General features: G+C 45.2%; 1 protein-coding gene across 2 annotated transcripts; it reads left to right on the top strand.

Annotated features, from left to right (window-relative positions):
* The first annotated feature begins 22,725 nt into the window (after positions 1–22,725).
* On the top strand, positions 22,726–42,171 carry LOC123097395 (protein ABERRANT POLLEN TRANSMISSION 1). Of its 2 annotated transcripts, XM_044519105.1 has the most exons (22): positions 22,726–23,095; positions 23,195–23,306; positions 23,414–23,710; positions 23,783–24,048; positions 24,793–25,000; positions 25,704–25,877; positions 25,956–26,033; positions 26,734–26,979; positions 27,907–30,006; positions 30,250–32,047; positions 32,226–32,329; positions 33,037–33,393; positions 33,512–33,630; positions 34,080–34,338; positions 34,551–34,775; positions 38,319–38,458; positions 39,574–39,646; positions 39,895–39,996; positions 40,091–40,369; positions 40,512–40,679; positions 40,835–41,219; positions 41,676–42,171. In XM_044519105.1, exons 1-22 carry the CDS (start codon positions 22,947–22,949, stop codon positions 41,825–41,827), a joined length of 7,791 nt encoding a protein of 2,596 aa, XP_044375040.1. In that variant the 5' UTR covers positions 22,726–22,946; the 3' UTR covers positions 41,828–42,171. The 2 variants fall into 2 exon arrangements, with proteins under 2 accessions (XP_044375040.1, XP_044375041.1); XM_044519106.1 differs by lacking the exon at positions 22,726–23,095 and having other exon boundaries at positions 25,709–25,877.
* The last annotated feature ends 29,918 nt before the right edge of the window (positions 42,172–72,089 follow it).

Below are 72,089 nucleotides of genomic sequence, written 5' to 3'. Positions count from 1 at the left end.
GCTCAACGAGGTGCTCCTCCTCCTGCAGGAACTCGGTGTAGCGCGCAAGGTCGCTGACGCACATGCAGGCATCCACCTACGCCTCCCGCCTTCGGGCGGTGGTGGCGGAGCGGGTGATGACCCCGGTGGTCGGCGGTGGGCTGGCGGCCACAGCGGCCGACGACGGGGTGGCGGCCACGACCACCACTTCCCGCCTTCGGGCCATGGTGGCGGAGCGGGTGATGGCCACAGTGGCCGGCAGTGGGGTGGCGGCCACGACGGCCACCTCCCACCTTCGGGTCGGGCGACGGAGCGGGCGATGGCCCTGGCTTTCGATGGTGGTGTGGCGGCAACGGTGGCCGGCAACAGCTGCCGACGGGCAGCAGCGGCGGAGCGTGTGGTGGGTGTTCCGCGCACACCCAACAGGGACGCCACGCGCACTACACTACGCTGGGGACTGCGCCGCCGCCGTGGTGTAGCCTCCCAGCTGGAGCTGTCCTCTGATGACGGCGGAGTGGCTGAGCGACGACGACTGACAGGTACCATTGGCGATTGTGGGAGAAGCAGACGAGATAAGCTACAGGGAGGGAGGGGAAAATGCGGCGCAGGACTCGCCGGCCGTGAGGGTTTTTATAGCAGGCCGGTAAGCATTGGGATTTTGGGGGATTTCACCGAGTTGGGCAGGAAGCTTGCGCGGGAACCTGCGAGGTTGCGCGGGAACAGGCTCACCGACGATTCATTGGCGCCACCGTTTGGCCAAAAGTACGCCCCCGCGCGCTGCGCAAGCTTGCGTTGTGAGCCGTCTGTGGCAGCGGGGTGACAAGACGTGCGAGAGGAGGACGAAAGGCCACGTACACATACGGTTAATAAAAAATGTTTGGGATTTAATTACCTACTATACCACCGTCCTGGTTTATAAGTATGATTTAACTAATAAAATACGAATGCATGTCGCCAAAGATTATATAGTTGGATTTGTATTTGAACATAGTTTCCAATTATATAATTTTTAAAACATGCATTAACATTTTGTTGCTTAAATTTGAGGGCAAAGTATGGCACATAATATAAAGGAGACTATAGACTAGACGGAGGTGGTAGCACACGGCCGCTCTCTACGCAGCGATGCAACCGTCGGCCAGCTTGTAGGCGACCATTTCCTGCGTGTTCAACTGCTCTATGCGTGGTTGCTTGCGGTTCAGGCGGCCGCGGCGCGCTCTGCTCGCATCCCGCCACGCGCGCTCTGCTCTCGCGTCCCTCTAGGTGCTCTGCCCTCGTCCCTCCACGCGCGATGCAAGTGTTCGGGGCTGGCGCATGATCACGCACATTCGTGTGCAAGCGGTTGCGCCGGGCGCGGCGCGACGATGCAGTTACCCACTGCAAAAACTGCCATGCGGACGCGCCGAGAATCCACGCCGCACGGCCCCCTTTTATTCCTGTGGCCATTTACCTTCATCTCTCGTCTCACGCACACGACACAATAAGCACACCCACGAGGACACATACAAAGAGGACATCCAGCGGTTCCAATGGCGCTCCCCGTGGCTCCAATGGCGCTCCCAGTGGCCGACGACGACAATGGCGGGCAGTTCACCATGCATCACGTAGTGGACACCCACGTGAGGGGGAAGGCCCTCTCGGTGGTGTACACAAACGATCCGGTCTCGGTGGAGAGCTCCATCCAAACTATGGAGCAGTTCCTTGCCGAGGACAAGTACCGAGTGGTCGGCTTCGACCCCAAGTACACCATCGGTCGTGCCGGGCACGATCAGAAGGTTGCCGTCGCCCAGTTGTGCGTGCGACATGACGTCCTCGTCTACCACTACCACCTTGCCACAAGGCCTTGCGAGCGTTTCTCCAGGTTTATCAACAGCTCTGACTACAGTTTTGCTACAGTGGACACCAGCAACGATCTAAAAGCGCTCAAGGTTTCGGACTTGAAATGCCCAAATCTTGTCAACATACAGCACCACTACAAGGTCTGGGGTGGCGACAAAAACAAACTGAACTCCCTGGTTGACCTCGCCTCGGCCATCATCGACCCCTACTACGCGAAGATGAAGGAAGAGAGCAATAATGACAAGAACGCCTGGCACAGTGTGTGGCATGAGAGACTGGATGAACAACATGTCAAGTATGCGGCCATGGACGTGTACACAAGCTACTAGATGTACAGGCGGATCGTTGACATGAGGAACTATCTTCTTCCTGACCTAGACGAGGGATCGAGCCACATAGCAGTGGCGCGAGCGTCACAAGAAGTAGATGACTAGACGATCGTTTCTCCTACTTTAGAATGCATGCAATTGTTTATTGAGGTGTGTGCGAATGATCTATATAGTCACTTATGTAATTGGATGTTTATTTCAATTATATATATACATGTTATTCTAGTGTAGACAGAGCAATTCACACGGCTTATTAGCAGCAGTCGTCTGTGTTATTATTGGTCTTCTCACACATTTCTGATTACGGACATGTTTGCCATGTATCACACACATCTTGTTCAGTTGAACCGTTTCCATTGTGTTGCCTACTCACACACAGTTCATCTCAGTGAACCGTATGTTGTATATCGCACACGCCTTCATCTGGCTGCCCGTATCTTTTGTTCCTCCTCATCCCAAATAGTTAATTGAGCAGAACCGTATGCCCTGCATCGCACACGCAACTAAATTCTGAACCGTGTTTGATGCATCTGTCATCGCAAATGTTTTCACCTTTTTTGATGATTTTTTACACCACCGTTTGCGATTATGGCATCGCACATAGTTTCGTCAAAGGGTCTCTGATCGTAGTGTCACGTTTGGACCATCCTGCAGTAGTGGTACTTCTGCAGGATTTCCCATGGCTGCTGCTTGATGCGCCGCAAGTCACCCGCGGCAGGCGGGCAGTCGCGCGTGCCCTGGAAGTTGGCGATGAAACGCTCGCGCAACTCGCCCCAGGAGGAGATCGATCCCGCGGGCAGGTTCAGGAGCCACGAAAATGCACGCCATCCTTGAGGGCCATGGGAAACCAGTCCGCCATGACCTTCTCGTCACCGCTGGCCGCCTCGATGCTCAGCTCGTAGAGCTGCAGGAACTCCGCAGGGTCGGGGGTGCCGTTGTAGCGTGGAGGCAGGTCAGGCATGAAATTGCATGGCCAGACGATGCTGCGTAGCTCAGGGGTGAAGGTGCGGCAGCCTGCGGTGGTCACTGGAGCTCGTCGTGGAGGTGGAGCCTGGCCTTGCTACTCACGCGCCATCACTGCAGGCAGCGCGCGGTCTTGACGCGGTGGCGGAGGTTGCGCCAGAGCACCTTCTTGCGGCCGCTGGACCTCCTGGCAGCTTTCTTCTTCGCGTGCGGGCGCCCTGCGCGGTGGATCGTGCCACGGGGCCGCGCGCCTTGGTTCGAGGACGACGTCTTGACGGGGAGGCGGTGGAGGCGCTCCATGGGCTACGTCGCCCGCAGCGGGCGACGGGCGAGGCAACGAGAGGGACAGTGCAGGAGAGCCCCCAGCGGCGCTGACAAGCTCAGCGATGCGGTCCAGCCAGTCTTCGTAGAGGTCATCGACCGGGCGGTAGCGCAGGAGCTCACGCGCCATGAGAAGTGCAGCATGCGCATCCGCGGGCCCGTGACGAGCGTTGGACGACGAGCTGGCCGGAGTCAGCGACGGTGTGCCGGTGCGTCCGTCCCTTCGCACGGAGGGGTGCAACGACGAAGCTTCCTGCTCGTTCCCCGCTGGGCCGATGGCGGCGTTGGCGGCGGGTGATGGAGAACGACATGGAGGCCCGTCGACGGGCGCCGTCTGGGCCATGCGAGCAGCGAGAGCGGCTCGACGCTCAGCACGGGCTCGGCGAGCATCAGCCATGGAAACAGTGGAGCGGTGGTGCGTCGACCGACGGAAAAGAGGCTTCGGCGCACCCCTACCTGGCGCGCCAAATGTCGGATTCAGGGTTGCGCAGACCCTTGAGAGGTTCGAACTCTGGGGTGCGTATGAAGAACTCTCTCTTCCCAGTCTTCCTGCTCAACGATCCCACGACCTAGCTCGACGAACCAAAAAAACAAGAGACATAGGGGTTTATCTTGGTTCGGGTCACCTTGCGGTGTAATACCCTACTCTAGCTTTGTGGTGGATTGCCTCGAGGGGCTGAGGATGAACTAGTACAGTGGATGAACGGCCTCAGGAGATGAGGTGTTCTTGAGCTCGATGAGCTGGTGATGTGGTTCAGGTGGGAATTGATCCGTCCCCCACTATGGTGGTGGCTAAGTCCTATATATAGTGGCCTTGGTCCTCTTCCCAAATGTAGGCGGGAAGGGATCCCACAACGGCCAAATTCAAAGGGAGACAACTACTACAAGCTATCCTGACAAAAGCAGTCTTCGCCTGCAAAAGGCTCTGGTGGTGACGCCGCGGTGGGCTCCGTGATGACCTCCGTCTTGGCGGTCTTGGTCTCATTGCACTGATATGGAAACCTTTAGCTGATTCCTCGGGACTCCGCACCTGCGCTTGCCTCCTTGGCACCAAAGAGGAAACTGGTATATTGCGCCCGATGGTGCCCGCCTGGCCTTGGTCGTCATGGCTCACGTCATATGAACCTCGCGAGGTGCACCCCGCATTGATATCTCCGCTCCACGGGAGCCAGCCTAGTGAGGCCGCCCCCAGGGAGGTCTTGGTGTCGTCCGCCTCGCGAGGCTTGGCCCCTCGCGTGGGTCTTGAGTTGTTGGTGCTGAAGCTGGGCCGTATCGGGCCGTTGACGGAGCTATGTCATGGGCCGCAGGTAGGCAAGTCTGGGTACCCCTGTTCCCAAGACGCCGACATATATAAATGTTTCCTTACCAAATTCCACTTACCAAAGGCGCTTAACCTCCCGGCAATGGCGCCAGAAAAGAGTCCTGATGACCCACAAGTATAGGGGATCTATCATAGTCCTTTCGATAAGTAAGAGTGTCGAACCCAATGAAGAGCAGAAGGAAATGACAAGCGGTTTTCAGCAAGGTATTCTCTGCAAGCACTGAAATTATCGGTAACAGATAGTTGTGTGATAAGATAATTCGTAACTGGTAACAAGTAATGAAAGTAAACAAGGTGCAGCAAGGTGGCCCAATCCTTTTTATAGAAAAGGACAGGCCTAGACGAACTCTTATATGAAGCAAAGCGCTCCCGAGGACACATGGGAATTGTTGTCAAGTTAGTTTTCATCATGCTCATATGATTCGCGTTCGTTACTTTGATAATTTGATATGTGGGTGGACCGGTGCTTGGGTGCTGCCCTTGGACAAGCCACCCACTTATGATTAGCCCCTCTCGCAAGCATCTGCAACTATGAAAGAAGAATTAAGATAAATCTAACCATAGCACTAGAGCAAGTCCATGGCTCATAAAAGATTTAAGTGAAGCATAGAGAGCAATTCTAACAAGTCATGACATAAATTTGGCTCTCTCAAATAGGTGTGTCCAGTAATGATTCAAGACTTAAAACACAAAATCAAACAAGCAAAGACTCATATCATACAATACGCTCCAAGAAAAACACATAGTATGTGACGAATAAAAATATAGCTTCAAGTAAAATACCGATGGTCATTAGAAGAAAGAGGGGGTGCCACTCGGGGCATCCCCAAGCTTAGTTGCTTGCTCTCTTTTGGATAATAGCTTGGGATGCCGGGGAATCCCCAAGCTTAGGCTCTTCTTACTCCTTATTCCTTCATGCATCGTAAGATAACCCAAAACTTGAAAACTTCAATCACACAAAACTCAACAAAAACTTCGTGAGATCCGTTAGTATAAGAAAATAAATCACTATTATAAGTACTGTTGCAACCTATTCATATTTTGTTCTTGCATTATATCTACTGTATTCCAACTTTTCTATGGCAAAAACTCATCAAAGAAAACCATAGAGCCATCAAAACAAGCACACAACGCAAAGAAAATAGTAACTGTCAAAAACAGAACAGTCTGTAGCAATCTGAATTGTTCGAATACTTCCGAAACTCCAAAAATTCTGAAAATTTAGTACAACTGAGCAATTTGTATATTAATCTTCTGCGAAAAGAATTGGTATTTTATCACGCTTTGGCTAAAAATAAGAATTGTTTTCGTGAGCGCAAAAGTTTCTGTTTTTCAGCAAGATCAAATAACTATCACCCAAGAAGATCCTAAAGGCTTTATGGCACAAACACTAATTAAACACAAAAAACACAATCATATCAGTAGCATAATTGTGCAAACACTCAAGAACAGAAAGGAAAAAAGCAAAAATAAAATTTTATTCATTGGGTTGCCTCCCAACAAGCGCTATTGTTTCACGTCCCTAGCTAGGCATAAGATTTCATTGATGCTCATATGAAAGATAATAATTGAAACACAAAGAGAGCATCATAAAACATGTAACGAACACATTTAAGTCTAACATACTTCCTATGCTAGGAATTTTATAATCAAACAAATTATCAAGACAAGAAATATATAGCATGCGCAAAGGAGAGGAATAAAACATTGACAATCTCAACATAACGAGAGGAAATTTAATAACATGAAAATTTCTACAACCATATTTTCCTCTCTCGTAATAATTATATGTAGGATCATAATCAAATTCAACATTGTAACTATCACATAAAATATTCTCTTCATGATCCACATGCATGCAAAGTTGACACTCTTCCAAAATAGTGGGATTATCATAAAATAAAGTCATGACCTCTCCAAGCCCACCTTTATCAAAAAATTCATAAGACTGAACACTCTCCAAATATGTGGGATTATTTTTAGCTAAAGTTGACACTCTTCCAAACCCACTTTTAATATTATCGCAAACACTATTATCAATATCATATTCATCATGAGGCTTAAATAAATTTTCAAGATCATAAGAAACATTATCACCCCAATCATGATCATTACAATGAGTAGTAGACATATCAAAATTAGCATCCCCAAGCTTGGGGTTTTGCATATTGTTAGCACAATTGACATTAATAGAATTTATAGTAAAATCATTGCAATCATGCTTTTCATTCAAGGAGCTATCATGAATTACTTCATAAATTTCTTCATCACAATTTTCAGATTCACGAATCTCAAGCAATACTTCATAAAGATAACCTAGTGCACTCAATTCACTAGCAATTGGTTCATCATGATTGGATCTTTCAAAAAGATTAGCAAGTGGACGGGGATCCATATCAAGAGATTTTTAGCAAGCGAAGATGCAAGCAAACAGAAGACACATGGCACACAAGCAAAGAAGAGATCTGACGAAAAAACGGCGAACGAAAAAGAGGGCAAATAAAATGGCAAATTTTTGTGAAGTGGGGGAGAGGAAAACGAGAGGCAAATGGCAAATAATGTAAATTACGAGGAGATGGATTTGTGATTAGGAACCTTGTATATGTTGAAGATCCTCCCCGGCAACGGCGCCAGAAATTCCTTTTGATGGCGGCTTGAAGCTACGTCGGTATTTCCCCAAAGAGGAAGGGATGAAGCAGCACAGCAGCGGTAGGTATTTCCCTCAGTGATGAAACCAAGGTTATCGAACCAGTAGGAGAACCAAGCAACACAACGTAAACAGCACCTGCACACAAATAACAACTACTCGCAACCCGACGTGTAAAAGGGGTTGTCAATCCCTTTTGGGTAACGGCACCTCAAGAGAGGCAAACTGACGTGAATAAATTGTAGTAGATTGACAGATCGAACGCCAAATGAAATAAATAATAATAAAACGCAACAAGGTATTTTTTTGTATTTTTGGTTTAGTAGATCTGAAAATAAATGCAAAGGAAAAGTAGATCGTGAAGGCAAATAATATGAGAAATAGACCTGGGGGCGTAGGTTTCACTAGTGGCTTCTCTCGAGAAAAATAGCAAACGGTGGGTAAACAAATTACTGTTGGGCAATTGATAGAACTTCAAATAATCATGACGATATCCAGGCAATGATCATTATATAGGCATCACGTCCAAGATTAGTAGACCGACTCCTGCCTGCATCTACTACTATTACTCCACACATCGACCGCTGTCCAGCATGCATCTAGTGTATTAAGTTCATGGAGAAACAGAGCAATGCAATAAGAACGATGACATGATGTAGACAAGATCTATCTATGTAGAGATAGACCCCATCGTTTTATCCTTAGTAGCAACGATACATACGTGCCGGTTCCCCTTCTATCACTAGGATCAAGCACCGTAAGATCGAACCCACTAGAAAGCACCTCTTCCCATTGCAAGATAAATAGATCAAGTTGGCCAAACAAAACCCAAATATCGGAGAAGAAATACAAGGCTATAAGCAATCATGCATATAAGAGATCAAAGAAACTCAAATAACTTTCATGGATATAAAAAGATAGATCTGATCATAAACTCAAAGTTCATCGGATCCCAACAAACACACCGCAAAAAGAGTTACATCATATGGATCTCCAAGAGACCATTGTATTCAGCGAGACAGAGGAAGCCATCTAGCTACTAACTACGGACCCAAAGGTCTACAAAGAACTACTCACACATCATTGGAGAGGCACCAATGGAAGTGGTGAACCCCTCCGTGATGGTGTCTAGATTGGATCTGGTGGTTCTGGACTCTGCGGTGGCTGGAATTGATTTTCGTCGACTCCCCTAGGGTTTCTGGAATATTGGGGTATTTATAGAGCAAAGAGGCGGTCCGGGGGCACCCGAGGTGGGCACAACCCACCAGGGCGCGCCTGGGCCTCCTGGCGCGCCCTGGTGGGTTGTGCTCCCCTCGGAGCACCCCCCAGGCGCAGCCTTGTCCCATTAGGTGTCTTCTGGTCCAAAAAATTCTCCGTGAAGTTTTGTTGCATTTGGACTCCGTTTGGTATTGATTTCCTGTAATGTAAAAAACATGCAGAAAACAGCAACTGGCACTTGGCACTATGTCAGTAGGTTAGTACCAAAAATGATATAAAATGATTATAAAACATCCAAGATTGATAATATAACAGCATGGAACAATCAAAAATTATAGATACGTTGGAGACGTATCAGTGCCTGGTAAGTCAGCGTATCCGGTGGGTAAGATAGCTTTGGAAGTGGCTTTTGGCGATGACCATGCTTATAGAGTTGAAACATTGACTTTTGAGGTGGTCAAGATCAAGAGCCCTTATCACGCCTTCTTTGAACGGCCAGCTTATGCTAAATTTGTGGCACGGCCTTGTTATGTTTATCTAAAGCTTAAAATGCCAGGTCGAAAGGGTACCATCACGGTGCATGGCAACAGGAAGATAGCTTTGGAGTGTGAAGAGGGCGATGCTGCCTATGTTGAATCTGTTTGTGCAACAGAGGAGTTGAAGTTCTACAAAGATAATGTTGACCCGGCGGATATGACCCCCTTGAAGAAGCCAACCACAGAACATGACCCTTTGTTGAAGTTTAAGTCGGCAGACGACACCAAGCAAGTTGATTTTGTTCCTGGCAATTCATCCAAACAGTTCAGTATCAGTGCCAATATGGATTCAAAATAGGAAAGTGCGCTCATCGAGTTCATCCGTGAGAACTGGGACATCTTTGCATGGAAGCCTTCAGACATGCCAGGTGTACCAAGGGAACTCGTTGAGCACACTCTCAATGTTGATCCAAAGTTTAAACCGGTCAAGCAATTCCTTCATCATTTTAATGAAGAGAGGCGCAAGGCCATTGGTGAAGAAGTGGCCCGGCTCTTGGTGGTCGGGTTTATCATTGAAGTTTTTCATCCTGAATGGTTGGCTAACCTGGTGCTGGTCCTTAAGAAAAACGGCACTTGGCGCATGTGTGTGGATTACACGGACCTTAACAAGGCATGTCTGGCTGATCCCTTTGCTCTCACCCGTATTGATCAGATCATTGATGCTACAGCGGGATGTGAGCATTTGAGTTTTTTGGATGCTTATTCGGGTTATCATCAGATCAAGATGGTAGTTAAGGATCAGGATAAAACATCTTTCATCACTCTCTTTCGAGCCTTCTGTTATTTGTCTATGCCTTTTGGGCTCAAGAATGCCCAGGCGACTTATCAGCGTTGTGTTCAGAATTGCCTCCACAACCAAATTGGACGCAATGTTCATGCTTATGTGGATGATATAGTTGTGAAATCTAGGAAGAAGAGACCTTGTTAGATGATTTGAAGGAGACCTTTGACAACCTCCAGGTCTACAAGATGATGCTTAACCCGGCCAAATGTGTCTTTGGTGTGCCAGCATGCAAGCTCTTGGGTTTTTTGGTCTCTGAGAGAGGTATTGAAGCTAACCCGGAGAAAATCAAGGCTATCACTTCTTTGGCTAAACTGACGTGTATCAACGACGTTCAGCATTTGGCAGGTCGTATTGCGGCTTTGAGTCGGTTTATAAGCCACCTGGGAGAAAAGGCTATCCCTTTGTACCAGATGATGAAGAAAACATATCACTTTGTCTGGAGTGATGCTGCTAATCAGGTGTTCAAGGCGCTTAAAAAGCAGTTGGCTGAGCCGCCGGTTCTTGCAGCTCCTATTGATAAGGAGCCCTTGCTTTTATATGTGGCTGCTAACAGCAGAGCTGTCAGTGTAGCGGTTGTGGTGGAAAGGAAGGAGACAGGCAAGGAATATCCGGTTCAGAGGCCGGTTTACTATGTCAGTGAGGTACTAATTGAATCTAAGCAAAGGTGCCCACATTGGCAGAAGCTGGTTTATGGAGTGTTTATGGCTAGCCGTAAGTTCTCTTCCCCTAGGGGATATTATTCAAAACAGAGAAGCTACAGGCCGGGTGGCAAAGTGGGCCATTGAACTTGGACCCCATGGTTTGAAATATATGCCTCGGACAGCCATCAAGTCTCAAGCACTTGTGGATTTCATCAATGACTGGATAGAGTTACAGATGCCTGAGGAGAAGCCTAATAATAGATATTGGACTATTCATTTTGATGGATCTAGGCAGTTGGAAGGCTCGGGGATGGAGTTATCTTGACTTCCCCACGGTGATAAGTTTTTTTATGTCTTAAGGTTGATGTTTCCTTGTACTAACAATGCAGCTGAGTATGAGGCCTTGCTCCATGGTCTTCGAATGGCTAAAGATATGAATCTAAGCTGGGTCAGGTGTTTTGGCGACTCAGATCTTGTGGCTCAGCAAGTCTCAGGAACTTGGGATTCTAAAGACCCGCTCATGGCGGCTTACCGTCGGGCGGTTGATGCTATTGCTGGACATTTCAAAGGTTTATCAAGTGGAACATGTTGATCGCAGGATGAGTCGGCTGATGCTTTAAGCCGGCTGGGGTCTCAACGTAAGCTAGTACCACCTAATGTTTTTCTTGATATTCTGAACAATCCTTCAGTTAAGCTGCCTACATAAGAGGATCTTGCTATCCCTGACACAGAGGCACAGCTGGTGGTGTCTCTTCATGCTATTCCTGATTGGACAGTTCCATATTTGGCTTATATGACTCGGGGTGAGTTACCTGAGGATGAAACTTTGGCCAAGCAAATAACCCGGAGGTTTAAGTCAATGACTATTGTCAATGGCGAGTTACATCGATGCAGTGTCACAGGGGTGTTTCAGGGATGTATCTCTCCTGAAGAGGGCCGTGAAATTTTAAGGGAGATTCATGAAGGAGATTGTGGCCATCATGCCGGCTCTAAGTCTCTTGTAGCCAAGGCTTTTCGTCATGGATTTTATAGGCTGACGACTCATGCTGATGTAGAGGATCTGGTTAGCAAGTGCGATGGTTGTCAGAAATTTTCCAAACGAGCTCATGTGCCAGCTCAAGAATTGAGGATGATTCCAATCAATTGGCCGTTTGCGGTCTGGGGGCTGGATATGGTTGGGCCTTTTAAGAGATCCAAGGACAAAAAGACCCACCTGTTGGTGGCGGTTAACAAATTTACAAAGTGGGTTGAGGCAGAGCCGGTAAGCAAGTGTGATGCGGCAACGGCGGTTCAATTCCTTAAAAAGGTGATTTTCCGTTTTGGCTACCCTCATAGCATCATAACTGATAATGGTACTAATCTGTCCAAGGGTGCTATGAAAGAATTATGTCAATGAGAACATATTCGTCTTGACGTATCATCAGTGGCTTACCCCCAGTCCAATGGTCAAGCCGAAAGGGCCAATGAAGAAATCTTGAGAGGCATAAAGCCCGGCTTATGGTCCCTTTGCAGAGGACGTCGGGTTGTTGGGTTGAGGAGTTACCCTCAGTGCATTGGAGTATCAACACCACCCCCAACAGGTCCATGGGTTATACGCCTTTCTTCATGGTTTACGGAGCAGAGGCGGTTCTTCCCAGTGACATCCGTCACGACTCGCCCCCTGTGGCGGCTTATGTTGGAGCTGATAATGAAAAAGCACGTCGGGATGATCTTGACCTCCTAGATGAGGAACATGACCTTGCGGCGGCTCGTTCAGCGATTTGCCAGCAAGATATGCGTTGTTATCATAGTCATCGGGTTAAAACCCGGACCTTTCAAGAAGGTGACTTGGTGCTCCGGCTCATCCAGGATCAGACATATATGCACAAATTATCCCCACCTTGGGAAGGGCCTTTTCTAGTCAGCAAGAATTGGAACAACGGGTCATACTACCTCATTGATATTCGAGACCGCAAGGACTCACGCACATCGGAGGAGGAGACACGTCGGCCTTGGAACATTGCTCATTTATGGCATTATTACACTTGAGCCACTGGCTCTTGTGTTGTACATATTTTGATCTGTGTATATATTATGATCAAGTATAATAAAGCCGACATCCCTGATAATTCAGGGCCTCTGTCGTTTCATTTCTGAGTATCTGAGTCTTTATTGTCAATTCATAAGATCACTTGGGGGCTTCCTGCTCATTGAGCATAGCTGTGACTACCCTCTTGATCCGGCTTGCACGCCTTGTTACAAATTACTTGGGGGCTTCCTGCTCATTGAGCATAGCAATGACTACCCTATTGATCTGGCTTATACGCCTTGTTATAAATCACTTGGAGGCTTCTTGCCCGAGTTAAAGGTTACCAAAGAGAACTTGCTGTAGTGCGCAGTTCAAACATAGGTATCCTGCCTTGAGGGCTCATTATACGTCACTTGGGGGCTCCCTGTTCAATGAACATAGCTTTATTTACCCTTTTGATCGGCTTGTACGCCAGGTGTAAACACCAAATTCCGGTTTATCCTGCCTTGTATGTCTGCCACTCCGCCCAGGTAATCCTGGAATGACCCGCCGTACTCTTGACAGTTATCTTATAAAGACCCTGAACTTGTCACAGTTAAAACGGCGGTTGGTCATGTGAGGCCCGGCTTACAGGTTTGAATGAAGGATTAACTCAGTGGTTGTGCGGCCCATGAACAACACTTGAGATTGAGCCTTGGCAGCCTATGAAAGCCTTGTTTTTTCTGATTTGTTATTTTCTATGAACATTGTTTTGGTTCATATCCTTGTACCATATTGACATATGGTTTAAAATGATTCAGGCCATGTAGCCTTAATCCTTATGACTCATATTTGAGCATATCTAGGGTTTTGATAACCCGGTCTGGCTTTGAACGATAAGTCGCCAGTATGCTTTGATTGTGCATTTGGAGTTATGCGCTCTAAGTTTTTGGGCTGTTACCCTTACTGCATATGGCGCTGTAAGCCGGCGGTATGAACCAATCTCACAGGTATGTTTTCACTTGTTATATGAATATGTGAGTTTTGATAACCCGCCCTGGTTATGGACTATACAGTCACCATAAATTTTTATATGGGACATCATGACCCACCCTGGGGTAAACCGCCAGGGCACATGTTATCTGCTTATGTGCAGGGAATATGATAATATGACCTACATGATTGATAATATTATGAGCATAAAACAGTAGATCTTCCAACATCAAGATCGGCGGTTTAAAGTGTTATGAATATAAACATGCACGATGGCATAGCAGGTCATTGTTTTCAGCTAGCCTATTACAAGGCATCGTACGACCCAAAAGAATAAATGTTTTTCTGCACACAAATTCTAGGTGGCAGTCTGAGAGCCGCCTCATGGTTCAGTTGCCCTAGTCTTGATGAATTGAAGCTTCCGGGTTATCCAGCACCGGTTCTTCTTCTTCCTCCACTGGCAGGAAATCAGGTGATGTCCAGTTGACGCCAGTTACGGCTTTGAATACAGCCTCATCATCTACGAGTGTGGATGGATCAATTTCAGGGGCAAAAGTGTGCTTACGTGTTGGTGGAATAAGATCCATGACTAGATAAACCCGCACTTTCACTTTTGCATTTTCAACAGTATAAGCCGCCTGATATTTGGAGAGATCGGTCTCCTCTGTCAGCTTGCTTGCCAAAGGACGCATTTCCCTTACAATTTTGGTGAAGTCATCTACACTAAAGGGAGACCCGTCTTCTTTTAGGCTGGGACAGCCAGTGGCCAGTTCCTCTGGGTCAAGCTCTGCCTGCCATGCCTTGGCCCGGCTCAGGGCGGTGATGGTGCCAGCTCTGGCGGCTGACCTCTTTATCTCCCCCACCCTTTGAGGTACGACTGACAGCTTGTCCAGTGTTTCTCTGATAAGGGAAGGTGGCTGTTTGGTATGAGAAACGGTAGTTATAGCTCATTGAGCGCCAGTGTATAACTGCTCCACATGGGTGTATGCAGCTTTAAGCTTCACGCGCATGTCTGAGCCAAGGTTGGAAATTCTGGAGCCTGCATTAGCAAAGATATTGATAAACCGGTTGATGATTGATATACATTGGTGGTGAAAGATTGAAATACAATATTACTTACCAAAGATGGCGGTCGTCATGCTATTGATTTGATGCTTCAAGCCGGATAACTCGTCAGTTACCGGCTTAAGAGCAGCCACAGCATCTTCCACTCCTTTTAACAGAGTCGCCTTTTCAATGCCCCAGCCGGTTCTTTCAGCACTAAAATCCTTTTTCAGCTTCTCAATGTCTTCCAAAGCGGTTTTCAGTTCTGATTTGGTCTTGGAAGTTTCAGATTGCTGTGTTTGGATGTTCTGCCGCAGATCCACTACTTGGGATTCTTTCATATTTAATTCAGCCTGCAAGATAAGGAGATTTAGCAGCAGTATGTGGTTATGATAATCATCTTATTTAAAGTCCCAAGCATAATACAAGTATTTTACTTGGCACTTGGGGGCTAATGTACATTGCTCTTTTTGAAGACAAATCTTTAATGACCCGCTAAGTTTCTTCAACTATAGCCGGCTCATGGGGGCTACATATTTGGATTTGTTCATAAATATGGTGGTAAGTCCCGGCCTAGCTATGCAGCTTAAGCCGGCCCTTGGGGGCTACGTATGCGGATTTTAGCACTACAAATTGAAGTCTCGGCTTAACCTTCCAGTTTAAGCCGGCCCTTGGGAACTACTCGTTTTGATTCAGCAGTTACAAATGCTATGGTATAGCTACAAGATCAAAGAGGCTATCTAAGTCTACAGCATATTCAAGTCTTTCATATTCAGTAGACTTGGCGGCTGATAGATATATACTTATATGAGAAGGTTTTGTTAGTGCTTACCTCAAAGCGCTCCTTCATGAGGTTAACCAGGCCGGCTTCAAAATCACGGCTGGTGTGAAGGTGGTTTAGATAACCCACATGAATCTCATGAGCATTGAACTGGGCATAGCTCTCCAAATCCAGTTTCCACTTGCCCTTGTCAGCAGCTGAGAATTCTTCTTTGGCGTTGTGTTTAGATAGGATGGTGGGGTTGCCTGGTGTTCTATAAGCCGTCCCAGTAACTATTACGTCTTCAGCTTCTTGAGCCGGCTGAGCGGGACTGGGCGGCTTAGTATGAGCCGGGTTGACATCCATGGAGTCCATGGTGACATGGTGCTCTTCTGGTGGCAGATCATCAATGGCTGCTTCAGAGGTTTGATGCAAAGATTCAGATATTGCTGCTTCTCCGGGTCAGCAGCTTTGGGATCTTTAGCCGGTTTATTCACTTTCAGCTTCTTGCTGGGCTTGGCTATAGCACTGAAAATAAAACACATGACGGGATTAGTATATCAATTGAGTAAGTATTAAAGCAAATAAGCTTAATGTTCTCACCCGGGTACGGTTTTGAAACGAGGAATCTGAGTCCCAGTGGAGTCGCCAGATGAGGAGTGAGAAGTTCCCTGATAGTTTGAATCAGAAGGGTTAAGAGGTTGTCGAATAAGACCCGCCTTCGGAAAAGCTGTCGGAAATCTGTGAAACCTCTGCTCGGCGCTTGCGAGGAACCAACATGTTGAGTAAGCCGGAGGAGAGATTCCCACCGCCGCTACTCCGGGTTGTGCGGTGAACTTCATGTTGCTGCTTCTTCAAAATAAAGTTGGGGTCCAAATAAGCTAAAGGGTGAGAAAACCTTACTTTCCGGCTCGCTTGACGAATTTTCTACCTTAGCAGAGGTTCTGAGTCAGAGAAAAGTATAGTTACCTCTTCACCATCTGCGTGGCTGCCTTCTACATCATCCTGATAGTAATCAATGTCAATAAGATGAACAATGAATGAGCCAAGGGAGTCAAGTTCTACCTCTGACTCGTCATCTAGAGTAAAAATATCAGTTGCATCTGCTTTCTTTTTGGCAGGCTTCTTGGTCACCTTGGTCTTGTTTCTGACATTCTTGGTCGGCTTATCTTGGAGTTTCTTGTTCCAAAAGGGGGAGTGAGCCTGCAGAAGTTCAAGTAAGAATGAGAAGGCAGATTGACAAATAATGAGTTAATGAAAGTTGTTCAAAATATACTTACAGCTGGCGGCTTGTTGAGGGTGCAGAAGGGGTTCAGCCCCACTTTGTTGCAAGTCTCTAGACTCTCATTGAGCAGAGTCTTTGTCATATCATTGATTTGTTTATCATCCAGATAGATTGGAGAGTAACGCAGTGGATCATTAACATCGCCGGTATACTCACACATTAAGCCGGATCGGCGGCTTAAGGGCAAGATTCTCCATGCGACCCAGCAACGAACCAGATCAACTCCAGTCAAACCATTGGCCATCAAGGCTCTGATCTTGGGCATATATTTGGCCCGTTCTTCTATGTTGATCCGCTCTGGGAGAGGATGTCTGTTGCTAAGCCAGCTTTCACGGTAACCCGGCAGAGGATTTTCGCCTTCTGGAGAGGTGTCTTTGCAATAGAACCAAGTCTTGTTCCAGTCTTTAGGATGGCTGGGAGGTGCGGCAGTAGGAAATGTGGCTTCTTACCGTCTCTGAATTGAAATGCCACCTAGTTCTAAGCTAGGCCCGTTCGTGAACTCGGTCTGGCGGTTCAGGTAATAGAATTCCCTGAACAGTTCAATCGTGGGCTCCTATTGAAGATACACTTCGCAACAAACTTGGAAGTTGCAGATGTTTGAAACAGAGTTGGGCCCAATATCTTGTAGATGGAGTTGGAAGAAGTGCAACACATCATGAAAGAATTTTGAGCCGGGTGGAGTGAACCCCCGGAGCATGTGATCAGTAAAAACAACAATTTCGCCTTATTTTGGGTCAGGGGTGGTCTCGGTTCCTGGGATTCTCTAGTGGATAACGTTCTTTGCGGCTAAGACGCCCACCTGAACATGTTCATTTAGCGTCTGCTCGGTAACCCGGGAGGCGACCCAGTTGCATGAAGTAACAGTTTTGGTCATTTTGTTGATGAAAGCCTAGAAAAGAAAATATTGTAGGATTAAGGTTATGCCTTTAAGCCGTCCAGTGATCAACAAGTAAGTGCGTTATGCAAGGCCAATTCGTATGCAGATGGTATGTGCTATAAACATTGGCATGGTTAAACCGGAAGATGATGTCGGGTTATAAGATTCTAAACATATACTGACGGCTTAAAGAGGGGCTAATGGTGTCCGGCGGGTTGCGGCCTATCTCATAAGCCGCCCGCACGGCTGCAGTTCACAAGTGTCTATAGGCTTATGAGTGAAATTTTGCTAAGTGTTGAACAAACAGGATCCGCAAATCAGTTCTATTATTTTGGATCTACAGCAGTTCAGAAAAGAAAATAAATTTTAAACCTAAGGTCGCGGCAGTGGAAGAAATCATGTGTTCGGATGGGATCTTATACAGAAAAGGTATCTTCTGCGATTGGAAAGGGATGTTAAACTACTACCGCGTGACTTCAGTATCATGTTCAGATCAAACTACACAATTTAGACAGGAAAATGAGGAACGGTGAAGAACACCGATGAACGGTGCAAACCCTAATGCAGATCTGCTACGGGGGAAAGTGAATACTTACTGACGCTGATGAACAGCGGAGGTGCGACGCAGTTCTCTGGTCCGTTCAGGTCGATGCAGTGGCCGGAGTTGAGGACACTGGAGGAAGACGGTGGCGGCGGAGCTCGTGTTTGCTGAGGCGTCGCAAGGAGGAAGACGAAGACGAGGGGCAAAGTAAAAGTGAAAAGAAGGACCCCCTATGCCTATTTATAAGGAAGTGGGTAGATGGCATGCGCGGGAATCGAGGAGGCTAAAAATGATTATGTGGCTGTGTGGACGCCTCGATTTTCGGGAGGTCCATTAAGATAAAGATCTGTTGAGATGTCCTGGGCTTTGTGCGAATTCAATGCGCAACGATGTCATGGTGGGTTAACACGATTCTGAGATATGACATCATGGCGAGTTACAATGAATTGATAAAGGAAGATTCTGCCAAGTCAAGTGGTGAAGATTGATGTGAATCAGTTCAAATCAACCTGAGGCTTAATGTTGGGGATGTAACTAATAGGTATGACCCACCCAGGAGGGGCCGGGTCATGCTACTGGCGGCTCATAGATGAAGAGGCCCGATAAGGTCCAAGAAGATGTGAAGATGGCGGCTCATAGAGCAAGCCAATTGAAGCCCCAAGACCCAGAGACGACTTGAGGCCCACGGGTGTGAGCCGTCATATGTTTAACTTGTACTCTAAGGCAAGCTTAGTTAGAAACTGAGTCGGTCACGTGTGTATGAGCCGGCCGGGACTTTGTAAGCCGCCAGGCATCAACCTGTATATAAAGGGGTGACCCGGCGGCGAGTTAACTCAAGAAACAACTCATCGAGAGCTAGGTCAAGCGTATTCGCTCCCTGGTAACCAAAACCCAAGCAATATAACCTAAAGCAGGAGTAGGCTTTTACCTCGTTGAGAGGGGCCGAACCTGGGTAAACTCTCTGTGTCCTTTGTCCTGTTTAACCCCTTCGAGCTGACCTAGTTGCGATGGCTCCACACCTAAGTCCTTTTGCTAGGGCATCTACCGTGTTAAGTCCACGACACACATCATAGCTATGAATATGCAACACTGTGAATATGCAATGGCACTAATGACGAGAGACCTTTAACTTGGTAGTGTGATGTTGTTTGCATCTTGCATATGATTTATTTCTTGTACTACTTCACATTTGTTTAAATGCAAGTTATGACGAGACATTGTTAACTTGAGAAAGTGATATTTGTAGCATCTTTCATATGGTGTCTACCTTCCATTGCATTGCTTCTAACTTATTGAAATGCCTTCTTCTTAGTTTACACATCGTAGGTCTGATTATCTCATGTTTTCCTGTTTTCGTACATATTACATCCTCCTATCATGCGGTTTTCTAACATCAAAGTTTAGTTCGTCTGTATTACGCATCAATTTATTCTGAAGAACTAAATTTTTATTCATTTTTCTTGTCGGCTTGACTTGACATGGCAAAGAGAAAGAGGAAGGAACACATAATGGTAGGGGATGGTGTTAGTACTCAGGACGCACGAAAACGGAAGCGGAAGAATTATGCAGATTCTGCTGGTACTGATGGTGCAATAGAAGGTCGAAGTCCACCGGAAAATTGTACAAACATGGTATCCCCTGCTACACTAGCTGCAAAACAATCCAAACACAAATGAATAGCTGCCACCAAACAAGCAACGATAGCCCTAGTTGTTGCAGCACCTTCTTCCATAGTACCAACATCTACACGAGTTACTCGTTCGACAACTCTGCTAGCAGCAAGTTCCCAAGCTCCCTTGCCACCTGACACTACTTCCAAAGCACTCTTGACACAAGACGAGTCGGCAAGATTGGATGAACCTTGTGAGCTTCAACAGCAAGAAGGTAGTTGCTCGAGTCAAGTTACAGTTGCATGCTTCTTTATATGTAGTCTCATAGTTTGATGTACACTAACACTTCCCATGTTCGTTGTTGAACTAGAACCTAGGCGCAAGAGGAAACAGACGTCAGGGATAATGCTCGACTGGTTAATTGAATCTAGAAGAGGAAGAATGGAGATCTGTTTTGAGGCAGGTTTAAAAAGGCCATGTGATGCTACAGAGTCAGCCAAGTTAGTATTAGAGGCAACCGTTGTCGTTAGGTGTCATGCATGTATCCTCCCAACATGGATTCAGTACAGGAACGACAAAGACGAAACCCAGTTTAACACCTTCCTCGACCATTTATCTGTAAGTATGGTTATGTATGGAAATTAGTAATATCGTCTTGCTCTGTCCCATACTTTCTAAATTGCTGGTAATGAGACTCCCATAATTTTCAATAGATGAGGTTCAAGTTGGATATACAAGATGATGCAACCAGACAAGCATGCACCCATGTTTTCAAGTCTGCTCTGCGACAATATCGGTATAACTTGAGGAAAACCCACTTTGAAGATAAGGCTAACAGTGAACTTGCCCAAACATCTCCAGTGGAAAATATATCGGATGAAAATTGGAGAGGCCTTGTTAAACACTGGTCTGATCCATAGTATCAAGTACGTTATACGGTTATATATATATATATATATATATATATATATATATATATATATATCTTATATATATATGTGTGTGTGTGTGTGTGATCTGATCACATGTTGAACTCCTATTTACGCATGTGCCTCACAAATCTATCTTCTTGTAGGTGAACTATTCAAAGAACAAGGCCAACCGTGCGAAAGTGAAATTCCAACAGACGGATCTCGTAGCTATATTGCACACTATGAGGCTCTTGTAACTAGCTGTTGTTTCACTCCTTTTGTTGTGCCATATTATCAGATCTATATTGACTTGTTCAAATGCAGAGGAAAGCCCGCAAGGACCAAAAAGTACCTGAACCAAATGTTGTGGAAATCTTCAAGGACTGTCACACCAGCAAGACAAAGGGCATGACTACACCAGTCAAAGCCGCTATTGTAAGTCCTTAATCCTCATGCCTTTTAACTACTACTTACTCTGACTTGTGCATTGAACTGCACGGGTTGCAGCCAATGTCTATTACTCTTTTCAATTTGTCGGATCACGGGTTCCGGCAAAACCCTTAAGATTCGAACTCTGGGGTGCGCGCGAAGTTCTTTCCTTCCTATCGATCCGCGTCCTAACTGGCTAAGATCTCGCGGATGAACTCGACGAACTCACAACACAAAAGACACAAGATTTATACTGGTTCGGGCCACCATTGTGGTGTAATACCCTACTCCAGTGTGGTGATGGTGGATTGCCTCTTGGGCTGATGATGAACAATACAAGGGGAAGAACAGCCTCCTGAGGTTGAGGTGTTCTTGTGCTCAGTGAACTTGTGGGTGTGAGGATGGAAGATGGAATCGATCCCCCCTACTGTGGTGGCTAGTTCTACTTATATAGGCCCTGGTCCTCTCCCCAAATATTGAGCGGGAAGGGAGCCAACAACGGCCAATTTGAAAGGGGACAGCTAGTACAACTTATCCTGACAAAATCGGTCTTCGCCTGCAAAAGGCTCTGGTGGTGACGCCGCCTTGGGCTCCATGGTGACCTCCGTCTTGCCGTCCTGCTGGTTTTGGTCTCGTTGCACTGATATGGAAACTTTTGCTTGATGCCTCGGTACTATGCGTCTGCGCTTGCCCCCTTAGCACCAAAGGGGAAACAAGGACGCTGCGCGCGCTGGCGCCCTCCTGATCTTGATCGTCATGGCTCACGTCACGTGAACCCCGCGAGGTTTGCCCTGCCTTGATCTCTCCGCTCCTCGCGAGGCAACCTGGTGAGGCCGCTCCTGAGGAGGTCTTGCGTCGTCCGCCTCGCGAGGCTTGGCCCCTCGCGAGGGTCAGCGGACATGGCCAGACCCTGCCACGGTTTTGAAAGATCTGTACGCCTGAGCCATTCCCATCTAAGGCAGAGAGCGATACCCTGTGTTCGAAGATCGATGACTCTCAATCCCCCCAGCTCCTTTAGTCGACAGACACGCTTCCAAGCCACCAGACATTTGCCCCCATGTATCTCTTTCGAACCAGCCCAGAAGAATGCTTTACATCCTCTGTCAATGCTATTGAGCACCCACTTCGGCGCATCTGCCACAATCAGATGGTGAATGGGCCGCACTCTCACGACGCCGTTGACAAGAATCAGTCTGCCTGGTCTAGTAATCATACCTCTCATCCATCCTGGCAGGAAGTTTAGCACCCCATCCACCAGCGGCTGCCATTGGTTACGAGTAAGTTGCTTGATAGAGAGCTGTAGCCCAAGATATTTGCACGGAAAGCACTGGATCTTCCAAGGTAGAGCCGCCGCAACTCTCTCTGTGTCGCCCTCTCCCGGTCTAATTAGAATTGCCGAAGATTTTTGATAGTTGATTTTCAGACCCAACGCTTCCCCAAAGATATGCATCACCTCCTTGACTTTGTAAATTTCAAGATGATATGCTGGCTCAGTCTTTCAGGGGTGCTCATAAGGGTAGGCTGTGCGTGTGTGTTCATAGGAGTGAGTGTATGTGTGTGTATATGAGCGCTTGCGTCTGTATCGTGTTTAAAAAAAATAGGGCGTGCGTGCATAGAGGAGTGTATGTGCGTGTGTATAAGGGTCTTGTGTCAATTTTTTGGTTAAGATGAAGAAGACGTGCGTAACCGCCGTGCGGTGGTTCTTCCCGTTCTCTCTCCTCTGCTTGTTCCGGAAATGGCGCACCACCTCCTCTCCACTCCTCCTCTCCACCACTACTTTACTTTGCGATCCCTCCACTCCGCCTTCTCCTTCCCCCCGTCGACCGGATCCAATCCACCGCGACATACGCACGGCCAACCCCACCCCACCCCATGGAGAATTCCCAGTTTGATGCGGCCACGGGACGGTGGTGAATGCAGCAGCAGCGGCGATGATGCTCGGCCTCGTGCAGCTGCTGGTGGGGTTCGTCGTCTCCTGGGAGGCCCTCGAGTTCGTCCTCCGCTACGGCCTCCTCCTCTCCACCCTCAAGCTCCTACTCCTTGCCGCCTTGGCCGCCACGGCCTCGTGTGTCGCCGTCCTGTATGCCCTTTTGGCTCTTCTCTCTTGCACTTGCTCTTCACTTTTCTTGGGATTTTTCTCTTGTAATATAATGTCTAACAAACAAACAAACAAATGCAGCTTGTTTGCCAAGGCTCTGGCATGGGTGCTCCGTCGCACGGCCAAGCTCTCCATCGGCTGCCGCTCCTATGGTTTCAATTATCTCAGGGGCATCACCATTAACTCTCCTAAAGTATGCATCTCCCTGCCCTGCTTAATCATTACTGTAGTAAGTACAGTAGTAGTAGTAGTATTTTATTTCTTGCTCATCACAACCAGTGCCAATCCTTCTTTTTTCAGGGACCGCTCCAGTCCATCTCTGTCGGTGAAATTAGACTCGGCCTGCGCAAGCCACTCACCCAGCTGGGGCTCACCATTCTAACTCAAGGCCCAGTCCTGCAACTGCGAATTTCTGAATTGCACATTGTGCTCAGGCAACCCGCCAAATCTGCAGACAAAAAGAAACCTGCCCCGCGCAAGCCAACCTCAGCCTCATCGCCCAAACCAAAAGGAAATTCCAAAGGCCAAGCAAAATGGAGGCTTATAACAAATGTTGCCAGCCTTTTATCACTATCTCTAGTGGACCTCAGGCTCAAGGTACCTCCCTCCTCTGTCAATTTTTTTAGTGATGTTACTTTTGACGGATAACATGTCATTTTCTTACTGTAGACTCCAAAAGCTGCTCTTGGCATCAAGGACTTTAAGATTGATTTATCTAAATCTGGAGCACTGCATCCAGTCCTTAATGTTCAAATACACCTGATACCTTTATTTGTACAAGCGTTAGAGATAGATGGCACAGAAAATGATTCTTCATCACCATTTAACAAATTGGATTGGTGGGTGAGTGGACAATACCCTTCAGCTATGGACACTACTGACTGCAGCTCTTTCTTGCTTGAGGATATAGCACTCTCGTGTGAGCTTCATCAGAGGTAACCCCTCAATGGGATGCTTTGCAAACACTCTCGACACTGTATGGTCATTTTAGTAGAAAACTAGTCATTGATGGCTAGGATCTCCGGTGTTTTGATTGAGAAGTAGTAGCTGTTGGCGATTAACTGATTACTATTTTCATCACATGTCTCCGCACACAACTAATTGCTATTTGCTGTACCTTTTTAATGCTTCTTACTGCAACATAACCATAATGTACTCATGTGAACCATAGCAGTCACAAATATAATTTCTGAAACCACCTTCTGCAATTCAACTTTTGCCTCTAATACTTTGCGGTGGATAAGGCGGTTTTATCTATCCATAAGTTACTTCCTGCACCCCCAGAACTTATCGATAAGCCTCAAAGAAAATGTGCATTTTCAGTCTACTTTTGTTCAATGAAGTTCAGGATAATCAATTATCCCAAGGCTAACAATCAGGGTCATATAACAATTGTTCCATGCCTATGTGAAGATTAAATTGCCACCCTAGCTGTTTTGATCGTATTCGGGGAACCCATTCGATTACAGAAACTGCATGTGTTGCATCATTTGTTGTTGTGAAAGAGCAACTATTGTTTGTTAAGAGTGTATATGTGTGGTAGTGTGATGTCGGTACCAGATTGAGTTGGCTTGGTTTAGCTCATCTCCTGCACTCCTATATATTGGCCCATTCAGCCTGAATACACGTGATCCACTTGAGTATTTTGCAGTTGTAACATTATTTATAACACTCTTTAGGGATAAAAGAATTAGAGTCAAGAATTTGGATCTGATGTCTGGTCCAATTGCTGTGAACCTGGAAGAAAAACTATTCACCAAGAAGCCCTCTGCTTCTACTGTTGCTGATCAGAAGGATGAATCTACTGAGGATAATAAATCAGCTGCCAAACCCGAGGGGAGCAAGCTTTTGTCATTGAATAAGAAGATCGATTTGATTCCTGAAAAGGTTGTATTTATTTCCTGCAGTACCACTGATGTTTACCATTTTTTGTTATATATGGGCATTGTCTTTCTCCATATATAGTTCTATGCTTTCTAGCTTCTTGTGACATTATTAAACAAGACACATAGGCCACTTTTGTCCACCAAATGGATGAGACCATAATATTCTTAGTTATATTCACTTAGCTCCGCAACACACCAATATTTTTGTAGGCTAGATAATTCGAATTCCCGATGAATGCACAACCAGGCTAAGATGTGTTATTCTTTATGTTTTTCAGTTACCTAACTACTGTTCTCCACTTGTAATATTTTAGCATGGAAAAACAATCCTCTGCCTCTTAATACATTTAACTATGACTTTTTGATTGAAAACATGCTAGTACTCTAAGAAGTGTCCAACACAAATATCATGAGCTGATATGATATAACATGTACTCCCTCTGTAAAGAAATATAAGAGCGTTTAGATCACTACTTTAGTGATCTAAACGCTCTTATATCTCTTTACGGAGGGAGTAACGCATGTACTGTAGTTCATAACAATTGTATACTCCAGGTGCAATTTCAAATATTTATTGTTGGCATCAGCTCAGCATCTTCTACAGCTCTTTGTTTTGCCATTTGAAATTGTTACATGTTACATTTTTTTTAATGTAAGTTGGCTGCCGGGTTACCATTCACTAAAATGCAGTTGTTCTTTGGAAGGTTAGCTTCAATATGTCCAAGCTAGATCTGAAGTTTTTGCCAAAGGACCATGGCCTCTCGATCAACAACGAAATTGGTAGCATTTCTGTGAGACTTATGAAGTCACAGCCTCAGAATGACTTAGGGGTGGCTCCAACACACCTTTGGTTGGAAACTGACGTGACAGATATTCATGTATGTTTCTGTGTTCTCCTATGAGTGATCTAGTTTTTTCAACTTAGATTACGTTATGATGATTATTTGTTTCTTCAGCTTCTGATGGATGGTTCTACATCTGTATTAGAGGTTGTGAAAATTGCAACTGTTGTTTCAGCTAATATTCCCACTCAGGTCAGTTTAGTTTGCTTGCGGTGTAAATTTGTACTGCTGTTGATCTAATGATTTCTCTTAAGAAATTTCTGCCGGCTGCAACTCGATATTTACTGTAAATTGCTGCATTTGTTGGAAAACACTTCACTTATGAACCAATAGATTTACAGTTCTTTCATAATTTTGGCTGGACTAGGTCTCTGTGCAAACAAAAGTAACATCTGTATTAACTATGGAATAAAACTACCATTACACTAGTTGTATCTTCCAGTGATGTGGTACAGCCATATCCACTTCTTTTGAAATCTCTGTCCGAGGTATTGCTTTGAGATCGTTAATTAGAATACATAGGTGGACTTGGCTATGTGGACTCATAATTGCCAATATATGACTAGAGAAAATCTTGGTAATTTGCATACTTGACTTCGCCAAAGCTGTTTCCATGGCCAATAGAGGGAGTCCAAAAGCTTGGTGTGTCTACCGTATGTAGGTGATGTTTGGTACATTGTCATGTCTTGCATTCATGCATATGCATCCTCACATGTGCATACAAAGGAGGTGATCATATGGTCAGTTCTTATAGGATTGAGCAAATCGTAGGCTGTCATGTCCTTGTTTTCAGGAAGACAACTTTTTTCACATCCCTGTTTTTTTTTGTTATACTTTTTGTTGTGTAATATCTTCTTCATAGCATATGTGTTGATGCATTGCCTTCTCTCAGTCAACAGAGCCAATTCGAGCGGAAGTAAATATCAAGATCAGTGGGGGCCAATGTAATCTTATTATAAGCAGAATTAAGCCACTGATCTTGATGAAGTCAGCTAAAAAGAAGCCCCTTGTTCTTCATGAAAGTTCACAACAAGACAAGGTGCCCAAAGAAAAATTAGCACTGGCTTTGGTACTTACATTCTCAGTACCCGAGTTGTCTGTTGTGCTTTATAGTCTTGATGACATACCTCTGTTCCATGTAAGTTCCTTATCATGCGCTCTGTTCTACTCTGAATGTCCATGAGTCTTTGAACAATTCTTGTAACATGACTACTCTATTAAGCTATACTGATGCTTGATATACACAGTACAAATCACGAATTATTTCAATGTGTTGTTTGTTTCTTTTTACATTTTTAAGAAGAATATTCTCAAAATGCTCCACATTTGTAATGACTGAGCAATGGTAATATAATTGTATGATCAATGCATTTGAATGTCATGACTGAACCCTGGTAATGTAGCAGTTGCAAATGATTTCAAGGTGTTCTGGTTTACATTTGTTCTTTCAATAATAACGTCATTTTAAGGTATTATTTGAGTTTTGAAAAGTTTAAAAATCAATTGGCATTTCAGCATTTCCGAGAGAAATTAATTTAGAACATTCCTTGTCTATGCTAATTTTAAATGGGACCAATCTTTTGCCTATTCATACACTCATGGAGGCCAAATGCTAGATCCATTTCTGCGATATTCCCTGTCGTAGCCATAGCAATACTATATCATAAAATGTACTTTGACACAGTCAATTCCTTTTGCTGTTCTGTTCACTCACCTGCATGCCAAACTGCCTAAACGTTGGATATGACCAGATGTGATCAACTTAATTTTACAGTAGCATGTTGTTCCACCTCGAAGGCACTTATCCTTGAAACTCTTGGAGATTATATGCTTGTGAAGTAAATGTAGTTATTACTTTCTTAATAATAGAAATTGTTGTCTGCCCACATTCCCATTTATCAAGACCATGCCAATATGATTTAATGAATTATGAGATGCATGTCTGCTTGGTACTGCAGAAATATTAAGGTTTCAAGCTTTCATGTGTCCAAATTATGAATCACATCAAATTGGTATGTTGCCATTTATAACTACTAACCTTAGCTGTAAATACTGGATCATGCAGTGTTGCTTGCTGTCTACTCATTTTTCTGCAAGTAAGTTGGTAAATCAAGGACCTGAACTGCATGCAAAGCTTGGAGAATTAAAATTCCTTGTTGCTGTGAAACATCAACAGTTGATAAATGAAAGCATTTCGGGCACCTTACTGCACATTAGTCGCTCAACTCTTGATCTGGAGCAAAAGGAGGCAGGCAAAGATAGTGGTGTTGACCATGCTAAATCTGCTCTCTCTGTTAATATATCTGGAATAGGAATGCATTTCTGTTTTTATTACCTTGAGTTGCTTTGTACAACTGCAATGTCCTACAAGGGTTTTTTGAAAAGCATTCGCCCCCCTAAGAAACGACCTGTACATGAGACTTCTCAAAAATCTACCAAGAATGCTAAAGGAGCACAGCTAGTGAAGATTAGTGTTGAGCAGTGCTCTATTTTGTATGTTGGTGACATGAGGCTTGAAGATATGTCCGTAGCAGATCCAAAGCGTGTAAATTTTGGTTCACAAGGTGGCCGTGTTATGATAACCGATGATGCTAATGGTGGCCCAAGGATGGCCTATGTAAACTCGACCAGGTTTCCAGATAATAAGAATGTTAACTTCTCCACTTCTCTTGAGATTAATCGATTTGGTTTATGTCTGAACAAGGAAAAGCACTCCATGCAGGTTGAACTTGGAAGATCCAGATTAACACATAAAGAATATCAGTTTGATGATAATCCTGCAGAGGAGGTTACACTTTTTGATGTGCAAAAGGCAAAGTTCGTCAAGCGTTCTGGTGGGCAGAATGACAATGCAGTCTGCTCCCTCATCAATGTGACAGATATAGCAGTCAGGTATGAGCCAGATCCCTGCCTGGAATTACTTGAAGTAGGCACGCGGCTTAAATCAGTTCTGCACAGGCTGAAACTCCAGAATTCTGCTACTGAGGTAAAAGATGAAACAGCGCACATGGATACTTTGACAAAAAAAGATCCTACAGACAATAGCCAGCAAGAGAAGGCACAAAAGAAACGGGAATCAGTTATTGCCATTGATGTGGAATCATTGAAAATTTCAGGTGAACTTGCTGATGGGGTTGAAGCAATGGTTCATGTTGGCTCCATTTTTTCTGAGAATGCCAAGATTGGTGTTTTGATTGAAGGGGTTGCGATTATTTTTTGTGATGCACAGCTTTTCAGAAGCAGCCGTATGCAGATTTCACGCATCCCGATTTCTGTTTCGGACAGCCTTCCTGATAAGAAGTTTCAGTCTGCAACTACATGTGATTGGGTTATTCAATTGCGAGATGCTTATATATGTCTGCCTTTTAGGTTGCAGCTGCGGGCTATTGATGATGCAGTTGAAGATACGTTGCGGGCATTTAAACTTATTTCTGCAGCAAAAACATCCGTATTATTTCCTGAGAAGAAACCTAGCAGCAGCAGCAGCAGTAAAAAGAGCAAATCAAAATCCACGGTATTTCGGTATATCAGGTTAATTGTACGTGACCTCACAGCAGAAATTGAGGAAGAACCTCTCCAAGGTTGGCTTGATGAGCATATGACTTTAATGAAGAATGTATTTAATGAGTCCATAGTTAGGTTGGATCTGCTCGACCAGCTTGAGTCAGCCAAAAACAAAGACTCCCCCAAGGCAAAATTGGATGGCTCTGCTTCTGAAAATAGCAATGACAGCCCTGATGTTTATGTTGATGCGCCTGGCATGCAATCTCTTGAAAAGCTTAGAGAAGAAATCCATATACAGGCATTTAAATCATATTACCAGGCATGTCAGAAGTTGTCAGTATCAGAAGGGTCAGGTTCATGTTCAAGTGGCTTCCAGTCAGGATTTAAGATGAGTAAACAGAGAGCATCAGTTATGTCAATCTGTGCAAAAGATGTTGACGTGAGCCTATCAAAGATTGATGGGGGTGATGAAGGAATGATTAGTTTTGTTAAAAGTGTGGATCCTGTTTGTGCAAAAAATGATATTCCATTTTCCCGGTTGTATGGCAGCAATTTTACTTTGAAAGCTAAATCATTATCTGCGTATATAAGAGATTATACATTTCCACTCTTTTCTGGAACCTCTGCTAAATGTGATGGACGGCTTGTGCTTGCCCAGCAGGTTAGCCTTTGATGCCGTGCACTCCTTTCATCTATGGAATACTATTAGAACTATAAACTCACCCTTTGGCAATAGTACTCAAACATCATATAGCTGCAATTTCTCTCTTTGTTCAAATACATAATTGTGTTAAAGCTAGGGAATTAAAAATAATTTCTGCAATATGTACTTCATACGTTTGATTTTTTTTTGTCCTGGTCAAATATCACTTCAAATTATATAATTATTTGTTTCTGGTGGCAGGCGACTTGTTTTCAGCCCCAAGTTCGACAAGATGTTTATGTTGGGAAATGGTGGCGAGTAAATCTGCTACGGTCCGCTACTGGCTATACCCCACCAATGAAAACATATGCTGACATACCATTGTCTTTTCAAAGAGGGGAGGTCTCCTTTGGAGTCGGCTATGAGCCAGTTTTTGCCGATATAAGCTATGCTTTTACATGTGCATTGCGCAGGGCAAATCTAGCTAAAAGATGGTACTTTGAGCGCCCCGAACCCCCGAGAAGAGAGCGCAGTTTACCCTGGTGGGATGATATGCGGAACTACATCCACGGTAAATTCAGCTTATGTCTTGCTGAAACAATGTGGCATCTCCCTGCTGCAACAAGTCCTTATGAGAAGCTAGATCAATTTCTAATCACAACTGGCTATATAGAAATACGATATGTGGATGGTTATGTCAGTCTGTCTTCAAAGTGTCTAAAGGTGTACATCACTAGCCTAGAGAGTCTTGCGAAGAAGTGCACTCTAGAACCTCCACCTCATACAACTATACCTTTCCTTGAAACACCCTCCTTTTTCATGGACATTGCAATAGAGTGGGGATGTGATTCAGGCAACCCTATGGATCATTATATATTTACTCTACCTGTAGAGGGAAAACCGCGAGACAAAGTACTTGATCCATTTCGGTCAACTTCACTCTCACTAAAGTGGAGCTTTTCACTTAAACCTAGTACTGCTGAACCTATGGAGAGCAAACAAAAAACCCAAGCATCTTCAAATGATTCTCCGACTCTGAATGTTGGAGCTCATGATTTGGTCTGGCTATCAAAGTGGTGGAACTTATTTTTTCTTCCTCCCCATAAATTAAGACTTTTCTCCAGGTTTCCACGGTTTGGAGTTCCTAGATTTATCCGGTCCGGAAATCTGCCACTTGATAGAGTTATGACCGAACAGTGTATTCGTTTTGATGCTACATTATTGCAGATCAACAATATACCACTACAGGCTGATGATCCTGCTAAAGGTCTGACACTGCACTTCACAAAGCTCAGGTTGGAAATTTCTTCCAGTCGTGGTAAGCAGATATTTACTTTTGACTGCAAGCGCGAACCTCTTGATCTTGTCTACATGGGCATAGACATGCACTTATTGAAGGTATTTATTAATAATACTCCTGAACAAACAAGTTCGAAGGATGCCCAGGTAGAAAGCAAGAGTCTGCATACCAAAGTTGCAGATAATCCTGCTTGTGAAAAGAGCAAAACAAAAACTAGATCGACTGAGAAAAGCCGAGATGATGGATTTTTTCTGTACTCTGATTATTTCACAATACGAAAACAAGCTCCCAAGGCCGATGCTGCTAGATTATCAGCATGGCAGGAGGATGGCAGGAAAAAATCTGAGGTGACATCATTCAAGTCTGAGTTTGATGGGGGTGATGAAAGTGACGATGCGCAATCAGGTAGTGATGAGGAGGGGTTTAATGTCGTTGTTGCTGACAATTGTCAGCGAGTATTCGTTCATGGATTAAAAATTCTGTGGAGTCTAGAAAATAGAGCCGCTATCTTATCTTGGGTTGGTGGTTTAACCCAAGCATTTCAGCCTCCAAAACCATCTCCTTCTCGCCAATACACCCAAAGAAAGATTCTTGAGAAAAAGCAGGCAACTAAAGAAGCTGAGATGTCTAACGATGGTGCTCCCAACTCTTCACCCTTGGCATCACAGTCTTCAGATCCTCTCCAACAAACCAAGAGTTCAGACCCAGCTTCTTCCATCGGATCCAGCAAGCTAGAGCCAACATCAACTAGTGAAACTGGTATGCTTATCACACAATCCCTTTTCGTGCTAGCTGTTTGTACTGACCCCAGAACTAAGTTGGTATCTTTTTGTTTTATTATCTTCAAAAATGTCTTAGTAGCATTGCACTAAACACTTGGAAAATTTAGCAGCTGCATTAATAGTTTTCTTACTTTGACTAGTAACTTGTGATGTAGCAACGAAGCCTTCAAACAGTAGTGATTCTGGAGATGAAGGCACAAGACTTTTCATGGTTAATATTGTCCAGCCTCAGTTCAATCTGCATTCAGAAGAAGCAAATGTGAGTATACTGCCGCCCTGCTTTTTTGGTAGTTCATATTAGCATTTTAAGAAATATCATATTGTTTTTCCTTCAGTCACAGGCTTGTCAAAACTCAAAACTATGCACAAACCTTTATCTTCAGCACATTACTGGCAGATAATGACTATAACCAATGTTACCCATACAAGAAATAGTGGACCTAAGCTGATAGTAGTTGTCAGTCTGCTAAATAAGAGAACTCGAATAACAAATGACTCTGACGTGATTTTCACATTTTAATGGGCCAGAAGTTCGTATTTGATTTTAAAACATAAATGCAACTACATTTGATATTTACATCTCACACACAAGTTACTGCCATATGATTGGATAATATATAAATTTCGATGAACCTCAAGGTCCCGTTTGGAACATACGATTCCCATATGGATAAATTTGTAAGAAATTCTACTCTCAGTGAGAATGGATGTTTTGATTAATGTCCTATGAAATTCCCACGTTCCAAATGGTGCCAAAACTTCACGATTTCAGTACGATGGATTGCAGGTACATAGATTGCGTGTGAACACTCCTTGACAGCTAGTGAATTTACTTTCAAGCTCATTGTTTGTTATTTCCTTACTAACTCAGTGCCGTGTTTATGGAAGAATGATTTCAGTTTTGATAATACAATATATTTAGGAACACTGTTGCAATGATTGAGATATCTGTTACAACTACATCAGGGTAGGTTTCTGCTAGCTGCTGGTAGTGGACGGGTGATGGTTCGTTCATTTCAGTCAGTTGTACAAGTTGGTCAAGAAATGTTTGAGAAAGCACTTGGCGCCAGCAACGTATCCATCGGAGAGTCCAAGCCAGAAATGACCTGGTCACGTTTTGAGGTTTCTGTAATGTTGGAGCATGTTCAGGCTCATGTTGCTCCAACTGATGTTGATCCCGGTGCTGGTATTCAGTGGCTGCCAAAAATACATCGCAGATCGTCAGAAGTCAAAAGAACTGGTGCTTTACTTGAGAGGGTATTTATGCCATGCCAAATGTACTTCCGCATCACAAGACACAAGGGAGGAAATCCTGAACTAAAGGTCTATTCTCTGCCATAATTTGAAGTTGCTTTGCACCATTTCCGGAGCATCTTTTGGCATAGTCAGCGCCTCAGTGGAGGTAGCAAGTGTATGTGTTTACTCTTTTTTGGTGATGCAGGTCAAGCCACTGAAAGAGCTGGCATTTAACTCTCCAGATATAACTGCTGGTATGACATCACGCCAATTTCAGGTTATGATGGATGTTTTGACTAATCTGCTCTTTGCGAGAGCTCCCAGGTATTCTGTCTATCTTGTATTACTTCCATTTTAGTATTTGAATACTATTATGCTATCAGTACCTTCACAACAGATTGGGAAGATCTAACGTGGTAGATTCCTTAAAAGAACACTAGGAAATACTCCAATAATGATAATTGGGTGTTTGTTCATATGGGTAACAAACGATGACATTTTTTAGTTTTATATGAGCTTTTGTCATATAATCCCTCCGGTTGTAAAGAGATGAAGTTTTAGGCATTGACACGGTCTCCAATATGTATCTTTGACCGTTACTGTGTGTAGCATAGTATATTATGAAAATGCCTTTATGAAAAGCCGAAATAAGTTTATTTAGTTCGTAATAGCATTTTGGTTTCTGCTAGCTGTATTCATCTGTAAACTTGACTGGGCAATATGTATCTTGGGTGATATTTGCTTCGTACTAATGAAACTACTCCATTTTTCAGAACTCGGAAGAGTAATCTGTGTTATCCCCTTGATGATGATGATAGCGACATTGCTGAAGAATCTGATGCAGTTGTACCAGATGGAGTTGAAGAGGTCGAATTAGCGAAGATCCATGTTGAAGTAAAAGAAAGAGAACGGAAGATACTGTTTGATGATATCAGAATCTTGTCTACCAGTAGTGAATTATCTGGTGATCTGAGTCAGTCGCCAAAATCCGATGATTCCACATCAATTGTTACCGGTTCAAAGTCAATGCTGGTATGTATGAGAGTTACAGTTGTTGTCTGTCCACACAGGCATAAATAATATTTTGCTTCCTGTAAATTGTATTTGTTTGTAAACTTCATTGGTTAGTTCATATCTTTTTTCGTACTTACTTAACACTAATGAAGCAGATATTTAAGCTCTCATTAGCATGAATCTTATGAATAAACTACTTCAATCTGAGTTTACCATCATGGCTTTGCCAGGTAAAACGTCTGAAGAAAGAACTTGTGAATGTCCGAAATGGTAGGAAAGAAGCATATTCTATGCTGAGAAGTGCTATGCAGAAAGCTGCACAGTTGAGGTTGATGGAAAAGGAAAAGAACAAAAGCCCTTCATGTGCCATGAGAGTTTCGGTGAGGATAAACAAGGTCGGGTGGAGCATGTTAGCAGATGGAAAAGCCTTTTCTGAAGCTGAGATAAATGATATTGTAAGTTTATTTTTTTCTCCAGCCAAGTATAATATTAAGTTTGTGATTTCTCATAGCTCAAAGACTAGGAGTGCCTTTTAAAAAAATGCCGGCGAACAATTATCTGGAGAGAGGGATGGAGGGAGGAAAATTAATCGTTTATTCCCAGATGCTTTGTCATTCCCTTTTCTTAATTCTAGTTATTGCTATGGGAGGGATAGATTTCTTCGTGATATGACAAAATTTTATCCTTTTCAATCTTTTTTTAGTATAGGAAGGAAAAAGAAAGAAAAGATGGATTGGGTTGAACCTCAGAGTCATGAAAAATTTGGTAAACCCCATTTTTGAAAATAGAAATTCAATTTAAAGGGTTACCCAAGCTAAATAAGGCGATCTGTTGCCTTGAGCTCACATACTCTATCTTGCTAATCCCTGTATCCAGTTTTTCCTTGATAAAGAATCTGTCAATCTCCACATATTTGGTTCTATCATGTTGAACTGAGTTGTTTGCTATGTTAATTGCTGACTTGTTGTTGCACCATACATTCATACAACTGATCTTCAATATCTTCAGCTCTTCTAATAGATTCCTTGTCCACAATAACTCACTCAACCCTTGAGACATGGCTCTGTATTCAGCCTCTGCAGTTGATTTGAAACAACTGGTTGTCTCTTGCTTCTTCAAGACGCTAGATTTCCTCCTATGAAAACACAATGGCATGAAGTTGATCTCCTGTCATCCAGGCAGCTAGCCCAATCAGCATCACAATAACCATCCACGACAAGGTGTCCATGACTCTTGTATATCAGTCCTTTCCAGGACAACTCTTCAAGTATCTCAAGATTCTATGTACTGCCTAGGCTCATGCATCATGCATATATCTGCTCACAACACTTACTGCAAATGCAATGTCTGGTCATGCATGAGACAAGTACAATAATCTTCCCACAAATCGATGATATTTTCTTTATCCACTAGATCACTTGATTAGGGGGGTGGTTGGTTCAGGGACTTTTTAGTCCCAGAGACTAGAAAAAGTCCCTAAAAAGTCCCTAGGAACCAAACGGGAGGGACTTTTTCTACAGGGACTAGAAAAAGACTCTACTAGAGAGTCTTTTTTGATTAGTCCCTGGGACTAGAAAAAGTCCTAGGACTTCTGAACCAAACACCCCCTAGGCAGACATTATGGTTTTGATCAATTGGGGTTGAAGCAGCTCAACAACCTAGCATGCCAACATCACAGAGGAGGTCATGGGTACCTTCCTTTGAGAAAGAGTTATTCCTTCTTCAGACCTGGCCACTTCTATACCAAGGAAGTACTTGAGTGGACCAAGATGTTCAACTTGGGGCAGGACCGAACTCGTCTCGCGCCTGGCGGCAGGACGGGTCGATGGTGGCCAGTTTTGGCCGACCTATTGGGTCTCGATGCCGGGGACTGCTCAGGGGTGCGAAAGGCGATTCCTTTCCATTCGTCTCTCTGGTTGGGGTAGCGGTGGGTGGCGGGTGAGGTGGCGTCAAGGTCCTGGATGCTGGGGCGGTGGCCCTGGTGGTGGTGTCGCGGTGCTCCTGGGCAAAGCCCGTGGCTTGGTGCTGCCTGGTGGCCATGGCCGTGTGGGCGGCGTGGTAGCCAGGGTGTGGCGTTCGGTGGCGGTGAATATTGACCGGGGTGAAAACCTGTTCTATCTTCGGACGGACCGGCGGCGGCGAACCTCATTCCCTTGTTGAAGGCGTCGCCGCTGCTCTCACTGCCCATCGTGTTGCTCCGGGGGAAACTCTGATCCTTGGGTCGGGCGGTGGCGGCGCTTCGGTGTCATAACCTTCCTGTAGGCACCGCCTTGGAGCCCACGGTGCGTCGTATGAAGCTTCTTCTCTTCGTGGTGGCGTGTTCACGGTTGAGGCCCTCGGTGGCTCATGTGGTGCTAGGGGTGGTGTTGCTGCGCTCAGCGCCTATGTATCCTGCCTTGGGTGTGTGCATGTGTTCTGGTGAGTGCATTGTACCGGGTTGTTGATGATCTTTGCTTTATATATAAAGCGGGGCGAAAGCCTTTTTCGGTAAAGGCCTTACTCAGACACCCCTTTAACCTTGCTATCTCTACGTCATCATCACGAGTGATAATAATATCAACATAAACTGCAAGGATGGTTAGTTTCCCTTTAGAGTGTCTAACAATGTATGATCACCAGTGCATTGTCCATACCCTATGTCACACACCGCCCGTCTAAACTTGTCAAACCAAGCTCTTGGAGACTGCTTCAGTCCGTAAAGGGCTTTCGTCTAAACCTAGGCATTCTCGGGGCCAGGCTTTACAAAGCCTGACCTTAAATTCTCAAGCCCGAGCCCGGCTCGGCCAGAAATAAATGATCAGTGCATTTTTTGATTAAAATAATATTTTTCAGGATATTTAAAATATACATTACACCTATATATCTAATAAAATAATGATTTATGCCCTGTTCGGGCTTATCTTCGGGCTTCCAGGCCGGGCTTTGGGCGGAAAAGCTGAGCCCGAACCAGGCTGGGATGTCGGGCTGTCTGGGCCGGGCTGTCCATGCCCGGGTCTACTTTCTTCAGCCTTCTTACCTTGCCAACGGTCTCAGAAGTCCAGAACCCAGGTGGAATCACCATGTATACCTCCTCCAGCAAGTACCTATGCAAGAACGCACCCTTCATATCAAGTTGGTGTAGTGGCCACCCGGAATTTGCTGCACAGGAGATCAGAATCCTCACGGTGTTCATCTTTGCTACTGGAGCAAAGGTCTCATCGTAGTCAATGTCGTATGTCTGGCTGTACCCTCTCACCACAAGAGCCTTTCTCTGTACCTTTCAACCTTTCCTTCTGCATTCTGCTTCACAGTGTATACCAAGGAAGTACTTGAGTCGACCAAGATGCTCAACTTCAAAGGCCTTACTCAGACACCCCTTTAACCTTGCTATCTCTACGTCATCATCACTGGTGATAATGATATCAACATAAACTGCAAGGATGGTTAGTTTCCCTTTAGAGTGTCTATAAAACAATGTATGATCACCAGTGCATTGTCCATACCCTATGTCACACACCGCCCGTCTAAACTTGTCAAACCAAGCTCTTGGAGACTGCTTCAGTCCGTAAAGGGCTTTCTTCTAAACCTGGGCATTCTCGGGGCCAGGCTTTACAAAGCCCGACCTTAAAATCTCAAGCCCGAGCCCGGCCCGGCCAGAAATAAATAATCAGTACATTTTTTGATTAAAATAATAATTTTCGGATATTTAAAATATATATTATACCTATATATATCTAATAAAATAAGTTCACGCCGCACACACACACGCAGAAGTAGCAGATAGACAAAGTGCAAAAGGGTTCTGCTGAGGGCACAACTCAATAAGCCCTAAAAAAAGAAAAAGATGGCGAACAGAAAAGCGGCAGTACAACTTCTTTTTTTTTTTGGAACTGGCCTGGGCCTTATGGGCCGGACGGAACATGGGCTCACATACAACATTATCTTTAGTTTCTTCTCCGAATAACAGAATGTGCATGCTTATTTAGATCTTTTGCTGACTTTTCTGTATGTATCTGTAGATTTATGATTTTGACCGGGACTACAAAGACGTAGGCATTGCTCAGTTGACAACCAAGTTGTTTGTTCTCAGAAATGGTCTTGCTAATGCAAAATCAGATACTGTTGTTGCACCCTGGAATCCACCGTCTGAATGGGGCAAGTAAGAATGGCTTCTTCTCCCTTGCAGTATTAAGCCATAGTAACTACAATATCTCTTTTACAAGAATGAAGTGACGTGAGATTTCTTTTAGGCATGTGTGGACTCTTCAGCCTCTCATTTTGCCAACTTAATTGCAGATTATTTCATTTTGTAAGATATTACTTTTAGTCCGGGATCTGCAATTTCCAACAACAGGAATATTGCCTATGTGAAACTTTGTCACACACAAAATATATCTCAAAGCAACTTTGCACTGCTAACTGTGAAATATATAAGGGCATCACAAAGGTGCAGCGCAAGAAGTTTCTGCATGGGCACTTAAAGAGAGAGAGAAAACAGCTACACTTTGTGGGTGCTTAGATGGACATCACAAAGGTGCAGTGCAAGAAGTATCACAAAGCATCCGTCTGATGTTATCTCCGCCAATGCAAGCACCTCTTTGTGGGTGCTTAGATGGTTGTATAGTTTACTTGCTGGAGATAGCTACACTAAAATATATCTCAGTGTAACTTTAGAATACTACTAAAAATGAAATATATAATAGCATGCACAAAGGCACAATGCAAGAAGCTTCTGAATGGGCACTTAAAGAGAAGCATAGCCACGGCACCAAGCACCCGTCTGAGAGTTATCTCCTTCTATGCAAGCACCTCTTTATAGAAGCTTAGATAGTGATCAAGCATAAGAACCTTAACACTAGTAGTGTCTAATCAAGCACCGGCACTAAAAATCTAGCACCCTGCCTTTGCTGCGGGGCAAGAAATAGCATTTTATTTTTGGTAAGCATGTCTCCAAGCATCTGCATCGCGCATTACTAATAAGTGACACATGTAGAGTTCATGGACTATGGGTTGTGACTCTATTCATTTCTGTGTGAGTTGAGCTCAGCAGAAGTACATCCAAGATTAACCGTGGCTCCATTAAGAGAAAGGAGTGAACTAAGCTAAAGGCATGGATGCCGAGTGTGATATTTGAATCTGAACTTTTGTTCTTACAGTTTGTTCTTCATTTTCTGTTCTTTTTCCTGATTCATATGTATTTGATTCATTTTAGCTTGGAAGAACATCTATTCTCCATCCTGAGCAACCATGGTTCAACACTAATTTTCAATGCAGGAATGCAATGCTTCGTGTTAATGCTAGGCAAGGAGCTCCGACTGATGGAAACTCAGTAATTGAGAGTTTGCTGGTAGGTTCAGTGGATTTTAAATTTGATGAACTGAAGTTTAGCGACCAATATTTTCCTTTGATTGCAAGCTTTACCCACCTCTGTAGTTTACATGGACAAGAGTAACAGATCAGGCTGTATGAGTACACATTAAACAGTATTACTGTCAGGTTATTTTTGGTTGTGTATATACATGCATAGTGAATAATTTTGCTCAAAAGAAACAGTTTGGTGAATGACAGTGTTTCCTTTCTACCTTGTTAATGTAGGTGGACATCTATCCGCTGAAAATTTATTTAACAGAATCAATGTACAGAATGATGTGGGGATATTTCTTCCCTGGTGATGAGCAGCACCCACAAAAGCGGCAGGTTAAACTATCATTTCATGGTATTTGTGCTGTGATTTATTAATTATGCTTTCTCCTTTGTTGCTCATTTTGTGCTTGCCCTTTTCCTTATATAGGAACTTTTCAAAGTCTCTACTACAGCAGGGACACGGCGAGTTAAGAAAGGCACTTCGGTTGCAGAAACAAACAGTCCCAGTAACCAGTCATCATTTGACAGAACATGGGAGGAAAATGTGGCTGAATCTGTAGCTAATGAACTTGTTTCACAAATCCAGGGTCAGTCAAATGCCCAAACTCGTTCTGCTCGTGAAGAGAAGAAGCCTGTAGAACCTAATGAGGTGAAGCAATCTAGACCTCAGAAGATGATGGACTTCCGCAATATAAAGATAAGCCAGGTTGGTTGGTATATACTTCATCAAATGATGTTCTATTTATGCCACGTAGTAACGGTAGTACACAGCCTGCTGAAACAATTGTCGTTTTCTTTAATATGCTCGCTGTTATTCCATATAATGTAAGCTTTTGATGATATGCTAGGTCGAATTGCTTCTCACGTATGAGGGATTGCCATTTGCTGTTAGTGATGTAAGGCTACTCATGGATACCTTTCATCGTGAAGATTTTACTGGGACATGGCCAAGACTGTTTTCACGAGTGAAGAAACATATTGTATGGGGAGTACTGAAGTCAGTAACTGGCATGCAGGTGCTTTTCTTTCATTTTGCTTTCTAACTTTTGAAGTTGAATGGCATTCCGTATTGAATGCTAAGTAGTTAAATAGCACATCTTGTGATGCCTTGTATGGATCTTTAAGGTTGTCAAGGCAATCCTTTGACTTAGACGGCGCTTCTTTTTTACAGGGTAAAAAGTTTAAAGCTAAATCCACTAGCCAAAAAGAGCCAACTGCAGGATTAATCGCTGCCAGTGATTTAAATTTGAGTGACAGCGATGGTGATGAAAGTGGGAACTCTGATCAACTACCAGCTTTCCTTAGAAAACCAAGTGATGGTGCTGGTGATGGATTTGCCACCTCTGTGAAGGGATTGTTCAGTTCACAAAAAAAGAAAGCAATGCATTTTGTCCTGAAGACTATGAAAGGAGATGGTGATCAGGATTTTCAGGGTGAACGGAGTGAGAATGATATCGAGTTTTCTCCATTTGCTCGGCAGTTGACTATAACAAAAACAAAGAAGCTTATAAGGAAGCACACGAAAAAGTTACAGTCTAAAGTTCCCCAAAATGCAGGTGAGATACGAATCATCGCTTCAGTGATTCTATTTGTAAGCTCTAAGTGAAGTAGAAATAGAGGAAGAAATAGCACTGGTCAGACATTTTAATCATTGAAATATTTTCCTTGTTTGAAAATAAATAAAGAGAAGATCTAATTGGTCTGCCTGTAAGAGTACCTGCCTAATCATGCGACCGCTCTAGCTTGTATAGTAAAACAATATTTCTTGCATTCGTTAGTATACAGGGTTAAGGAAATTGCCGTATTTTGTGCTACAACCAAGCACTTGGAAACTGTATTGGACCCCATACCCGAATGGTATCATCATGCACATTATTATTCTCATTATTATTGAAACAATTTATAGATTGTTAAGACTATCTGAGGAACATGCCTGAACAAATTGGAGACTAGTGTGTGTGAGCTGGAACAAATCTATTCTCATTGTGATAGTGTGTTTTCTTCTTGTCCAGGTAGTCAGCAAGAACACGGGTCAGAGTTGCCACCGCGCGGCCCTTCTGGGCACCATATGGACTCGTCGTCGTCCTCCTCTTCATCCTCTTCTGACAACGATGAGCCATCGCAGGTGGAAATGATCCCAAAAGATCAGGCAGCACAGGCGTAGGCGTGGACGATTCTTTGGTCCAGTAAAAGCTGGATGGATGCTTCTAGTTTGTGGACTAAAACAGCTGCGCCTGAAGAAATGCTTTAATCCAGGAGAAATATTGTTGATGCATATGAAGCGAAAACCCGATTCTGAAAATAAGCGAAAACCCATATGAAGCATTATTTTACCGAGCTTCTGAAAATAAGGCGTTGAAATAAGCTGTGTCTGTGTGTAAGCTCCGTTTGAATTTCCTGTGATCAGTAGTGCTAGTATCTCAAGTCTCCTTCCTTTCATGGCAAGCCACAGGAACTTGCTCCTTGGTATATTTTTTTTGCAGTGCAGTATAATAGGACGACAACAAATGTGCAGTAACATAGCATCATCAATGAGTCAATGACCATATATCGATAATAGTAGCAAAATATGCAATGTCTAACAATTAAGAAGGATTACGAAACAGCAAAGGAAATTATAATATAACTCTACAATCCCCTTTTTCGGAGGATTGATGACATACTCATCTTTCACTTGCTTGAAGAATTCTCTCTTTCTTGAAATAGGTTTTCGCCCCGCTTAATAAATAAAGTAACGATTCATACAACCACATCCAAACATCTTACCAAGAATGACGGCCAGGGCAACAGCGCACTCATGCCCAAGAAAAGATAAAAGAAATAGGGAAAAAAGCCATCTAGTGGTTGTTGCCAAGCGGCGCGACGAGGACGATGCTTGAAGCGCTGTAGCCAGATGCGCATCCATCATGCGGCCGAGACGATTGTGGTCATGCTGCCTCGAGAGCGGGTGCCAGTGTTGCAGAAAAGCAAGGAATTTGGAGGAGTCAGACGCTTTCCTCAGAAAGAAAGATAAGCCAGAATAAGTGGCTATGTTGAGACTATTGTGTAGCCCTGCACTGGAGGAACTCCGCGAGGTTCAGGGCCTCCCAGTCGGGCCCCAGTGCCACGCGGACGAACGTCCATAACACCCGCGCCGCCGTACGGGGGAATAGAATATGGGTCCCAGTCTCTGGTACTGCGCATAGGGGGCACATGCCATCACCCGGGCCGTGCCGCTTAAGAACCTTTGTCCCCAAAGGAATGCGATCGCGTAATAACTGCCACACAAAAATCTTAGTCTTTAGGGGTAAGGGGGCTTTCCATAACGGCGACTGGCATAAAGCATGGTATGCTGTGCTCACCGAAAACTCCATCGTCGGAGCGAGCCACCAAGACACTATGTCCAGATAGTCCGATAGCACCAGTGGTAGGGCAGTCCGTAGTCCAGTCATGTTCGATATTGCTACTAATGACTAATGAATGCAAAGATTTCACAAATCCTCTCTTTGATGTGTTTCCATCAGAAATGGACTAAAAAGGGAAGAGATCATGTATGGAAATGGAAGGGAAGGAAAATGGAGAAAGAAGGAATCAACAGGAGGCGTTTCTGCGAAAACAACACAAAAGAAGGCGTTCGTGTGGCGTGAAAACCGAGGCAGATCGTCCACCTGAACAACTTTTATAAAGGGGACCCCATCGAAATATCAACAGAGGAGTCAGAGGAGAGTGTCGACAATAGCTAGAACATCATCATCATCCACAAACCCTAGCTGCTGCCATTTACATCTCCATAGCCACCATCACCACCATAGTGCTTCCTCATAAAGTTCATACTTGTAATCATGCATCGCACAAGGCATCCATTGTAAGACATAATTGCAATCAATCAATCTTCAACATGTGTTCTATAATGTTTTCTTCTCGCGATCTGATCTCCATGTATGAGTAGTTCGGCTAGGTATGGGTTGAGGCATGAGCCTTGCAACCCTCTGTATTTGGGTGAGAGTGGCGCTGGAGTGCAGCGATGCGCCGTTGGACGAATTCTCTCACCACCATCGCCATCGTCACCCCTGCCTCCTTCAGCTTGGCCAGCCTAGTCAAGACTCGCGCGAGCCACGGGTCAGCAAGCTCCGTGTGCTCCTAGCCGGAGCTCGGTTCCACTGGCGCTGACGGGATCAGGAGCAGGGGGCTGTACGCGGCGGCATCGACGTACACCCATTGCTTCCGGAACCCCTCCGCATCCGGGCGGAGCGTGGTCTTGATGCAGGAGCCCGCAGTCGCCCCTGCCGCGCGGAGCGACACGCACCCCGAGCTTTGCCCGCTGGCGGCCTTCTGAAGGGAGAGGAAGTGGCGGAGCAGAGCCACGGGATGGGGCGACGCCCACGAAGGCTTCGCACAAAAACGTGAAGCCGGAAAGAAGAACGATGGACCCGGGGTCAAGGTGCAGCGCATGGATCTGGTAGTGCGTAAGCACGTCGTTGAAGAAATCTGAGAATGGCAGCAGCATGCCGGAGAAGATGGCGTGAAGATGGAGGGGGATGTTGGTGGCCTCCTGTAACGCCCACGATGCGGCTATATCTCCCACGTGTCGAGGCACGACTTAGAGGCATAACCACATAGTGGTTTTGTCGCAAGAAGGGTCATCTTCACACAATCCCATGTAATGAACAAGAATGGGATAAAGAGTTGGCTTACAATCGCCACTTCACACAATACATAAATATAATTCATACATCATCCAAAGTACACACATATAGACCGACTACGGTCAAGATCCAGATGAAAATAAGACAACCCCAAATGCTAGATCCCCGATCGTCCCAACTGGGCTCCACTACTGATCATCAGGAAAAGACACATAGTAACGGCCACGTTCCTCATCGAACTCCCACTTGAGATCGACCCCAGCATCTGCACTGGCATCGTCGGCACCTGCAACTGTTTTGGTAGAATCTGTGAGTCACGGGGACTCAGCAATCTCACACCCGCGAGATCAAAACTATTTAAGCTTATAGGGAAGGATGGTGTAATTAGGTGGAGCTGCAGCGTCAATAAGCTTATATGGTGGCTAACATACGCAAAAGAGAGCGAGAAGAGAAGCAACGGAACGGACGTCATCTAGCAATGACCAAGAAGTGATCCTGAACTCCTACTTACGTCATTCATAACTCAAACCGTGTTCACTTCCCGGACTCCACCGAGAAGAGACCATCACGGCTACACACACAGTTGATGCATTTTGGGTCAAGTGACAAGTTCTCTACAACCGGACATTAACAAATTCCCATCTGCCTCATAACCGCGGGCACGGCTTTCGAAAGATAATACCCTGCAAGGGTGTCCCAACTTAGCCCATCATAAGCTCTCACGGTCAACGAAGGATAAACCTTCTCCCGGAAAGACCCGATCAGTCTCGGAATCCCGGTTTACAAGACATTTCGACAATGGTAAAACAAGACCAGCAAAGCCACCCGAATGTGCCGACAAATCCCGATAGGAGCTGCACATATCTCGTTCTCAGGGCACACCGGATGGGCAAGACGTCGGGTTGGCATAGACCCTGGTTTCCCAGGGGACGCCGGACATCGCCCAGTTTGGGCCAGCACTCGAAGGAGCACTGGTCCGGGGGTTTAAAATAAAGATGACCCTCGGGCTCGCGAAAACCCGGGGGAAAAGGCTTAGGTGGCAAATGGTAAAACCAAGGTTGGGCTTTGCTGGAGGAGTTTTAATCAAGGCGAACTGTCAAGGGGGTCCCATAAATCACCCAACCGCGCAAGGAACGCAAACTCAAGGAACATAATCCCGGTAAGACAGAAACTAGGGGCGGCAAGAGTGGAACAAAACACCAGGCATAAGGCCGAGCCTTCCACCCTTTACCAAATATATATAGATGCATTAATTAAATAAGAGATATTGTGATATCCCAACATATCCATGTTCCGACATGGAACAAACTTCAACTTCACCTGCAACTAGCAACGCTATAAGAAGGGCTGAGCAAAAGCGGTTAGCCAAACAACGGTTTGCTAGGAAAGGATGGTTAGAGGATGACATGGAAATATGGGAGGCATGATATAGCAAGTGATAGGTAGCGCAGCATGGCAATAGAGCGAACAACTAGCAAAGCAAAGATAGAAGTGATTTCGAGGGGTGGTCATCTTGCCTGCAAGGTTCTCAGAGTTGTCGAAAGCTTGATCCTCGTAAGCATACTCAACAGGTTCCTCGTTCACGAACTCGTCTCCCGGCTCTACCCAAGACAAGAACACAAGCAACGGAACCACAATCAATCACGAGAAATGCACAAGCAACATGATGCAAAACATGTATGATATGCGAGATATGATATGCGATGCATATGCGTGCTCCGGAAGGAAAATGATGAACAAGGCAGTAACTTGACAAACCAAGCATGCCACTGGAAATATGAGATGATTTCGGTCGAAATCGATATAAAGATCACCGGAAACGGATGCACGGTTTGCAAATGGCAAGCAAAACAAGAATGACACGAATCTGCGATTAACAGCATGATAGCACTTAGAATGCAACAAGTAACAAAGCTAGAACACTCCAACATAGCAACAAAGCATATGACAGTAATCTACAGGAGATGCTTGATAAAAGATGAACACTGAGCTACGGCTAGTTCACAATATAACAAGCTCAAACAAGCATGGCAAAAGTGCAAAAGATAACAGGTTCACAGACTTGGTGAAATTACTGGACATGTCTGAAAACAGCATCAGGTAGCAATGTTCAGAGCACGAAAACAATATGCTACAGGAACTTAACATGGCAAAACAAGGCATGGCAGTATTCTACTAAATGCATATGAAAAAAGCCCCTTACTGACCATAAGCCAAAAAGGACCCAAAGATATGATGGCAAGCATGTAAACATAGCAAGTTTCGTTATCAGGTTTCAGACTCAGAAAACAGAGCATGGCAGAAACAGTAATATGAGGGCATGTTTGCGAGCTTGATGCACTCATCACAAAGCAATTCATGACAAAACAAGCATACCTACAGCATGACAAAACTCATGCTAATATTCATGCAAGCTATTAGAGGAAAAAGCACCGCTGCTACCTTCACCATGTGGGTAGAGATTGGAGGAAAAAAGGGGCTGGCACTTGTGGACTTAGGAAGCACCAACACTTTTATGGATCTCTCCTTTGCAACAAAAAAATGCACTATTGCTAGGAATGATTTGCAGACAATCCATATTGTTGGCGGGGGCAAGTTGCAGACATGAGCCCACATTCCTTCTGCAAATTACTCCATACAAGGCCATGAGTTCTCTAACAGTTTCAAACTACTCCCACTGTTAGGGTATGAAATTATTTTGGGTTGTGATTGGCTGCTGGAACACAACCCAATATCCTTGGACTTTGATGAAAGGCTGATGATAATCAACTGGAAGAGGGAGAAAACAATTACCCAACAAGACAAGACATTTGACAAGGGAATCCCCCCAATATCCTTACACAAACTGATAGCCAGTAAGAATAAAATAACATAAGGATATTTCCTATTTCCTAAGGCCAAAGAGAAGGCAGAAACACCACAAGTAGAAAACCCTGTGAAAGAAGTTCTACAGGAATTCCATGATGTGCTTGAAACACCAAATGAACTTCCACCTCAGAGAGGTTTTGACCATGCAATCCCTCTCATACCATGATCTGAGCCACCTGCATTGAGACCTTATAGCGTGCCTCATCACCAGAAAGAAGAGATGGAAAAGCAGATCAAACAACTGTTAGAAGCTTCAATCATAAGGCCTAGTGACAGTCCTTATGCAGCTCCTGCATTACTAGTCAGAAAGAAAGATGGCACTTGGAGGTTGTGCACATATTTCAGAAAACTCAATGACCAGACCATCAAAAAAAAAATCCCAATACCAATCATTGAAGATCTGTTGGATGAATTACATGGGGCCAAATATTTTACGAAAATAGATCTCATATCTGGGTATTATCAAATAAGGATGAAAAAGGAAGACATACCCAAAACTGCCTTCACTACATTCTTGGGGCATTTCAAGTACCTGGTCATGCCCTTTGGCCTTACTAATGCACCTGCCACATTTCAAGCATTGATGAACTTCATTTTTAAGAAGCACCTCAGACATTTTGCCCTTGTCTTCTTTGATGATGTCTTAATCTATAGTACGACAGTGGAGGACCATATTCCACACTTGAGAATGGTACTGCAAATCCTGAGAGAAAAACAACTATATGCTAAAATGAGCAAATGTGTGTTTGCTGCTCCCCAAGTGGAATACCTTGGCCATATTATCTCTTATGCAGGAGTAGCTACAGATCCTGCCAAGGTCTCCACTGTGAGAGATTGGCCCTTACCAAAAACAATCACTCAACTAAGTAGTTTCTTAGGAATGACTGGATACTATAGAAGATTTGTCCCCAAATATGGGCTCATTTGCAGACCACTCCACAACATCCTCAAGAAGAACTCCTTCCATTGGACAGAAGAGCAAACTAAAGCTTTCAATTTGCTAAAACAGAAGCTAATCACTGCCCTAGTTCTAGCCCTACCAAACTTCAAAGAAAAAATTGTACTGGAAACTGATGCTAGTGGTTATGGTATAGGGGCAGTACTGATGCAAATTGGCAGACCTATAGCTTATTTCAGCAAGACACTTGGCATGAAAGTTGCTGCTATGTCAACTTATGAAAAAGAAGCCCTAGCAATATTGGAAGCCCTCAAAAAGTGGAGGCATTACTTTCAGGGGCTGGATTTGGTCATCAAAACTGACCAGAAAAGTCTGAAGTTTATCACTGAGTAGAAAGTTTCTGAAGGACTGAAGCACAAACTCCTACTCAAGTTGCTGGAGTTCAGATACTCCATTGAATACAAGAAAGGGAAGACAAATAAGGTTGCAGATGCACTAGGCAGAAAAGATAACACACTCATGGCAATCATAACTTTCACACCTTCCTAGATTGAGGGTGTGGAGAGGAGTTATGAACAAGATGAACACTGTAAGCACTTGCTACAACAACTGGCAATTGCTCATGATAAAACATCACATTACCCTCTATCAGGGGCATCCTGAGGTATAAAGGCAGAATTTATATTGGAAAAGAGGAGCACATCAGAGAGCAACTCATAAACTCATTTCACACCTCTGCTATTGGTGGACATTCAGGAATGGTGGCAAACTATCAAAGGATCAAAATGATATTCTATTGGTCTGGTCTCACAAAGCAGGTGCACAAATTCATTGCTGAGTGTGCTATTTGCCAGAGAGAGAAATATGAACACTGCCAATATCTTGGCCTGTTGGATCCCCTCCCACTCCCAACCCAGGCTTGGACTGATATATAACCGTGGATTTTGCGGAAGGGCTCCCCAAATCTCAGGGCAAAGAAGTAATTTTGGTGGTGGTAGACAGATACACCAAATATGCCCATTTCATTGCATTACCCCACCCTTACAATGTGCATACAATGGCTCAAGCTTTCATAGACAATGTCTTCAAATTACATGGACCACCAATGTATATTGTAACTGACAGAGATAGGATCTTTACAAGCAACATGTGGCAACCAGTATTCAAATCTATGAATGTTCAACTCAAACTCAAAACTGGTCACCACCCAGAAACAGATGGTCATCCAGAGAGAGTTAACCAGTGTCGTAAGTTGTATCGGAGGTGCATGTCATTCAAGGAACAAAAGAAATGGGCTGACTGGTTGTCATTAGCCGAGTGGTGGTACAACACCTCCTATCACACCTCTACTAAAGAAACCGCCTTCAAGGATTTATATGGTTATGAACAACCCATGATTAGTGAAGTGGCTATTCCAGGCCCTTCAGATACGGAAGCTAAACAATTCCTTGAAGAGAAACAGGAGACTATAACACACTTGAAGGAAAATCTGCAACAAGCTCAGAAAAGAATGAAAAATTATGCTGACATGAACAGGAGTGAAAGATCATGCCAAGAAGGGGATATGGTATACCTCAAAATGCAACCCTACGGAATGGTATCATTTGGACTGAGGCAAGCTATCAAGCTCACTACAAAGTTCTATGGGCCCTTTAGAATTATACATAAATTGGGCAACTCTTCATACAAAATATTGCTCCCGTCCTAAATTCAAATTCACCCGGTTTTCCTTGTTAGTTAGCTCAAGAGCCATAAGGGCACCCATGCTGTTCCCGAACAGGAACCACCACTGGTGGGAGAAGATGGCAAGATCAGAACTAAGCTAGTCACAGTACTGGAAACAAGATCTTTGCAAAGAAAAGGAGTTTTGGTCACTCAGTGGCTGATCCGATGGGCCAACTTGGAACCTGATGAAACGTCTTTGGAAGATGCAAACTTCATAAAGCAGGTGTTCCCAACATTCTTCAAGCAAACGATCCGCTCCTAGTTTCCAGAAAATACAACTTGAGGACAAGTGTGATCTCCACGGGGAGCATTGTCACAACCGTGCTATCTGAACATTTTTCAATACAACTGTCCGTTAGTCTAGCAGATAACATTTGGTCCAGTTATGAAGATCCAACGGTTGAGAGCTATAGCCAAGATCTAACGGCTGAAGGCCACCAACCAGTTTCACTGCGTAACTGTATCTCGTCTTGTGTCAGGCACTCTGAAAGTAACTCTACAATCCCGTTTGTATGACTATATAAGTGACCAGCACTCGACTCGGGCTATGAAATAAAGTATCCAGTTTACTCTTCGCTTATCTGCATTTATTTTTGTAGCTAGGGTTCTTCCAAAAATCCCCAATCATAGAGAGTGCTCCAACATCGGGAGTAGAATTTTTTGTCGATCCCTAGTGGGATCTGACAGGGGTGGCCCTGGAGGTCAAGGTCGCCGGCGGGCTGGGTCGCCGGAGCGGCGCGGTGATGAGGCCGTGGTCGCCGGAGGAGGTGAGGCAAGTCTCTGTTTGCGGGCGTCCATGGTGGCACGAGCGAGCTCCTGTAGAGAAGCAGAGAGAGCGAAGGTTGAGAGCGACAAAGGAAAGCAGGAGAAGAAGGAAGGAAAGGGGGCGGCATGGGGCTCATCTGCTGGTTCGGCGAGGTACAAAGGGGTCAGGAAGGTCCTCGGCTGCCCTAGAAGGAGGCTTGGGCGAGGTAGCTGCCTCGATCGAGCTCGTGGATGAGGGGGTCGAGCGCTCGGGCTCTGGATCGAGAGGAGGAGCTCGGGGCCTCGGGAGCAGCGGAGGTGGCGGCTGTGGTTGGTCGACGGTGCAAATCTAGGGAGGTGGTCGGAGCCATCAGCTTGGATGGAAAAGGATTGGGAGGGATCCCGAGGGGATATTTGGAGTGGGTGGCGGCGAGATGGATCTGGATGATCCTGAGGTGGAAGGAGAGACCCGGGGGAGTGGCGGTGCGATGATGGGATGGATGGAATGGATGGGACAACTCCTTTGATTAGGGTTGGACCTGCTATTTATAGCAGTGGATTTTTGGCTAGGTGCCATTTGGTCCATTTGATTTAGATCGAGCGGTTCGGATAATTAGGCTAGGAGAGTCTAAATGAGAAACAAAAGATATTTGGGGATGTTCGGGCTTGATCCGGACCCATCGGTCATGACTGCCCGGTTCATGTTCAGGGAAGTTTTTCGGACGCGCGTGAGGGGTTTGACAAAAGACCATGGAGACTAGGGGGTTTGATGGGCTCCGAGAAGAGAGAGAAGAGAACGACCCGGTTGATCTAAGAGGAGGTCAACAGAGACAAGGATGAAGTGGCAACTACGAGCGGATGCAAGTTTTGAAATATGACGGTAACGGAGTGCCGATGCAATGCAAGTGATTCGATGATGAACGCAACAAAAAAATGAAACACACGGCAACAACGAAAAACATGGAAGGCATCTGGAGCATCGGTCTCGGGTCGTTACAACTCTCCCCAACTTACAAGAGATGTCGCCCCGAGATATTAGAATGAGAAGAGGAAGAGGAAGAGAAAAAGGTAAAACTAAGTTGCTTCTTCGACAAATTTGCAAGTACTTTGTAGGTTGAAAGACGTGAAACAAGAGCTTGATGAACCAAAAGAATATGAAACCACCCTGGTATAACGAGATAGTCAAGGAAAAAAATGACAGAAGTAGATAGCACTCCAGTTGAACATGGAAGGAATAGAACATGAACTTTGAAAAAAATGAGATGATGGTTCGAACATAGCAAGATCACAATGCCTTCAGAACAAAAGAAGGATTGAACGGAGTTGTTGGAAAATCAGCAATCAAATGATATGATTTCCAATGGTCTTATGGAAAACATCCCAAACTTACGAGGTGAAGACCTGCCACTAACGGAATCAATTAATATGATTGAGAACACCAACGAGATGAAAACTTCTTCCACCAATATGATAAAGAGATAACTTGGATCATTGATAAGCACCACAATAGCAACATTCCTTAGGGAAGGCTTTAGATGAAATATAACACAAGATAACTCCAACAAAGAAATGGCTGGGTTGAAAAGATCTCATAAACAAAGAGAAAATGATGGTTTTAAAATATGTCATTCCTGACAACCCGTGAATCATGAAACACGAAAGAATTTCCAAGGATGACATAACACCACCTCAAAAGATAAGGTAGAAAGAATTGCACTGTGGAATGCAAGACGAAGAATACTTGAGCTCTCCTAAAAAAAGTCTTGACGAACACTTGAAGAATGAATTAAAAATCCTTAACGAACCACCATGTTGAGCCTTCATGAGAACTCTGGTAACAAAAGGATGATGAGAAAGAAGTGAATGATGAAAAGATAAGATTGAAGCCTTGCAATGATTTAGATGGAGCTTCGTGATAGTATTGCAAATACTTGGAACTTCGTAAATAAAAGGTGAACAACTTAGAACCTAGAACTTGATATCATGAATGAAGTCCGGAAGAAGGAATTAAATCACCTTGAGAAACACGAATAAGAATTATTGTATGCCTATCCTTCATCAACTTAAATTGATGACAATCAAAGGATTTGGCATACTACTTATTCTCATTGAGAAGGGATTAAGAAGAGATACAGCGCAAACTTGGGAAAATCTTGAATGATTCACCGGTAGGATTAAAAAAATGAATGAATTGATATGATAACAACGAAAGAGAAGTGTTGAATGAACCGCCATACGCATTTGAAAACGAAAGAAGCAAACAAAACAAATCACGGGGAATAATTAGAAAATGAACGAAGATGCTTGATGGAATTTAGATACAAGAGAACGGAAAGATCACGAGCTGACTAGAGAATACTTGAACGAGGCACCGAAAGGATTGGGGAATGAGAGCTGAACACCGAGAATGAATAATTCTGAAATGATGGGCTCCGGAGAATCAAACTGAAAAGACTTTTGAAATGCTTCAGATGGATATGAAAATAATTTTCATAACCAGAACAATTTGAGAGGATGGCATCAAGCTTGAACTATAAATCTTCTAGAGAATGGTCCCAGATTTAGGAGAAACTCTTCTTCGGTCTTGAATGGCATCAAGCTAAGAATTACGATGAGAAACACCACCAAAATTGTTGAGACACTCTGGAACAATGAAGAACATAAATGGTGAGCCAAAGATGAAAATAATCTGAAAGCAATCTTGGAGAAGGCATATTGACTGATGAAAATCCATTCTTATGTCAAACTTTGGAAAGAATTTGAGATTAACGCTGGATGAATTAGAAGAGCCAGGTAAGACCCTGGGAAAAGACTTGTGGGATAGGTCCCACTCAAAAGAAACACCGCTGGAAAATATTTCTTATGAAGAGATAATGCACTAGTTGATTTAAATGGCTTGAATGAGGTAACCACCTCAATATAATTGGAACGGATCTAGAATGGAAACACGAATCTTCTGAGATATCTTCTACACTCCAGATATGAATAGAGAGAGGTTAATGATCAAGAGATGCTTGGAGAAGAACTTGCAACATGTGAAAGCATTTTTAACAAAAGGAAAGGGATATGATCAACACTGGAAGCTTGAATTTAGTCCACCGGAAAAGAAAAGAGAATGAAGAATGATAAGCTTGAAACTTCCTTAGCATATTCATGAGAATCGCCAGGTAAGAACATTAGAGGAAAAAAGAATGAAGAGACTTCACATCAATAAAATGGATAGTTGATTAAGAAATCCAAGTCCTTGAAGAAAAGGGTGGGAGGGTGAAAAAACAAAGGCAACTTGGGATAGATGAAATGAACGTTGTTGAGAAAACTGGGAACTGATCTTGCAAATGATGAAGAGGATTAAGTTAACTTGGAGAGAAGCACACCGGTTAGAAAATAATGAACATGACAATATCGATCATCAAGAAGGATTAGCACTCCCATAGAAACATGTGAACACCATTTATGAAAGGTATGGATCAACACTTGACATCGAAGCAACTCGAATACCACAACCAAAACAAAACAAAGGATTTGGCTTGCAGAATAAGCTGGAACAAACATATGATAGAGATTTCGTCCGAAGTTTTCATGGTGGGGCCCACACAGGCTTGATCGTACAACACCATCATGTACAAGGAAGTGCACATGACATACAAAGCGTCCCCAAGTTATAGCAAAGCTACACAGGGCTCTTTAAGACACAACAAGACCACTGTAAAACCAACCGTGGACAGGCGGACCACTAGACGTCGAACCCCAGTCTCCTATCATGCATCTGCCGGAAAGATATCCTAGGTAACTACTTGAATTCCCACCTAAGAACTCCAGCAATTTTCTGGTAATGCAATCTGGTCCAATGGATACAAGGAAAAAAATATCATCAGACAACTCCTAGCAGAATTCTACGGTCCAAATGTATCACATCCGTCAATACATAAGCAAGAAAACCTCAGAAACTCATGTACCTCAGACCTTCGAAAATAACAACGATACTAGTCATGGAAGATCATCCATGCTATCTCCTCCAGTACTGGGATAAGTCACGGCATAATTTGCCACCATGAAATGTATGGCAGCGTTTCAATGTCGGTGTCCTCTGGTATTCTAGAATTAAAACGAGAGCAACTATGAAGAAAACACCTTGGAGCTCAACTCCTCGGGTCCAATCCATACAATCAGGAGGCACCAAGACAGAATTCCCGTCACATCGATATCACAACGATTCCAACAATACACGCGTGATCCTAAAAAAATTGAAGGGGGAGAAGAGTAGAATCAAAACAATTACATCACAATTTCTCACCAGAGCGATGATGGGGATGAGGAGTAAAAAGAATTCCTACTCTCCGATATATAACTGGACTGAAAATAGTTTTTTTCTAGACTCGAGAACAGCAACGGTTCGATCAATCAAGGAGGCTCATGCGGCCGGTAAGGCTCTGATACCAACTTTTAGCGCCCAAGATGTGATTCTATCTCATTCACGCGATGAATTCATGATTGGGGCACAACCACATTTCGAGTGCATAGCAAGGTGGATATCATTACGACATACCATGTACTGAATAGATGAGAATACCAGATAAAGGCTTACACTCGCCACAAGCTACAGGATGAATACATGAATACATCAATACATACCAATCATCATACAGAAGAGCATGATCCGACTATGGATGAAATCAAATGAAAAATAAGAATGACATCCACCCTGCTAATCCCAGGCTCCCGACCCGGAACCTATCCCTTGGTCGAAGTAGAAGAAGCAGAAGAAGAACTCCAAACAAGCAAGCATCGCTCTCACATCAAAGCTTTGCTTTACCTGTACCTGCATAGTAATCTGTGAGCCACGAGGACTTGGCAATCCCATTACCATGGGTATCAATACTAGCAAAGCTTAATGGGTATGGAATGGATAAGTGGTGAGGTTGCAGCAAGCACTAAGCATTGTATGGTGGCTAACTTAAGAGTACAAGAGTAAGAAGAGTAACTATGCATAACAGACGCAAACTAGTAATGAGTGATCCTGAACTATTCACGAGTCAAACATAACCACACAGTGTTCCCTTCCCGAACTCACTTGAAAAGAGACGGTCACGGTTATGCACACGGTTGGTGTATTTTGTTTGAAGTTTAGTGTCAATTTCTCTACAACCGGATATTAGAAATTTCCAAGTCGCCACATAACCGCGGGCATGGCTCTCAAATAAATTAAACCCTGTAGGGATGTCCCATCATTGTCCATCATAGAGTCTCACAATCCACTGAGGAAAAACCTTTATCTCGAGACAACCCGATCAAGCTCGGAATCCCGGTGCATGATGTCTACTACGCAACTTTATTCTTGTAGACACGTGTTGGGCCTCCAAGCGCAGAGTTTTGTAGGACTGTAGCAATTTTCCCTCAAGTGGATGACCTAAGGCTTATCTATCCGTGGGAGGCGTAGGATGAAGATGATCTCTCTCAAAAAACCCTGCAACCAAATAATAAAAAGTCTCTTGTGTCCCCAACACACCAAATACAATGGTAATTTGTATAGGTGCACTAGTTCGGTGAAGAGATGGTGATACAAGTGTAGTAATGATAGTAGATATTGATTTCTGTAATAGTAACAATTCAAAACAGCAAGGTAACTAGTAGCAAAAGTGGGCACAAACGGTATTGCAATGCTTGAAAATGAGGCCTAGGGTCCGTACTTTTGCTAGTGTAATCTCTCAACAATGCTAATATAAATGGATCATATAACCATCCCTCAAAGTGCGACGAAGAATCACCCCAAATTTCCTATCTAGCGGAGAACATAAGAAGAAATTATTTGTAGGGTACAAAACCACCTCGAAGCTATTCTTTTCGATCGATCTATCCAAGAGTTTGTACTAAAATAACACCAAATAATTTCAGATTCATAATACTCAATCCAACACAAGGAACCTCAAAGAGTGCCCCAAGATTTCTACCGGAGAAACAAAGACAAGAATGTGCATCAACCCCTATGCATAGATTACCCCAATGTCACCTCGGGAATCCGCGAGTTGAATGCCAAAACATATATCAAGTGAACCAATACGATACCCCATTGTCACCATGAGTATTCATATGCAAGCCATATATCAAGTGCTCTCAAATCCATAAAAGTATTCAATCTGATAAAATGAAATCTCAAAGGGAAAACTCAATTCACAACATGATAGAGAGGGGAAAACACCATATCATCCGACTATATTAACAAAGACCGCGATACATCAAGATCGTGACATCTCAAGAACACGAGAGAGAGAGAGAGATTAAACACATAGCTACTGGTACAAACCCTCAGCCCCGAGGGTGGACTATTCCCTCCTCATCGTGGTGGCCACCGGGATGATGAAGATGGCCACAGGTGATGATCTCCCCCTCCGGCATGGTGCCGAAATGGCGTCTAGATTGGTTTCTCGTGGCTACAGAGCCTTGCGGCGGTGGAACTTATGATCTAGGGTTACCCCAAGGGTTTTAGGAATTTTTGGTGATTTATAGGGCAAAGAGGGGGTGCGGGAGGCCACCGAGGTGGGCCCAACCCACCTGGGCGTGCTTGGGCCCCCAGGCGCGCCCTGGTGGGTTGTTCCCCCCTCGGGGCACCCCCACGTGCTTCTCTGGCCTATTGGATATCTTCTGGTCCATAAAAAATCCACAAAAAGTTACGCGGTGTTTGGACTCCGTTTGATATTGATTTCCTGCGATGTAAAAAACAAGCAAAAAACAGCAACTGGCACTGGGCACTGGGTCAATAGGTTAATCCCAAAAATGATATGAAGTTGCTATAAAATGATTGTAAAACATCCAAGAATGATAATATAACAGCATGAGTACTTCATAAATTATAGATACGTTGGAGACGTATCAGCATCCCCAAGCTTAATTCCTACTCGTCCTCGAGTAGGTAAATGATAAAAGAAATAATTTATGAAGTGTGAATGCTAGAAAAGTGCATAAGTTTGATCAATGATAATTCCAATCACTTTTCCTAGCATCATAACAGGAATTCTTTCTCATAAAACTTTTCATGTTAAAGTAGCAACCAATTCACATGTTAAGGTTCAAACAATGAATTCTCTTGAAACTCAACAACCTATATTCTTGGTCACCAAACAATTTCAATTCAACTTATTCAACAAAGTCTAAGTAAGACCTCCACATACTCAACCATCATATAGTCTTGTTTGATTGCTAACACTCACCGCATACACATGAGAAAAACGTTTCAATCGGACACATAGAGAGATATGGGCTCGTACTTTCGCATCCCAACGTATTCACCTAAGGCTGATGTCAACAATAATAACTCATGATACCCATATCCAACTGGATATATGTGCCTAGATCTTTCCTCACCACATGATGCTTGCCAAAGGAGAAAAATAAAAAGGAATAGAGAGAAGAACTTTGACTCTTGCATAAAAGTAAATACATAAAATTAAAAGATAGGCCCTTCGTAGAGCGAAGCAGAGGTTGCCATGTGCTTATTTGTTTGTATGCTCAACCCCTTAGTGCAAAAGAACGTCACGTTATATTGCCCCTTGTGATGGCAACCTTTATTATGCAGTCTGTCACTTTTATTTCTTTACCATCACAAGTTCATACAACGCTCAATTTTCTCTTACAGTAAATGATCTTACACTTTTAGAAGCAATTTTTATTGCCTTATTGCACCGATGACAACTTACTTGAAGGATCTTGCTCAATCCTTAGGTAGGTATGCTGGATTCTTGAAAATAAGATTTGGGTTTAAGGGTTTTTGGATGCACAAGTACTATCTCTACTTGGTGCAGAAATTTTTGGCTAGCAAAGATGGGGGGCAAGCACCACATGTTGAAGGATCTATGACAATATAACTTCTAATGTGAATATGAACAAACATAAATCATTACATTGTCTTCCTTGTCCAACGCCAACAATTTTGGCATATAATATTTTGATGGGGGCTCACAATCACAAAAGATATACAACATAGTGTATTTGCATGTGAACGTACTCTTCCCTATAGTAATCATTCAGGAATTGCTTGTATGACCAATATTGTGATTGTCAAGCTTCAAAATATTTCACTTTCTCGACCCAATGTGAAGAGACCACTAGGCATGATATGAACATATAATTTCAACTTCATGATATTCAATTCATTCAACAATTTACTCATAGGATATAAGTGAAGCACGAGAGTAAATGACAAGCTACTCCAAAAGGATACAAGTGAAGCTCAATCGAGTAGTTAAGTATATAGATAGCTATGTGAGGTCTCTCTTATTTAAAACTTTTAGATCTAAGTATTTTATTAAAACAGCAAGCAAAATGCAAATAAAATGACATTTCAAGGGTAGCACACATCATGTGATGAAGCAAAACTTAGGCTCAACTAATACTAACCGATAATTGTTGAGGAAGAAAGGTGGGATGCCTACCGGGGCATCCCGAAGCTTAGATGCTTGAGACTTCTTGAAATATTATCTTGGGATGCCTTGGGCATCCCCAAGCTTGAGCTTTTTTGTCTCCTTAATTCCTTTATATCACGGCTTCCCTAAATCTTAAAACTTGATCCACACAAAACTCAACAAGAACTCGTGAGATAAGTTAGTATAAACCAATGCAAAAACCTTATCATTCTCTACTGTAGCAAATCACAAAAATTATTATTCAACATTGCATACTAAATGTGTAACATCCCAATTTTCAATTTGGATGTTATATAGAGGTCATCATATGCATATCATGTTTTATTTGCATTTTGGTTGTGATCGAAGAAATCTTAAGCAACTCAAGGACCCAAGGAGAGAGTTCGGGATTTCATTTATTTTCATATTTGAATTTTCTCAAATTTAAAAAGAGGATCAATTTGGTTTTAATATTTTTCTCTCCGATTAATTCCAATATTAAAAATAAATGAGAGGAGATAATATGACTTCTCCAAAAAGAGAGGAATATTGGAGGAGAAAATTTTAAAATCAAATAAATATTTTATTTGGATTTTATTCGAGACTTTATTTGAATTAGAAAAATATGCATTTTTTTAAAATTGCATCTTAGGCCAAAAAATGTTCACTTTGTTCTAAATATTTTATTTAGACGGCGAAAATTGTTTTTGGCATTTTTAGAATTATTTTATATTTTATTAGGATTTTTCTTCGGCGGAATTTATTAAAAAAACAAATATCTTCGGGCCGATCGAACTGGGCCGCGCCCAGCCCAGCCGGCCCAGCAGGCCGCCGCCGTCTTCCCCCGCGCGGGAACTGCCCCGCCGCCGCCAGCCGTGTCTGGCTCGGACATGCCTCCCGAGGCCGGTGCCCCCTCGCCCAAGCCACGCCACCGCCGCCTCGCCCCCCTATTTATAAGGAGCCGCCCCGGCCGCTCTCCTCCCGAAGCCGCCAGCCGCCGCCGCCGCCCAAGCAGCAGCACCGCGCCGCCGCCTGCCGTGCCGCCCGCCGCCGCTACTCCGCCGCCGCCCGCGACGCCACCCCGCCCCGCCATTGTCTCGCCGGAGCCCTGCGTCACCGGATCTCGTCACCGCCGGTCTTTTTCGATGAACCGGTAAGAACCGCCGCCGTCGCCTTATTTTTTTCCTGGTTTTCGTTTGGATCGGTTAGATCGGTTTTTTTCGGTTTCACTAATTAGCAAACGTATGCTCAAAGGCCTCTATTCGCGAACGTGTTCGTTCATATGTCTCTGATAACGAACGTTCGTTCGTTAGTCTTTTTTTCCGACCAGGGACCTATCCGCGATTATTTTTATCATAGATTAGTCCCTGATCAAACGCTCGCAACTTCTTGCTCGTTTATCCAAATCCAGTGAAACCAACGCCAAAATCTTCGTCTCGAACCCCTATTTTCAGTTAATCAACTTGAACCTGGTTTTGACAAATTAAAATTTGGTGGCAAGCAGATTTGAATTTGAAACTTCTTTTGATCGTAGTTTGAGTTTCGTAGCTCCGATTTGATTGATTCTTTTTGCAAATCGAAGCACTTCAGTTGAACCTTTAGTTTGGATCTTTTTATCTGAGTTTTAACCTTGCATCTATGCTTGATTGCTTATGTATGCTATTGTTTGTTTGCGATAGAATTTCCGGAGTGCGAAGCATGCTACTACGAGTCTCTAGGGTTTTCAGATCGTCAGCAAGGCAAGTAACACTTTGATCATATCCAGTTATTACCCAGTTTTTGTGCATTAGTTTCAACCCTCAAACATTGCATGAGTAGATCTGATAACATGTGGGTATTGGGAAGTAATTGATGAGGTAGTACCTATTGCCTTTTATTTCAAACCCTGGGAGTTACTTCTACGTTATGCTTATACTGCTATGCTATGCTCGTAGACGTGGTTTGGTTGAGTGATTCATGACAGATGTGAGAGATTATTATGATCTAAGGGTTTATTTAAGGTGGCTACTTTAACACACATCTAGGTGGATTGTTTGTGGGCACCTGGGAAATCCAGTGTTGTCCAAGGAGATACCGGGGTACCCGTGTGATCATCCTATGGTTCGCCACCTAGGCTCAAAGGGATCATAAGATTATTCATGCTAGAAACTTCTGTGTGCAGCCACAAGCCATTATGGGCAGTGGCATAGTTGAGTATGTTGTGTGACCTCTTTCAGTGGTAAACTAGCAGATGTAGGGGATGTAGGTGGTAAGGTTTACCCGTCGAAAGAGTCAATGCTCCTGAAAGACTGTGTCTCGGTCATCCGCTTCTCAAACACCATGTAGTGCGAGAAATCTAACGGAGGAGATCGAGTCTTGTGGGGAAAAGTGCGCAAACCTCTGCAGAGTGTACAAACTAATCATGGTTAGCCGTGTCCCCGGTTATGGACATCTTGAGTATCTGGTGCTTGAATTATTATGATGATCTCATCACTTTACTTAATTAACTTGTTGGGTTATTGATTATTAATTTTGGGATTGAGATGGGGTTTCCATTCTCAATGTTTTCAACCAACTTTGTAGTTAAATAAAATATATTCCTTTGTAGTAGGGAAAAACTGGCTTTTCGCAAAAACATGATAACCATAGAGCCTCCACCAGCCAAATATGCATATAGTTATAGTCATTTCATGTTCATTGCTCTACATTGTTATTTTACCAGCATATTCCATGTGCTGACCCGTTTCGGGCTGCAACGTATTATGTTGCAGACTTTTCAGACGAAGAGTAAGGTGCGCTAGGTCGTTATCGTGCACTCAGCTATGTCGTTGGAGTTGATGGACTCATTTACCTTCGATGCTTCCGCAGTTTTCTTATTTAGATGGCCTTAAGACATATTATTGTAGTAATTTCTCTTTTGAGACATTCGATGTAATAAGTGTGTGATTGCGCTCTGTTATAAATCCTTCAAGTACTGTGTGTGTCAGCATTATCGATCCAGGGATGACACTTATGCACACAGATTTTACCATTTGAGGTCGGATCGCTACAAGATGGTATCAGAGCACACGCTGACTGTAGGACGCGACCACTAAGATAAGCCATAGGTCACTCTTCTCTACTCATCTCTGACTCCTCTCCATGTTTTAGTCTATAAATGGCGGACCCGAGGAACAAGTTTGCACAACCGGATGAAGACACACCATTTGGACGACACTTGAAGGAAGTCACTAGGTACCTGAACATCGGAATACCAAGCTTCACCGGGACCTACACTGCCACTTTACCAGAAGAGGAGCATTGGATGATTCGAGTTCATGTTCCAGGAAGGACATTCACGCCAGTTACTGAGCCCATAGAGTTTTCCTTTGATGCACCAACCTGGAGTCTAGGAAAGGACATGGCAGCCCACATCGCCATGGGACGCATCGGCGATGTCTACAACAAAGATCTTAAGGACACCATCTACCAGATATGTGGGCGCCGAGATGAGCAATGGGAGATGATCAGCACCAGGAGGGACAAGTCCATTGCAGCTTTCATCCAGGAGTTAAACCAGCACATTCGCCGCCAGGAGAACCAAATGTGCGCCAACATGATAGATATGAAGAAGGTGATGACCAGGAACATGGATCTTGAAGAGGAACTCAAGTCTACACGCGATGGATATGAGGAGGAAATCGTAGTACTACTGGAGAAGAATGAAGACCTGAAGAAGAAGCTAGGAGTATTCACGGGAGACCCCGTGCCAGGAGATGACGACCATCCCGAAGACTACATCATCATCGACAACACCGACTCCGACCCCGACAATAGTGATGATGATTACGAAGACGAAGCTGGAGCAGATATCATGGAGTCTTCCACCGATCAAAATTTCTAGTTGACCACCATATTATCAGTAGTATTCCCCCATGTATATAGTAGTACTCCGAGTATTTTGTAACGGTAGTTAGATCGTTTGTATGCCCTTGTTTGAATTGAGTGGTGTGATATGAATGTGTTTGTCTCATGTGCATATGGGTAGTGCTTTCTCTTTAGACCTCATTCTATTCTAATCTCTCCTCTCTAAACCCATCAGATGCCTCCGAGACGTGACACCGGATTTGCCTTCCCACCGGAGCTCACTCAGTTGATCCAACAGCAGAATGCCTAGATGCAGCTACTAGTTCAGAACCAAGGCAACAACAACAACAACCCACCACCACCACCTCCAGTTGACAACTTAGCCCGTTTTCTGAGGTTGAATCCGCCGGTAGCAGATAGAGAGCCGCAAAAGGAAGTATGGACAAGGGAAGTATAATTCTGGAGCTCAGTAGAAGCCTCGCTTTACCCCGAACTCGAGAGGATACACCCATAATCATGGAGGCCACACTCACAATGGAGGAAGTTCACATAACCACAGTGGCCCCAAGAATGGAAATGGGAATGGAGCAAGCAGCAACCAGAACCGTTCCAACCCAGCAACACCCGCTAAGAAGGATCTGAGTCATGTCACCTGTTACAAGTGCAGGAAGACTGGGCACTACACCAACGATTGTTCTGAGTTGAAGAATGGCAATGGCAATGGAAGCTCTGGGAAGAAGCCCAATCCCTTCACGAGAGGTCATGTCGGGGGTTGGGTGCGACATATGCCAAGGGATGGCTTATCATGGTGGGCACGAGTAGAACGTCGCCGGTGCCCAGAAGCGGGATGAGGCGTCGACACGAACTCCGGCGTACTTTACCCAGCTTCGGGGCTCTCCTAGGAGATAACACCCCTAGTCCTGCTCTGCGGGGTCTCCGCATGATCACTAAGGCACTAGTGAGTACAATGGTGCTCCTTGAGCTGTATGCCAGAGGTAGGAGGAAGCAGGGCTAGCTCTCTCCTCTCTCTATGTATGAGTCTAGGTCTAACAGGTTGGGAACCCTTTGCATGGGTGCCCTGCGGGGTTTATATAGGCCTACCCTAGGGGTACAATGGTAATCTGGCCGGGTGTAGGACCCAGCTGTCAGTGTCTCTGGTCGCCGGCTTCTCCGCCGGCTGCTGGGGCCCGCCGACTGGTCTGGTACGGAGCCGACAGGCCGCCTCTGCCGCTGGCGGGTCTGGTCGGCGGCTGGTTACTATAGCCGCAATGCTAATTATGCATGCTTGGTCGGAGGGGCATGGCTACAGTCCCGCCGTCTGGTGGGACATCACTGTAGCGACACCGTGTCTCGTCTGGTTAATGGCGCACGGACCTCGAAGGAGGAGCAGGACGCCTGGTGGGCCCCGCTGACTGGTCAGGCTATGCCGACTTCCGGGCTCTCGCTGCCTGGTAGGGCTTGCCGCCTGCAGTCCGTACTGACAGGCCGTCGTGGGAACAGGGCTCCGCCTGGCAAGGGTGATGTCGGTGTCAAAACCGGCGGATCTCGGGTAGGGGGTCCCAAACTGTGCGTCTAAGGCGGGTGGTAACAGGAGGCGGGGGACACGATGTTTACCTAGGTTTGGGCCCTCTCGATGGAGGTAATACCCTACTTCCTGCTTGATTGATCTTGATGATATGAGTATTACAAGAGTTGATCTACCACGAGATCGTAGAGGCTAAACCCTAGAAGCTAGCCTATGGTATGATTGTTGTTGTCCTACGGACTAAACCCTCTGGTTTATATAGACACCGGAGGGGGCTAGGGTTACACAGAGTCGGTTACAAGGGAGGAGATCTATATATCCGTATTGCCAAGCTTGCCTTCCACGCCAAGGAGAGTCCTATCCGGACATGAGACGAAGTCTTCAATTTTGTATCTTCATAGCCCAACAGTCCGGCCAAAGTATATAGTCCGGCTGTCCGAGGACCCCTAATCCAGGACTCCCTCAGTAGCCCCTGATCCTGGCTTCAATGACGATGAGTCCAGTGCGCAGATTGTCTTCGGCATTGCAAGGCGGGTTCCTCCTCCGAATACTCCATTGAAGATTTCGAACACAAGGATAGTGTCCGGCTCTGCAAAACAAATTCCACATACCACCGTAGAGAGAATAATATTTCCACAAATCTAATCTGCTGACACATTCTGCAGCATGACGTCACACTACGACCGGTCATTACTCGAACCGTTTTTCTCAACCAGCTACTGCACATATTGCGAGGCGGTTTTCTTGGCACGTCTTGTCGAAGCAGAGATCGTGTCCCCATATCACGGGATTCTCATCAATACGGGTGTGGGTAACCCAACCGCGCCATCAATTACGGCGCTTGGGGAATAAGCGAGTTTACTAGGCAGGTGGGGAGGCGTATAGTTTCTGCCGCCCTTATAAAGGGACAAGGATTCCTCTTTTTCACCCATGCCCTCTTTCTCCTTGCTCATCCATTCTTGCGCACTCGAGCTCCAGCACCCAAGTTCACATTTTCTCCTCAAACCACTCCAAGCATGTCCGGAGCGGGAGGCAAGTGGATGCTCTCCTTCGTTACGGAGGAGGACATCATGAAGCTACGGGGAGCCGGATATCTGGCCGCGGATATCGCACACCAGTTGCCAGACGCGGGGCAGATCGTCCCTACTCCAGAACCCCATAAGAGGGTGGTTTTTCTTACCCACTTCGTCCGCGGACTGGGATTTCCCCTCCACCCGTTTGTCCGCGGGCTCATGTTCTACTACGGGCTGGACTTCCACGATCTGGCCCCCAATTTCATCCTCAACATCTCGGCGTTTATCGTCGTGTGCGAGGCCTTCCTCCGCATCAATCCCCACTTCGGCATGTGGCTGAAGACCTTCAATGTTAAACCGAAGGTGGTGGTCGGCCAGCAAGCGGAGTGCGGAGGCGCCATGGTGGGCAAAATGCCCAACGTCACCTGGCTCAAAGGCTCCTATGTGGAGACCATAAAGGGGTGGCAATCGGGGTGGTTCTACATCACCGAGCCGCGCGACACCAACTGGGTGGCGGCCCCCGAATTTCGATCCGGAATCCCCATGCGGCTCACCTCCTGGAAAGAGAAGGGCCTATCCTGGGGTTCCTCGGTAGAGCTGACCGAACTCCAGACCTGCGTCAAAAACATGACGAGCAAGAAAATCAAGCTCGTCAACGTGGTCCAAGTCATGCCTTCCGCCGGATCCTCTCGTGTCAAAGACGGGCATTCAATTTGTGGGAGTTCGACCCAGCCGAGCACCAGACGCTGCGAGAGCTCTTCGACACGACGCACAAGGACGTCTGGAAGGTGCTGTTCAAGGGCGCCGAGGTACCTCCTCCCCTTACCGAGGACCGCAGACTCAGCGCAAAGCGCCCTGCCAATCTGGTAAGTCTTTTATATCTCATAAGATGTTCATTTTCCCCAGTTTAACCATGCGCGGGATCTAAGCCTCCACGCCATTTAGTAGGACTGGGTAGACGACAGCGGAGCAGATCGATTGTCCAGCCCCCCTGCCCGAAGATCCAGCAGATGCTCTCCTAACGGAGATGCTGGTTCCGGTGCCTTATGAGGTGCTGACGAAGAAGGCCAAGAAGAAGGCCATGGGGACCAGGAAGGGTCTCCGGCGCAAGGTTATATCGGACTCATCGTCCAAAAACACCGAGGCGCACTCCTCCCATGAAAACGAGGAGGAAGAAGAGGAAAGTTCTCCCCACCCAGCCGGGGGGACAAGAAAAGGAAGGCCGCCCCATCAGGGGAGGCCGAAGGGTCCAAGAAGGGAAGGACCCTCCTCCCGGACTGCTCCACGATGGCCGCTTTCAGCGACGAGGAGTGGTTTCCCAGGGACAAGCCCCTGGCAAAGTCGTGAGTGTCCTGATACCATAATAATTCTTGGTACGTCTTATTGTACTGTTTCTTATCACGACGCGCATGATTATGCAGCCCATCCCGAGCCCACATCGACGTATCTTCGTCGGATTATTCTTTGGGCCCGTCGGATATGAACAACGATTCACTCCCGACCTCCTCCTCCCCCCGCCCTACGGACGACGCCGAGGTGTTGTCTCAAAGGGGACTGAACCAAGGGGAGACGGTTCCGGATGCGCTTCAAGGCGACATTCCAGGCGCTGGGCGCACGAGGGGCAAGACTCCTCTAGGCCCTAACGCCGGGGGCAGCAAGTCTAGCCCCAAGCCGAATACGGCACCGGAACCTCCAGTGGTTCCGGATTCTGTCAGGCAACCCCTTGCTAAGGGGGGGGGGGCAAGCCGTCTGTGCCGATGGCCTCTGTTCATCCAGAGGCATCAGACAACTTGCTGGAAGTGCTTCGCGGCGCTTCCATTGACGAAGAGCACCGCACCATTATGAGTGCGGTGGTCAAGAAGGTTCAGTCCGCCAAGACCGGACTGACTGAAGCCTGTGCCAGCCTCCTAACAGGCTTTGAGGTAAGTAACCAGATTATAAGAGAATGTTACCGCATAGACAGTAGCCCCTGATGCTCTGTTTGGCGTTCGCGAAGAAAGGTCGAATAGAGGATCAAATAATAACCGCAGGAGTCTAATCGGAATATGTCTATGTGCATATGCAGGCTTCACTGCTGGCCGCTGCCGCACGTACTGCGAAGGTCGCCGCATTGAAGCGGGACCTTGAGCGGTCCAAGGAAGAGCTCGGCCTTACCAAGAGGCAGCTCGAGGAGAACAAAGGTAAGTGATACCCCGTCTGTATATTATAAAAAAATTGGTTTTAGAATAATAGGATCGTCATGAATTTTACTAGGGGCCACGACCGAAGTGGCGGCCCTGTAGAAGGCGCTATCCGAGGGCGAAGACAAAGCGTCCAAGGAGCGCATCGAGCGAGAAAAGCAAGAAGCCCGAGTAGGCGAGGTGCAGCAAGAGCTGCAGGCTCTCGCCAAAAAACACGAGTCCTTGGAGCTTGACTCTAAGATGCAAGGGTCCGAGCTTGCGAAGGCCCTCGAAAGTGCACAACATGCCAAGGCCGAAGGCCAAAAGGCCCTCCGGGAAATTGAGGTAAGGCATTCATTATGCAAAGCAAGCATGTGAAGGAAACTTTCTTTTTACTTACCCGAGTTTGGAGCTCTCCAGGAGCGTTCGCAGATCTACCCCGCAGTGTGTCGGATGCCGCGGAGTTCTACCGGGCTGAGGAGGGGAGCTCGACGGAGAAGTTGTTCTGGTCTCAGTATACTGGGACCGAACACCCAATGCCCTTGAGCGACCAGCTAAAGCAACTGGTCGAGCTCCACAAGGCGGCCGAACAGGCCATGAAGGGTCTTATAGTCCAGATGTGGCCTGGCGAGCCCCTGCCTGATAGCTACTTCGGTCTGGTGAGGCGGCTTGTGAATGCATGCCCACGGCCTGAAGTCATAAAGCAGTCCGTCTGCATCAAGGGTGCGCGCAGGGCTTTTGCCCGGGCGAAGGTGCACTGGGCGAAGCTGGACGCCGAAAAGCTGGTGAAGGAGGGGCCGCCAGAAGGCAAGGAGCATCGCCAGCCTGAAAAGTATTATGACAGTGTCCTGAAGGGTGCTCGCCTTGTGGCGGAGGAATGTCCTAAGGATGTAATATTCGAATGAATGTACTCATGTGATCCTGTAATATGAAACGAGTTCATTTGCGTTATGCAACGCTTGTTAATTTAAAATATTACCTTCTGTGCGGCCGTTTATGAAATCTGAGAGTTGGCCAATCGTCGGCTTCTGCCCCCATGTAACTAGTACTGAGGTGTTCGTGATAAACCTGAGCACTCTTTATCCCAATTTTGGGTCCTTCGAAGGAGGTGTTCAGCACAGCGAACCAGGCAATCGGACTATAAAGCTTTATCACTCTCACTTAGCCATAGAAGTCTACAATTTTAAATTTTGGCGAAGCCCCTAATATTCGGAAGGCCGAATTTGGGGTGCTATATACGCCTAAGTCGGACAAGGCCGACTCCTCGCCCGAAAGCGGGAAAAAGTCTTTAAGGACTTGAGACCTCTCGAACAGCGACCAGCTCTCGCCTCATCATGACAGTCAGTTTTCGGCTTTCTCTACTGAGGTGCTTGTCCGGAAGAACCGGGACACAATCACAGTAGTTCTCCCAGCGCTACCTTAGCCGATATTGCGGAACGTAAGCTACCAAAACATGGGAGCCGGGCAAACCCAACTATTGACCCAAGCCATGATTTGGAGCTGATGCATATAATGCTATAAGTTCGGGGTGCCGCACTGTCGAAAGTGTTCGGACTTCTCCCGCCGTGTTATGGGGTATACCGAAGCCCCTGACGCACTGGTTGTACCAGAATGTATGGGTGCAATTTATCATAAATAGGCAGACAAGAAACAGAAAGAAAGGGGAATGCAATAATAGGCTAACGCTATGCATTGTTATTAAATAATACGTCAACGCGTACTGATACAAGTAGTGCAATAAGCAAAAAATAGGGCCATTTGACATGTCCTATCCAAGGGCAAGTTGCGTATGGGTATGTAAAACGGGTATTTTGATCCTTATCAGAGACCACCTGGGGATTCCCTTGTACGTCAGACCGTCTTGCTTCCTTGGTATTTCCTTACTGCGATGAGTCCAACAATTAGACTGCCGGAAAGGGCTTCCAGAGAGTAAGGTCCTGAAAGAGAGAAAATGATAAAGGTATACAGCCCCTGGGGCGGTTGAGCCGCATTGTGGGACGTGCCATAGTGGTGCCTCCGCCTATGCCCATGGTATCCACAGTGCGTAGTTATGTACGAGTGGCACAGATTTAGCCACTTGACTGGGACTAGGACGGAGGCCGAATTGCTAGTCGAGCTCAAAACGTGCCTGCCGATCCGCCTGCGGGGTACTCCGGACTCGCTTGAAGGTGTCTGGGGTATTTTTCGCCGAATTGGCGGTTTGCCTAATAAGGCTGCTTTGCGCTTCTACTGCGAGGGCCGCAGTGTGCTCCTCCGTGCGGAGCGAGCGCTCTGTGTTTCCATTAACTGTTATAACCCTGCGTAGTCCTGGCAATTTGAGTTTGAGGTATGCAGAATGTGGTACCGCATTGAATCTGGCAAATGCGGTTCGTCCGAGCAGTGCGTGATAGCCGCCGCGAAAGGGGACGATATCGAAGATTAACTCCTCGCTTCGAAAGTTGTCCGGAGACCCAAAAACCACTTCCAGTGTGATTGAGCCCGTGCAACAGGCCTCTACACCTGGGATTACACCTTTAAAGGTGGTTTTGGTGGGTTTGATCCTCGAGGGGTCTATGCCCATTTTGCGCACTGTATCCTGATAGAGCAGGTTCAGGCTGCTGCCACCGTCCATAAGGACTTGAGTGAGGTGAAATCCGTCAATGATGGGGTCAAGGACCAATGCGGCAGATCCACCATGACGGATACTAGTGGGGTGGTCCCTGCGATCGAAGGTGATCGGACAACAGGACCATGGGTTGAACTTTGGGGCGACTGGCTCCATCGCATAAACGTCCCTTAGTGCATGCTTCCGTTCCCTCTTGGGAATGTGGGTTGCGTTTATCATGTTCACCGTTTTCACTTGTGGAGGGAACCTCTTCTGTCCTCCTGTGTTCGGCGGCCGAGGCTCCTCCTCGTCGTCGCTATGCAGCCCCTTGTCCTTGTTTTCGGCATTCAACTTGCCGGCCTGCTTGAACACCCAACATTCTCTGTTGGTGTGATTGGCTGGCTTATCGGGGGTGCCGTGAATTTGACACGAGCCATCGAGTATGCGGTCCAAACTGGACAGGCCTGGATTGCTTCTTTTCAATGGCTTTTTCCGCTGGCCGGATTTAGAGCCACTGAATCTGGCATTGACTGCCGTGTCTTCGGCGTTATCGCCGTTGTTGCGGCGCTTGTGTCTGTTACGACATGGTCTGCCGTTAATATCTTTGGCATCTAAAGTGCCAGGATTCCTTGATGTGTTGTTGCTGCGAGCCAGCCAGCTATCCTCGCCCGCGCAAAAGCGGGTCATGAGTGTCGTGAGGGCTGCCATGGACTTCGGCTTCTCTTGGCCGAGGTGTCGGGCGAGCCACTCGTCCCGGATGTTATGTTTAAATGCCGCTAAGGCCTCGGCATCTGGACAGTCGATGATTTGGTTCTTTTTAGTTAGGAACCGAGTCCAGAATTTCCTGGCCGATTCCCCAGGCTGTTGGGTTATGTGGCTCAAGTCATCAGCATCTGGTGGTCGCACATAAGTGCCCTGGAAGTTGTCAAGGAATGCATCTTCCAAATTCTCTCAACTGCCAATGGAGTTTGCTGGCAGGCTATTCAGCCAATGCCGAGCTGGTCCTTTGAGTTTTAGTGGGAGGTACTTGATGGCATGTAGATCGTCACCGCGGGCCATGTGGATGTGGAGGAGGAAATCCTCGATCCATACCGCGGGGTCTGTTGTGTCATTGTATGACTCAATGTTCACGGGTTTGAATCCTTCTAGGAATTCATGATCCATTACTTCATCGGTGAAGCATATGGGGTGTGCAGCGCCTCTGTGCCGGGCTATGTCACGACGCAGTTCATACGAGTCTTATCTGCTGTATTCGGCCCGACCGGATTTGCTTTAAGTGTATCTGGCATGACGATCATCGTCGCGCGTTGGGGCGCGACCCCGTGATCCATAGATCGATCTTGTATGTCCTGCTTTGTTTTCAATACGTCTCGCAGGTCCCGCGTGTTGCCCCGGGCCTTGGTGTTTTTGTTTGTCTGGCGACGGGGTGTGGGCTGGACTTCGGGCTGGTAATGTAGGTTCTAATGCTTCCTCCTCGAGTTGGGGTAGCAACCTGCGCTTTGGGTAACTCTTGGTTGGGCGTTCGAGTTTGTATTCCTCGGCCGCGAGGACTTCAGTCCATCTGTCCGCTAGCTGTTGTTGCTTTTTCTTCAGGCCGTTTGCTGTGGCTATAAGCCGGCGCTTGAAGCGCTCCTGTTCGACGGGATCCTCAGGCACGATAAATTCTTCGTCGCCGAGGCTCACCTCGTCTTCGAAGAGAGGCATGTAATTGTCATCCTCCGATTCTCCGTCTTCTGCCTGTTCCGGAGGGCTAGCTTGTTCATCCTCCTGCTCTAGGTCTGGCTGGAGGGGATTGTCGTCGTCTTTGGCACTATCCGGAGCGTTATTGTCTCTTGCTCTGGTATCGCTGCTTTTGCTATGGCGGGACTTAGAGCGGCGCCGCTGACGTCGGTGCTTGGATTTCTTCTTGGAGGGATTATCCTCCGTTGTGTTATCGCCATCGCCTTCTTTGGGGGTGTCCACCATGTATATGTCATATGATGAGGTGGCAGTCCAGCGCCCTGTGGGCGATGGTTCTTGTTCGTCTCCTGCATCGTCGTCCATACCGTCGATGTCTTCGGAGCC

Source organism: Triticum aestivum, chromosome 4D, assembly GCF_018294505.1.
Source record: "Triticum aestivum cultivar Chinese Spring chromosome 4D, IWGSC CS RefSeq v2.1, whole genome shotgun sequence".
Classification (NCBI taxonomy): Eukaryota; Viridiplantae; Streptophyta; class Magnoliopsida; order Poales; family Poaceae; genus Triticum; species Triticum aestivum.
The sequence above is the reverse complement of the archived record's forward strand: the minus strand, read 5'-3'. Positions and strand labels throughout refer to the sequence as shown.

Excerpts from the sequence above, each read along its gene's own strand:
- LOC123097395 (XM_044519105.1), top strand. The coding sequence starts at position 22,947 with ATGATGCTCGGCCTCGTGCAGCTGCTGGTGGGGTTCGTCGTCTCCTGG. Across the intron at positions 32,330-33,036 it reads TGCATTCAGAAGAAGCAAAT|GGTAGGTTTCTGCTAGCTGC; the intron begins GTGAGTATACTG and ends CAACTACATCAG. Across the intron at positions 39,997-40,090 it reads AGCACCCACAAAAGCGGCAG|GAACTTTTCAAAGTCTCTAC; the intron begins GTTAAACTATCA and ends TTCCTTATATAG.